A 72,089-nucleotide genomic window follows, 5' to 3' on the forward strand; every position below is an offset into this window, starting at 1 on the left:
AACCAAATGCAAACAGAGGCAAACAGAGGTAAATAGAATTGAAGAGATGTAAACAGAGTTAAACAGAGGCAAGCAGACTTTAACAAAGTTAAACAGAGGCAAGCAGAGTTAAACAGAGTAAAACAGAGGCCAACACAGGTTAAAGAGAGTTAAACGGAGGCAAACAGAGTGAAACAGAGGCAAACAGAGTTACACAGATGCAAACAGAGTTAAAAAGAGTTAAACAGATGGAAACAGATTTAAACAGAGGCAAACAGAGTTAAACATAGGCTAACAGAGTTAAACAGAGTTAGACAGAGTTAAACAGAGGCAAACAGAGGCAAACAGAGTTATACTGATGCAACCAGAGTTAAAGAGAGGCAAACAGAGTTAAAAAGAACTTAACAGAGTTAAAGAGAGGCAAACAGAGGCAAACAGATTTAAAAGAGGCAAACAGAGTTAAACGGAGGCAAATAGAGTTAAACTGTGAAACAGAGGCAAACAGAGTTAAACAGAGTGAAACAGAGTCAAACAGAGTGAAATAGAGTAAAACAGAGGCAAACAGATGTAAACAGAGGCAAACAGAGTTAAACGGAGCACAAAAGAGTTAAACAGAGGCAAACAGAGGCAAACAGAGGCAAATAGAAGTAAAATGATGTAAACAGAGTTAAACAGTGGCAGGCAGACTTTAACAGAGTTAAACAGAGGCGAACAGAGTTAAACAGAGGCAAACAGTGTTAAACAGAGGCAAACAGAGTTAAACAGAGTGAAACAGGCAAACAGAGTGAAACAGAGTTAAACAGATGTAAACAGAGGCAAACAGATGTAAATAGAGTTAAACAGATGTAAAGAGAGTAAAGCAGAGGCAAGCAGAGTTCAACAGAGTTAAACAGAGGCAAACAGATTTAAGGAGAGTTAAACAGATGCAAACAGAGGCAAACAGTGGCAAACAGATTTAAACAGTTACACAGAGGTAAAAAGAGTTAAACAGAGGCAAACAGAATTAAACATAGTTAAACAGAGTAGAACAGAGGCAAACAGAGTTAAAGAGAGTTAAACAGAGGCAAACAGAGTTAAACAGAGGCAAACAGAGTTAAACAGAGGCAGACAGAGTTAAACGGAGGCAACCAGAGTTAAAAAGATTTAAACAGAGGCAAGCAGAGTTAAACAGAATTAAACAGAGTAAAAGAGGCAGGCATTGTTAGGCAGAGGCAAACAGATGTAAACAGAGTTAAACAGAGGCAAACAGAGTAAAACAGAGGCAAACAGAGGTAAATAGAGTTAAACAGATGAAAACAGAGTTAAACAGAGGCAAGCAGAGTTCAACAGAGATAAACAGAGGCAAACAGAGTTAAACAGAGTTGTACAGATTTAAACAGAGGCAAACAGAGAAAAACAGAGTTAAACAGAGTTAAACAGAGGCAAACAGAGTTAAACAGAGGCAAACAGAGGAAAACATAGTTAAACAGAGGCTAACAGAGTAAAACACAGTTAAACAGAGGCGAACAGAGTTAAACAGAGGCAAACAGTGTTAAACAGAGGAAAACAGAGGTAAACAGAGTGAAACAGGCAAACAGAGTGAAACAGAGTTAAACAGAGGCAAACAGATGTAAACAGAGGCAAACAGATGTAAATAGAGTTAAACAGATGTAAAGAGAGAAAAGCAGAGGCGAGCAGAGTTCAACAGAGTTAAACAGAGGCAAACAGATTTAAAGAGAGTTAAACAGATGCAAACAGAGGCAAACAGTGGCAAACAGATTTAAACAGTTACACAGAGGTAAAAAGAGTTAAACAGAGGCAAACAGAATTAAACATAGTTAACCAGAGTAGAACAGAGGCAAACAGAGTTAACGAGAGTTAAGCAGCGGCAAACAGAGGCAAACAGAGTTAAACAGAGGCAAACAGAGTTAAACGGAGGCAAATAGATTTAAACACAGTGAAACAGAGGCAAACAGAGTTAAACAGAGGCAAACAGTGTTAAACATGGTATAACAGAGGTAGACAGATTTAAATGGAGGTAAACAGAGTTAGACAGAGGCAAACAGAGGCAAACATAGTTAAACAGAGGCTAACAGAGTAAAATACAGTTAAACAGAGGCAAACAGAGTTGAACAGATGCAAACAGATATGAACAGTGGCAAACAGAGTGAAACATAGTTAAACAGAGGCAAACCGAGTTAAATAGAATTAAACAGATGTAAACAGAGTGAAACAGAGGAAAGCAGACTTTAATAAGTTAAACAGAGGCGAACAGAGTTAAACAGAGTTAAACAGAGGCAAACAGAGTGAAAGAGAGACAAGCAGATGTAAACAGAGCTTAACAGAGTTAAACAGAGGCAAACAGAGGCAAATAGAGTTAAACAGAGGCAAACAGAGTTAAACATGTTATAACAGAGGCAGACAGATTTAAATGGAGACAAACAGAGTTAAACAGAGGCAAGCAGAGTTAAACAGAATTAAACAGAGTAAAAGAGAGGCAGGAAGTGTTAAGCAGAGTTAAACAGATGCAAACAGATTTAAACATAGGCTAACAGAGTTAAACAGAGTTATACAGATTTAAACAGAGGCAAACAGAGTTAAGGAGAGATATACAGAGGCAAAGAGATTTAAACAGAGTTATACAGATGCAACCAGAGTTAAACAGAGGCAAACAGAGTTAAACAGAGGCAAACAGAGTTAAACAGAGGCAAATAGATTTAAACACAGTGAAACAGAGGCAAACAGAGTTAAACAGAGGCAAACAGAGTTAAACAGAGGCAAACAGAGTTAAACATGGTATAACAGAGGCAGACAGATTTAAATGGAGGCAAACAGAGTTAAACAGAGGCAAACATAGTTAAACAGAGGCTAACAGAGTAAAACACAGTTAAACAGAGGCAAACAGAGTTGAACAGAGTTGCACAGAGGCAAACAGATTTAAAGAGAGTTAAACAGAGGCAAACAGAGTTAAACAGAGTTAAACAGAGGCAAACAGAGTTTAACACATGCAAACAGAGCTGGACAGAGGCAAACAGAATGAAACATAGTTAAACAGAGGTGAACAGAGGCAAATGGAGTTAAATAGAATTAAACAGATGTAAACAGAGGCAAGCAGACTTTAATAAGTTAAACAGAGGCAAACAGAGTTGAACAGAGTTAAACAGAGGCAAACAGAGTTAAACAGAGGCAAACAGCGGTAAACAGAGCTTAGCAGAGTTAAACAGAGGCAAACAGAGTTAAACAAAGTTAAACAGAGGCAAACAGAGTTAAACATGGTATAACGGAGGAAGACAGATTTAAACAGAGTTAAACAGAGGCAAACAGAGGCAAACATAGTTAAACAGAGGCTAACAGAGTAAAACACAGTTAAACAGATTTAAACAGAGGCAGAGTTAAACAGTGTTAGACAGAGGCAAACAGAGTTAAACAGAATTAAACAGAGGCAAACTGAGTTAAACAGAGGCAAACAGAGTTAAACAAATGCAAACAGAGGCAAACAGAGGTAAATAGAATTGAAGAGATGTAAACAGAGTTAAACAAAGGCAAGCAGACTTTAACAAAGTTAAACAGAGGGAAGCAGAGTTAAACAGAGTAAAACAGAGGCCAACAGAGTTAAAGAGAGTTAAACGGAGGCAAACAGAGTTAACCAGAGGCAAACAGAGTTAAACAGAGGCAAACAGAGTTAAACAGAGGCAGACAGAGTTAAACGGAAGCAACCAGAGTTAAATAGAGTTAAACAGAGGCAAACAGAGGCAGACAGAGTTAAACGGAGGCAACCAGAGTTAAATAGAGTTAAACAGAGGCAAGCAGAGTTAAACAGAATTAAATAGAGTAAAAGAGAGGCAGGCTGTGTTAAGCAGAGGCAAACAGATGTAAACAGAGTTAAACAGAGGCAAACAGAGGCAAACAGAGTTAAACAGAGGCAAACAGAGGCAAACATAGTTAAACAGAGGCTAACAGAGTAAAACACAGTTAAACAGATTTAAACAGAGTTAAACAGATTTAAACAGAGGCAGAGTTAAACAGAGTTAGACAGAGGCAAACAGAGTTAAACAGAAGTAAACAGATGCAAACAGAGTTAAACAGAGGCAAACAGAGTTAAACAAATGCAGAGGCAAACAGAGGTAAATAGAATTGAAGAGATGTAAACAGAGTTAAACAGAGGCAAGCAGACTTTAACAAAGTTAAACAGAGGCAAGCAGAGTTAAACAGAGCTAAACAGAGGCCAACAGAGTTAAAGAGAGTTAAACGGAGGCAAACAGAGTTAAACAGAGGCAAACAGAGTTACACAGATGCAAACAGAGTTAAAAAGAGATAAACAGATGGAAACAGATTTAAACAGAGTCAAACAGAGTTAAACATAGGCTAACAGAGTAAAACAAAGTTAAACAGAGTTAGACAGAGTTAAACAGAGGCACACAGAATTAAACAGAGTTATACAGAGGCAACCAGAGTTAAAGAGAGGCAAATAGAGTTAAAAAGAAATTAACAGAGTTAAACAGAGGCAAACAGAGTTAAAAGAGGCAAACAGAGTTAAACGGAGGTAAATAGAGTTAAACATTGTGAAACAGAGGCAAGCAGTGTTAAACAGAGGAAAACAGAGTTAAACAGAGCATAAAAGAGTTAAACAGAGGCAAACAGAGTTAAACAGAGTTAAAGAGAGGCAAACAGAGCTAAACAGAGGCAAACAGATGTAAACAGAGTTAAACAGAGTTAAACAGAGGCAAACAGAGGCAAACAGAGGCAAATAGAAGTAAAAAGATGTAAACAGAGTTAAACAGTGGCAGGCAGACTTTAACAGAGTTACACAGATGCGAACAGAGCTAAACAGAGGCAAACAGTGTTAAACAGAGGCCAACAGAGTTAAGCAGAGTGAAACAGATGGAAACAGATTTAAACAGAGGCAAACAGAGTTAAACAGAGGCAAACAGAGTTAACCAAATGCAAACAGAGGCAAACAGAGGTAAATAGAATTGAAGAGATGTAAACAGAGTTAAACAGAGGCAAGCAGACTTTAACAAAGTTAAACAGAGGCAAGCAGAGTTAAACAGAGTAAAACAGAGGCCAACACAGGTTAAAGAGAGTTAAACGGAGGCAAACAGAGTGAAACAGAGGCAAACAGAGTTACACAGATGCAAACAGAGTTAAAAAGAGTTAAACAGATGGAAACAGATTTAAACAGAGGCAAACAGAGTTAAACATAGGCTAACAGAGTTAAACAGAGTTAGACAGAGTTAAACAGAGGCAAACAGAGGCAAACAGAGTTATACTGATGCAACCAGAGTTAAAGAGAGGCAAACAGAGTTAAAAAGAACTTAACAGAGTTAAAGAGAGGCAAACAGAGGCAAACAGATTTAAAAGAGGCAAACAGAGTTAAACGGAGGCAAATAGAGTTAAACTGTGAAACAGAGGCAAACAGAGTTAAACAGAGTGAAACAGAGTCAAACAGAGTGAAATAGAGTAAAACAGAGGCAAACAGATGTAAACAGAGGCAAACAGAGTTAAACGGAGCACAAAAGAGTTAAACAGAGGCAAACAGAGGCAAACAGAGGCAAATAGAAGTAAAACGATGTAAACAGAGTTAAACAGTGGCAGGCAGACTTTAACAGAGTTAAACAGAGGCGAACAGAGTTAAACAGAGGCAAACAGTGTTAAACAGAGGCAAACAGAGTTAAACAGAGTGAAACAGGCAAACAGAGTGAAACAGAGTTAAACAGATGTAAACAGAGGCAAACAGATGTAAATAGAGTTAAACAGATGTAAAGAGAGTAAAGCAGAGGCAAGCAGAGTTCAACAGAGTTAAACAGAGGCAAACAGATTTAAAGAGAGTTAAACAGATGCAAACAGAGGCAAACAGTGGCAAACAGATTTAAACAGTTACACAGAGGTAAAAAGAGTTAAACAGAGGCAAACAGAATTAAACATAGTTAAACAGAGTAGAACAGAGGCAAACAGAGTTAAAGAGAGTTAAACAGAGGCAAACAGAGTTAAACAGAGGCAAACAGAGTTAAACAGAGGCAAACAGAGGTAAACAGAGGCAAACAGAGTTAAACAGAGGCAGACAGAGTTAAACGGAGGCAACCAGAGTTAAATAGAGTTCAACAGAGGCAAGCAGAGTTAAACAGAATTAAACAGAGTAAAAGAGAGGCAGGCAGAGTTAAGCAGAGGCAAACAGATGTAAACAGATTTAAACAGAGGCAAACAGAGTAAAACAGAGGCAAACAGAGGTAAATAGAGTTAAACAGATGTAAACAGAGTTAAACAGAGGCAAGCAGAGTTCAACAGAGTTAAACAGAGGCAAACAGAGTTAAACAGAGGCAAACAGAGTTAAACAGAGGCAGAGTTAAACATAGGCTAACAGAGTTAAACAGAGTTAAACAGAGTTATACAGATTTAAACAGAGGCAAACAGAGAAAAACAGAGTTAAACAGAGTTAAACAGAGGCAAACAGAGTTAAACAGAGGCAAACAGAGGAAAACATAGTTAAACAGAGGCTAACAGAGTAAAACACAGTTAAACAGAGGCGAACAGAGTTAAACAGTGGCAAACAGTGTTAAACAGAGGAAAACAGAGGTAAACAGAGTGAAACAGGCAAACAGAGTGAAACAGAGTTAAACAGAGGCAAACAGATGTAAACAGAGGCAAACAGATGTAAATAGAGTTAAACAGATGTAAAGAGAGAAAAGCAGAGGCGAGCAGAGTTCAACAGAGTTAAACAGAGGCAAACAGATTTAAAGAGAGTTGAACAGATGCAAACAGAGGCAAACAGTGGCAAACAGATTTAAACAGTTACACAGAGGTAAAAAGAGTTAAACAGAGGCAAACAGAATTAAACATAGTTAACCAGAGTAGAACAGAGGCAAACAGAGTTAAAGAGAGTTAAGCAGCGGCAAACAGAGGCAAAAAGAGTTAAACGGAGGCAAATAGATTTAAACACAGTGAAACAGAGGCAAACAGAGTTAAACAGAGGCAAACAGAGTTAAACATGGTATAACAGAGGTAGACAGATTTAAATGGAGGTAAACAGAGTTAGACAGAGGCAAACAGAGGCAAACATAGTTAAACAGAGGCTAACAGAGTAAAACACAGTTAAACAGAGGCAAACAGAGTTGAACAGATGCAAACAGATATGAACAGTGGCAAACAGAGTGAAACATAGTTAAACAGAGGCAAACCGAGTTAAATAGAATTAAACAGATGTAAACAGAGTGAAACAGAGGAAAGCAGACTTTAATAAGTTAAACAGAGGCGAACAGAGTTAAACAGAGTTAAACAGAGGCAAACAGAGTGAAAGAGAGACAAGCAGATGTAAACAGAGCTTAACAGAGTTAAACAGAGGCAAACAGAGGCAAATAGAGTTAAACAGAGGCAAACAGAGTTAAACATGTTATAACAGAGGCAGACAGATTTAAATGGAGACAGAGTTAAACAGAGTTAAACAGAATTAAACAGAGTAAAAGAGAGGCAGGAAGTGTTAAGCAGAGTTAAACAGACGCAAACAGATTTAAACATAGGCTAACAGAGTTAAACAGAGTTATACAGATTTAAACAGAGGCAAACAGAGTTAAGGAGAGATATACAGAGGCAAAGAGATTTAAACAGAGTTATACAGATGCAACCAGAGTTAAACAGAGGCAAACAGAGTTAAACAGAGGCAAACAGAGTTAAACAGAGGCAAATAGATTTAAACACAGTGAAACAGAGGCAAACAGAGTTAAACAGAGGCAAACAGAGTTAAACAGAGGCAAACAGAGTTAAACATGGTATAACAGAGGCAGACAGATTTAAATGGAGGCAAACAGAGTTAAACAGAGGCAAACATAGTTAAACAGAGGCTAACAGAGTAAAACACAGTTAAACAGAGGCAAACAGAGTTGAACAGAGTTGCACAGAGGCAAACAGATTTAAAGAGAGTTAAACAGAGGCAAACAGAGTTAAACAGAGTTAAACAGAGGCAAACAGAGTTTAACATATGCAAACAGAGCTGGACAGAGGCAAACAGAATGAAACATAGTTAAACAGAGAAGAACAGAGGCAAATAGAGTTAAATAGAATTAAACAGATGTAAACAGAGGCAAGCAGACTTTAATAAGTTAAACAGAGGCAAACAGAGTTGAACAGCGTTAAACAGAGGCAAACAGAGTTAAACAGAGGCAAACAGCGGTAAACAGAAACACAGTTAAACAGATTTAAACAGATTTAAACAGATTTAAACAGAGGCAGAGTTAAACAGTGTTAGACAGAGGCAAACAGAGTTAAACAGAATTAAACAGAGGCAAACTGAGTTAAACAGAGGCAAACAGAGTTAAACAAATGCAAACAGAGGCAAACAGAGGTAAATAGAATTGAAGAGATGTAAACAGAGTTAAACAAAGGCAAGCAGACTTTAACAAAGTTAAACAGAGGGAAGCAGAGTTAAACAGAGTAAAACAGAGGCCAACAGAGTTAGAGAGAGTTAAACGGAGGCAAACAGAGTTAAACAGAGGCAAACAGAGTTACACAGATGCAAACAGAGTTAAAAAGAGTTAAACAGATGGAAACAGATTTAAACAGAGGCAGAGTTAAACAGAGGCAAACAGAGTTAAACAGAGTAAAACAGAGGCCAACAGATTTAAAGAGAGGGAAACAGATGTAAACAGAGCTTAACAGAGTTAAACAGAGGCAAACATAGTTAAACAGAGGCTAACAGAGTAAAACACAGTTAAACAGAGGCAAACAGAGTTGAACAGAGTTGCACAGAGGCAAACAGATTTAAAGAGAGTTAAACAGAGGCAAACAGAGTTAAACAGAGTTAAACAGAGGCAAACAGAGTTTAACATATGCAAACAGAGCTGGACAGAAGCAAACAGAATGAAACATAGTTAAACAGAGATGAACAGAGGCAAATAGAGTTAAATAGAATTAAACAGATGTAAACAGAGGCAAGCAGACTTTAATAAGTTAAACAGAGGCAAACAGAGTTGAACAGAGTTAAACAGAGGCAAACAGAGTTAAACAGAGGCAAACAGCGGTAAACAGAAACACAGTTAAACAGATTTAAACAGATTGAAACAGATTTAAACAGAGGCAGAGTTAAACAGTGTTAGACAGAGGCAAACAGAGTTAAACAGAATTAAACAGAGGCAAACTGAGTTAAACAGAGGCAAACAGAGTTAAACAAATGCAAACAGAGGCAAACAGAGGTAAATAGAATTGAAGAGATGTAAACAGAGTTAAACAAAGGCAAGCAGACTTTAACAAAGTTAAACAGAGGGAAGCAGAGTTAAACAGAGTAAAACAGAGGCCAACAGAGTTAAAGAGAGTTAAACGGAGGCAAACAGAGTTAAACAGAGGCAAACAGAGTTAAACAGAGGCAAACAGAGTTAAACAGAGGCAGACAGAGTTAAACGGAAGCAACCAGAGTTAAATAGAGTTAAACAGAGGCAAGCAGAGTTAAACAGAATTAAATAGAGTAAAAGAGAGGCAGGCTGTGTTAAGCAGAGGCAAACAGATGTAAAAAGAGTTAAACAGAGGCAAACAGAGGCAAACATAGTTAAACAGAGGCTAACAGAGTAAAACACAGTTAAACAGATTTAAACAGAGTTAAACAGATTTAAACAGAGGCAGAGTTAAACAGAGTTAGACAGAGGCAAACAGAGTTAAACAGAAGTAAACAGATACAAACAGAGTTAAACAGAGGCAAACAGAGTTAAACAAATGCAGAGGCAAACAGAGGTAAATAGAATTGAAGAGATGTAAACAGAGTTAAACAGAGGCAAGCAGACTTTAACAAAGTTAAACAGAGGCAAGCAGAGTTAAACAGAGCTAAACAGAGGCCAACAGAGTTAAAGAGAGTTAAATGGAGGCAAACAGAGTTAAACAGAGGCAAACAGAGTTACACAGATGCAAACAGAGTTAAAAAGAGATAAACAGATGGAAACAGATTTAAACAGAGTCAAACAGAGTTAAACATAGGCTAACAGAGTAAAACAAAGTTAAACAGAGTTAGACAGAGTTAAACAGAGGCACACAGAATTAAACAGAGTTATACAGAGGCAACCAGAGTTAAAGAGAGGCAAATAGAGTTAAAAAGAAATTAACAGAGTTAAACAGAGGCAAACAGAGTTAAAAGAGGCAAACAGAGTTAAACGGAGGCAAATAGAGTTAAACATTGTGAAACAGAGGCAAGCAGTGTTAAACAGAGGCAAACAGAGTTAAACAGAGGCAAACAGAGTTAAACATGGTATAACAGAGGCAGACAGATTTAAATGGAGGCAAACAGAGTTAAACAGAGGCAAACATAGTTAAACAGAGGCTAACAGAGTAAAACACAGTTAAACAGAGGCAAACAGAGTTGAACAGAGTTGCACAGAGGCAAACAGATTTAAAGAGAGTTAAACAGAGGCAAACAGAGTTAAACAGAGTTAAACAGAGGCAAACAGAGTTTAACATATGCAAACAGAGCTGGACAGAGGCAAACAGAATGAAACATAGTTAAACAGAGATGAACAGAGGCAAATAGAGTTAAATAGAATTAAACAGATGTAAACAGAGGCAAGCAGACTTTAATAAGTTAAACAGAGGCAAACAGAGTTGAACAGAGTTAAACAGAGGCAAACAGAGTTAAACAGAGGCAAACAGCGGTAAACAGAAACACAGTTAAACAGATTTAAACAGATTGAAACAGATTTAAACAGAGGCAGAGTTAAACAGTGTTAGACAGAGGCAAACAGAGTTAAACAGAATTAAACAGAGGCAAACTGAGTTAAACAGAGGCAAACAGAGTTAAACAAATGCAAACAGAGGCAAACAGAGGTAAATAGAATTGAAGAGATGTAAACAGAGTTAAACAAAGGCAAGCAGACTTTAACAAAGTTAAACAGAGGGAAGCAGAGTTAAACAGAGTAAAACAGAGGCCAACAGAGTTAAAGAGAGTTAAACGGAGGCAAACAGAGTTAACCAGAGGCAAACAGAGTTAAACAGAGGCAAACAGAGTTAAACAGAGGCAGACAGAGTTAAACGGAAGCAACCAGAGTTAAATAGAGTTAAACAGAGGCAAGCAGAGTTAAACAGAATTAAATAGAGTAAAAGAGAGGCAGGCTGTGTTAAGCAGAGGCAAACAGATGTAAAAAGAGTTAAACAGAGGCAAACAGAGGCAAACATAGTTAAACAGAGGCTAACAGAGTAAAACACAGTTAAACAGATTTAAACAGAGTTAAACAGATTTAAACAGAGGCAGAGTTAAACAGAGTTAGACAGAGGCAAACAGAGTTAAACAGAAGTAAACAGATGCAAACAGAGTTAAACAGAGGCAAACAGAGTTAAACAAATGCAGAGGCAAACAGAGGTAAATAGAATTGAAGAGATGTAAACAGAGTTAAACAGAGGCAAGCAGACTTTAACAAAGTTAAACAGAGGCAAGCAGAGTTAAACAGAGCTAAACAGAGGCCAACAGAGTTAAAGAGAGTTAAACGGAGGCAAACAGATTTAAACAGAGGCAAACAGAGTTACACAGATTCAAACAGAGTTAAAAAGAGATAAACAGATGGAAACAGATTTAAACAGAGGCAAACAGAGTTAAACATAGGCTAACAGAGTTAAACAGAGTTAGACAGAGTTAAACAGAGGCAAACAGAGTTAAACAGAGGCAAACAGAGTTAAACAGAGGCAAACAGAGTTAAACAGAGGCAAACAGAGTTAAACAGAGGCAGACAGAGTTAAACTGGTTAAACAGAGTTAAAAGAGGCAAACAGAGTTAAACGGAGGCAAATAGAGTTAAACATTGTGAAACAGAGGCAAGCAGTGTTAAACAGAGGAAAACAGAGTTAAACAGAGGCAAAAAGAGTTAAACAGAGGCAAACAGAGTTAAACAGAGTTAAAGAGAGGCAAACAGAGTTAAACAGAGGCAAACAGATGTAAACAGAGTTAAACAGAGTTAGACAGAGGCAAACAGAGGCAAACAGAGGCAAATAGAATTAAAAAGATGTAAACAGAGTTAAACAGAGGCAGGCAGACTTTAACAGAGTTAAACAGATGCGAACAGAGTTAAACAGAGGCAAACAGAGTTAAACAGAGGCCAACAGAGTTAAACAGAGTGAAACAGATGAAAACAGATTTAAACAGAGGCAAACAGAGTTAAACAGAGGCAAACAGAGTTAAGCAAATGCAAACAGAGGCAAACAGAGGTAAATAGAATTGAAGAGATGTAAACAGAGTTAAACAGAGGCAAGCAGACTTTAACAAAGTTAAACAGAGGCAAGCAGAGTTAAACAGAGTAAAACAGAGGCCAACAGAGTTAAAGAGAGTTAAACGGAGGCAAACAGAGTTAAACAGAGGCAAACAGAGTTACACAGATGCAAACAGAGTTAAAAAGAGTTAAACAGATGGAAACAGAGTTAAACAGAGGCAAACAGAGTTAAACATAGTAACCAGAGTAGAACAGAGCAAACAGAGTTAAACAGAGTTAAGCAGCGGCAAACAGAGGCAAACAGAGTTAAACAGAGGCAAACAGAGTTAAACGGAGGCAAATAGATTTTAAACAAAGTGAAACAGAGGCAAACAGAGTTAAACAGAGGCAAACAGAGTTAAACATGGTATAACAGAGGTAGACAGATTTAAATGGAGGTAAACAGAGTTAGACAGAGGCAAACAGAGGCAAACATAGTTAAACAGAGGCTAACAGAGTAAAACACAGTTAAACAGAGGCAAACAGAGTTGAACAGATGCAAACAGATATGAACAGTGGCAAACAGAGTGAAACATAGTTAAACAGAGGCAAACCGAGTTAAATAGAATTAAACAGATGTAAACAGAGTGAAACAGAGGAAAGCAGACTTTAATAAGTTAAACCGAGGCTAACAGAGTTAAACAGATTTAACAGAGGCAAACAGAGTGAAACAGAGACAAGCAGATGTAAACGAGCTTAACAGAGTTTAACAGAGGCAAACAGACGTGGAGGCAAAAGGATTTACACAGAGGCAAACAGAGTTAAACATGTTATAACAGAGGCAGACAGATTTAATTGGAGGCAAACAGAATTAAACAGAGTTAAACAGAGGCACACAGAGTTGAACAGAGTCAAACAGAGTTAAAAAGAGGCAGGAAGTGTTAAACAGAGTTAAACAGATGCCAACAGATTTAAACAGAGGCAAACCGATTTAAACAGAGTTAAACAGATTTAAACAGAGGCCAACAGAGTTAAAGAGAGTTAAACGGAGGCAAACAGAGTTAAACAGAGGCAAACAGAGTTAAACAGAGGCAAACAGAGTTAAACAGAGGCAGACAGAGTTAAACGGAAGCAAACAGAGTTAAATAGAGTTAAACAGAGGCAAGCAGAGTTAAACAGAATAAACAGAGTAAAAGAGAGGCAGGCTGTGTTAAACAGAGGCAAACAGAGGCAAACAGAGTTAAACAGAGGCAAACAGATGCAAACGTAATTAAACAGAGGCTAACAGAGTAAAACACAGTTAAATAGATTTAAACAGAGTTGAACAGAGTTAAACAGAGGCAAACAGTGTTAAACAGAGTTAAACAGAGGCAAACAGAGTTAAATAGAATTGAAGAGATGTAAACAGAGTTAAACAGAGGCAAGCAGACTTTAACAAAGTTAAACAGAGGCAAGCAGAGTTAAACAGAGCTAAACAGAGGCCAACAGAGTTAAAGAGAGTTAAAGAGAGGCAAACAGATTTAAACAGAGGCAGAGTTAAAGCGTCTTAAACAGAGGCAAACTGAGTTAAACAGAATTAAACAGAGTTGAACAGAGTTAAACAGAGGCAAACAGAGTTAAACAAATGCAAACAGAGGCAAACAGAGGTAATAGGAATTGAAGAGATGTAAACAGAGTTAAACAAAGGCAAGCAGACTTTAACAAAGTTAAACAGAGGGAAGCAGAGTTAAACAGAGTAAAACAGAGGCCAACAGAGTTAGAGAGAGTTAAACGGAGGCAAACAGAGTTAAACAGAGGCAAACAGAGTTACACAGATGCAAACAGAGTTAAAAAGAGTTAAACAGATGGAAACAGATTTAAACAGAGGCAGAGTTAAACAGAGGCAAACAGAGTTAAACAGAGTAAAACAGAGGCCAACAGATTTAAAGAGAGGGAAACAGATGTAAACAGAGCTTAACAGAGTTAAACAGAGGCAAACATAGTTAAACAGAGGCTAACAGAGTAAAACACAGTTAAACAGAGGCAAACAGAGTTGAACAGAGTTGCACAGAGGCAAACAGATTTAAAGAGAGTTAAACAGAGGCAAACAGAGTTAAACAGAATTAGACAGAGGCAAACAGAGTTTAACATATGCAAACAGAGCTGGACAGAAGCAAACAGAATGAAACATAGTTAAACAGAGATGAACAGAGGCAAATAGAGTTAAATAGAATTAAACAGATGTAAACAGAGGCAAGCAGACTTTAATAAGTTAAACAGAGGCAAACAGAGTTGAACAGAGTTAAACAGAGGCAAACAGAGTTAAACAGAGGCAAACAGCGGTAAACAGAAACACAGTTAAACAGAGTGAAACAGATGGAAACAGATTTAAACAGAGGCAGAGTTAAACAGTGTTAGACAGAGGCAAACAGAGTTAAACAGAATTAAACAGAGGCAAACTGAGTTAAACAGAGGCAAACAGAGTTAAACAAATGCAAACAGAGGCAAACAGAGGTAAATAGAATTGAAGAGATGTAAACAGAGTTAAACAAAGGCAAGCAGACTTTAACAAAGTTAAACAGAGGGAAGCAGAGTTAAACAGAGTAAAACAGAGGCCAACAGAGTTAAAGAGAGTTAAACGGAGGCAAACAGAGTTAAACAGAGGCAAACAGAGTTAAACAGAGGCAAACAGAGTTAAACAGAGGCAGACAGAGTTAAACGGAAGCAACCAGAGTTAAATAGAGTTAAACAGAGGCAAGCAGAGTTAAACAGAATTAAATAGAGTAAAAGAGAGGCAGGCTGTGTTAAGCAGAGGCAAACAGATGTAAAAAGAGTTAAACAGAGGCAAACAGAGGCAAACATAGTTAAACAGAGGCTAACAGAGTAAAACACAGTTAAACAGATTTAAACAGAGTTAAACAGATTTAAACAGAGGCAGAGTTAAACAGAGTTAGACAGAGGCAAACAGAGTTAAACAGAAGTAAACAGATGCAAACAGAGTTAAACAGGGGCAAACAGAGTTAAACAAATGCAGAGGCAAACAGAGGTAAATAGAATTGAAGAGATGTAAACAGAGTTAAACAGAGGCAAGCAGACTTTAACAAAGTTAAACAGAGGCAAGCAGAGTTAAACAGAGCTAAACAGAGGCCAACAGAGTTAAAGAGAGTTAAACGGAGGCAAACAGAGTTAAACAGAGGCAAACAGAGTTACACAGATGCAAACAGAGTTAAAAAGAGATAAACAGATGGAAACAGATTTAAACAGAGTCAAACAGAGTTAAACATAGGCTAACAGAGTAAAACAAAGTTAAACAGAGTTAGACAGAGTTAAACAGAGGCACACAGAATTAAACAGAGTTATACAGAGGCAACCAGAGTTAAAGAGAGGCAAATAGAGTTAAAAAGAAATTAACAGAGTTAAACAGAGGCAAACAGAGTTAAAAGAGGCAAACAGAGTTAAACGGAGGCAAATAGAGTTAAACGTTGTGAAACAGAGGCAAGCAGTGTTAAACAGAGGCAAACAGAGTTAAACAGAGGCAAACAGAGTTAAACATGGTATAACAGAGGCAGACAGATTTAAATGGAGGCAAACAGAGTTAAACAGAGGCAAACATAGTTAAACAGAGGCTAACAGAGTAAAACACAGTTAAACAGAGGCAAACAGAGTTGAACAGAGTTGCACAGAGGCAAACAGATTTAAAGAGAGTTAAACAGAGGCAAACAGAGTTAAACAGAGTTAAACAGAGGCAAACAGAGTTTAACATATGCAAACAGAGCTAGACAGAGGCAAACAGAATGAAACATAGTTAAACAGAGATGAACAGAGGCAAATAGAGTTAAATAGAATTAAACAGATGTAAACAGAGGCAAGCAGACTTTAATAAGTTAAACAGAGGCAAACAGAGTTGAACAGAGTTAAACAGAGGCAAACAGAGTTAAACAGAGGCAAACAGCGGTAAACAGAAACACAGTTAAACAGATTTAAACAGATGGAAACAGATTTAAACAGAGGCAGAGTTAAACAGTGTTAGACAGAGGCAAACAGAGTTAAACAGAATTAAACAGAGGCAAACTGAGTTAAACAGAGGCAAACAGAGTTAAACAAATGCAAACAGAGGCAAACAGAGGTAAATAGAATTGAAGAGATGTAAACAGAGTTAAACAAAGGCAAGCAGACTTTAACAAAGTTAAACAGAGGGAAGCAGAGTTAAACAGAGTAAAACAGAGGCCAACAGAGTTAAAGAGAGTTAAACGGAGGCAAACAGAGTTAAACAGAGGCAAACAGAGTTAAACAGAGGCAAACAGAGTTAAACAGAGGCAGACAGAGTTAAACGGAAGCAACCAGAGTTAAATAGAGTTAAACAGAGGCAAGCAGAGTTAAACAGAATTAAATAGAGTAAAAGAGAGGCAGGCTGTGTTAAGCAGAGGCAAACAGATGTAAAAAGAGTTAAACAGAGGCAAACAGAGGCAAACATAGTTAAACAGAGGCTAACAGAGTAAAACACAGTTAAACAGATTTAAACAGAGTTAAACAGATTTAAACAGAGGCAGAGTTAAACAGAGTTAGACAGAGGCAAACAGAGTTAAACAGAAGTAAACAGATGCAAACAGAGTTAAACAGAGGCAAACAGAGTTAAACAAATGCAGAGGCAAACAGAGGTAAATAGAATTGAAGAGATGTAAACAGAGTTAAACAGAGGCAAGCAGACTTTAACAAAGTTAAACGGAGGCAAACAGAGCTAAACAGAGGCAAACAGAGTTACACAGATGCAAACAGAGTTAAAAAGAGATAAACAGATGGAATCAGATTTAAACAGAGTCAAACAGAGTTAAACATAGGCTAACAGAGTAAAACAAAGTTAAAAAGAGTTAGACAGAGTTAAACAGAGGCACACAGAATTAAACAGAGTTATACAGAGGCAACCAGAGTTAAAGAGAGGCAAATAGAGTTAAAAAGAAATTAACTGAGTTAAACAGAGGCAAACCGAGTTAAAAGAGGCAAACAGAGTTAAACGGAGGCAAATAGAGTTAAACATTGTGAAACAGAGGCAAGCAGTGTTAAACAGAGGAAAACAGAGTTAAACAGAGCATAAAAGAGTTAAACAGAGGCAAACAGAGTTAAACAGAGTTAAAGAGAGGCAAACAGAGCTAAACAGAGGCAAACAGATGTAAACAGAGTTAAACAGAGTTAAACGGAGGCAAACAGAGGCAAACAGAGGCAAATAGAAGTAAAAAGATGTAAACAGAGTTAAACAGTGGCAGGCAGACTTTAACAGAGTTACACAGATGCGAACAGAGCTAAACAGAGGCAAACAGTGTTAAACAGAGGCCAACAGAGTTAAACAGAGTGAAACAGATGGAAACAGATTTAAACAGAGGCAAACAGAGTTAAACAGAGGCAAACAGAGTTAACCAAATGCAAACAGAGGCAAACAGAGGTAAATAGAATTGAAGAGATGTAAACAGAGTTAAACAGAGGCAAGCAGACTTTAACAAAGTTAAACAGAGGCAAGCAGAGTTAAACAGAGTAAAACAGAGGCCAACAGAGTTAAAGAGAGTTAAACGGAGGCAAACAGAGTGAAACAGAGGCAAACAGAGTTACACAGATGCAAACAGAGTTAAAAAGAGTTAAACAGATGGAAACAGATTTAAACAGAGGCAAACAGAGTTAAACATAGGCTAACAGAGTTAAACAGAGTTAGACAGAGTTAAACAGAGGCAAACAGAGGCAAACAGAGTTATACTGATGCAACCAGAGTTAAAGAGAGGCAAACAGAGTTAAAAAGAACTTAACAGAGTTAAAGAGAGGCAAACAGAGGCAAACAGATTTAAAAGAGGCAAACAGAGTTAAACGGAGGCAAATAGAGTTAAACTGTGAAACAGAGGCAAACAGAGTTAAACAGAGTGAAACAGAGTCAAACAGAGTGAAATAGAGTAAAACAGAGTCAAACAGAGTGAAATAGAGTAAAAAGATGTAAACAGAGTTAAACAGTGGCAGGCAGACTTTAACAGAGTTAAACAGAGGCGAACAGAGTTAAACAGAGGCAAACAGTGTTAAACAGAGGCAAACAGAGTTAAACAGAGTGAAACAGGCAAACAGAGTGAAACAGAGTTAAACAGATGTAAACAGAGGCAAACAGATGTAAATAGAGTTATACAGATGTAAAGAGAGTAAAGCAGAGGCAAGCAGAGTTCAACAGAGTTAAACAGAGGCAAACAGATTTAAAGAGAGTTAAACAGATGCGAACAGAGGCAAACAGTGGCAAACAGATTTAAACAGTTACACAGAGGTAAAAAGAGTTAAACAGAGGCAAACGGAATTAAACATAGTTAAACAGAGTAGAACAGAGGCAAACAGAGTTAAAGAGAGTTAAACAGAGGCAAACAGAGTTAAACAGAGGCAAACAGAGTTAAACAGAGGCAGACAGAGTTAAACGGAGGCAACCAGAGTTAAAAAGATTTAAACAGAGGCAAGCAGAGTTAAACAGAATTAAACAGAGTAAAAGAGAGGCAGGCATTGTTAAGCAGAGGCAAACAGATGTAAACAGAGTTAAACAGAGGCAAACAGAGTAAAACAGAGGCAAACAGAGGTAAATAGAGTTAAACAGATGAAAACAGAGTTAAACAGAGGCAAGCAGAGTTCAACAGAGTTAAACAGAGGCAAACAGAGTTAAACAGAGGCAAACAGAGTTAAACAGAGGCAGAGTTAAACATAGGCTAACAGAGTTAAACAGAGTTAAACAGAGTTATACAGATTTAAACAGAGGCAAACAGAGAAAAACAGAGTTAAACAGAGTTAAACAGAGGCAAACAGAGTTAAACAGAGGCAAACAGAGGAAAACATAGTTAAACAGAGGCTAACAGAGTAAAACACAGTTAAACAGAGGCGAACAGAGTTAAACAGTGGCAAACAGTGTTAAACAGAGGAAAACAGAGGTAAACAGAGTGAAACAGGCAAACAGAGTGAAACAGAGTTAAACAGAGGCAAACAGATGTAAACAGAGGCAAACAGATGTAAATAGAGTTAAACAGATGTAAAGAGAGAAAAGCAGAGGCGAGCAGAGTTCAACAGAGTTAAACAGAGGCAAACAGATTTAAAGAGAGTTGAACAGATGCAAACAGAGGCAAACAGTGGCAAACAGATTTAAACAGTTACACAGAGGTAAAAAGAGTTAAACAGAGGCAAACAGAATTAAACATAGTTAACCAGAGTAGAACAGTAGCCAACAGAGTTAAAGAGAGTTAAACGGAGGTAAACAGAGTTAAACAGAGGCAAACATAGTTTCACAGATGCAAACAGAGTTAAAAAGAGTTAAACAGAGTTATACAGATTTAAACAGAGGCAAACAGAGTTAAGGAGAGATATACAGAGGCAAAGAGATTTAAACAGAGTTATACAGATGCAACCAGAGTTAAACAGAGGCAAACAGAGTTAAACAGAGGCAAACAGAGTTAAACAGAGGCAAATAGATTTAAACACAGTGAAACAGAGGCAAACAGAGTTAAACAGAGGCAAACAGAGTTAAACAGAGGCAAACAGAGTTAAACATGGTATAACAGAGGCAGACAGATTTAAATGGAGGCAAACAGAGTTAAACAGAGGCAAACAGAGGCAAACATAGTTAAACAGAGGCTAACAGAGTAAAACACAGTTAAACAGAGGCAAACAGAGTTGAACATATTTGCACAGAGGCAAACAGATTTAAAGAGAGTTAAACAGAGGCAAACAGAGTTAAACAGAGTTAAACAGAGGCAAACAGAGTTTAACACATGCAAACAGAGCTGGACAGAGGCAAACAGAATGAAACATAGTTAAACAGAGGTGAACAGAGGCAAATAGAGTTAAATAGAATTAAACAGATGTAAACAGAGGCAAGCAGACTTTAATAAGTTAAACAGAGGCAAACAGAGTTGAACAGAGTTAAACAGAGGCAAACAGAGTTAAACAGAAGCAAACAGCGGTAAACAGAACTTAGCAGAGTTAAACAGAGGCAAACAGAGTTAAACAGAGTTAAACAGAGGCAAACAGAGTTAAACATGGTATAACGGAGGAAGACAGATTTAAACAGAGTTAAACAGAGGCAAACTGAGGCAAACATAGTTAAACAGAGGCTAACAGAGTAAAACACAGTTAAACAGATTTAAACAGATTTAAACAGAATTAAACAGAGGCAGAGTTAAACAGTGTTAGACAGAGGCAAACAGAGTTAAACAGAATTAAACAGAGGCAAACTGAGTTAAACAGAGGCAAACAGAGTTAAACAAATGCAAACAGAGGCAAACAGAGGTAAATAGAATTGAAGAGATGTAAACAGAGTTAAACAAAGGCAAGCAGACTTTAACAAAGTTAAACAGAGGGAAGCAGAGTTAAACAGAGTAAAACAGAGGCCAACAGAGTTAAAGAGAGTTAAACGGAGGCAAACAGAGTTAAACAGAGGCAAACAGAGTTACACAGATGCAAACAGAGTTAAAAAGAGTTAAACAGATGGAAACAGATTTAAACAGAGGCAGAGTTAAACAGAGGCAAACAGAGTTAAACAGAGTAAAACAGAGGCCAACAGATTTAAAGAGAGGGAAACAGATGTAAACAGAGCTTAACAGAGTTAAACAGAGGCAAACAGAGTTAAACAGAGGCAAATAGATTTAGAAACAGTGAAACAGAGGCAAACAGAGGCAAACAGAGTTAAACAGAGGAAAACAGATTTAAACATGGTATAAGAGAGGCAGACAGATTTAAATGGAGGCAAAGAGAGTTAAACAGAGGCAAACATAGTTAAACAGAGTTAAACAGAGGCAAACAGAGTTAAACAGAGGCAACCAGAGTTAAACAGAGGCAAACAGAGTTAAACGGAGTTAAACAGAGGCAAACAGAGTTAAACAGAGGCAAACAGAGTTAACCAAATGCAAACAGAGGCAAACAGAGGTAAATAGAATTGAAGAGATGTAAACAGAGTTAAACAGAGGCAAGCAGACTTTAACAAAGTTAAACAGAGGGAAGCAGAGTTAAACAGAGTAAAACAGAGGCCAACAGAGTTAAAGAGAGTTAAACGGAGGCAAACAGAGTTAAACAGAGGCAAACAGAGTTAAACAGAGGCAAACAGAGTTAAACAGAGATAAACAGAGTTAAACAGAGGCAAACAGAGTTAAACAAATGCAAACAGAGGCAAACAGAGATAAATAGAATTGAAGAGATGTAAACAGAGTTAAACAGAGGCAAGCAGACTTTAACAAAGTTAAACAGAGGGAAGCAGAGTTAAACAGAGTAAAACAGAGGCCAACAGAGTTAAAGAGAGTTAAACGGAGGCAAACAGAGTGAAACAGAGGCAAACAGAGTTACACAGATGCAAACAGAGTTAAAAAGAGTTAAACAGAAAGAAACAGATTTAAACAGAGGCAAACAGAGTTAAACAGAGGTAAACAGACTTAACCAAATGCAAACAGAGGCAAACAGAGGTAAATAGAATTGAAGAGATGTAAACAGAGTTAAACAGAGGCAAACAGAGTTAACCAAATGCAAACAGAGGCAAACAGAGGTAAATAGAATTGAAGAGATGTAAACAGAGTTAAACAGAGGCAAGCAGACTTTAACAAAGTTAAACAGAGGCAAACAGAATTAAACAAATGCAAACAGAGGCAAACAGAGGTAAATAGAATTGAAGGGATGTAAACAGAGTTAAACAGAGGCAAGCAGACTTTAACAAAGTTAAACAGAGGGAAGCAGAGTTAAACAGAGTAAAACAGAGGCCAACAGAGTTAAAGAGAGTTAAACGGAGGCAAACAGAGTGAAACAGAGGCAAACAGAGTTACACAGATGCAAACAGAGTTAAAAAGAGTTAAACAGAAAGAAACAGATTTAAACAGAGGCAAACAGAGTTAAACGGAGGCAAACAGAGTTAACCAAATGCAAACAGGCAAACAGAGGTAAATAGAATTGAAGAGATGTAAACAGAGTTAAACAGAGGCAAGCAGACTTTAACAAAGTTAAACAGAGGCAAGCAGAGTTAAACAGAGGCAAACAGAGTTAAACAGAGTTAAACAGAGGCAAACAGAGTTAAACAGAGGCAAACAGAGTTAAACAGAGTTAAACAGAGGGAAACAGAGTTAAACAGTGTTAAACAGAGGCAGAGTTAAACAGAGGCAAACAGAGTTAAACAAATGCAAACAGAGGCAAACAGAGGTAAATCGAATTGAAGAGATGTAAACAGAGTTAAACAGAGGCAGGCAGACTTTAACAAAGTTAAACAGAGGGAAGCAGAGTTAAACAGAGTAAAACAGAGGCCAACAGAGTTAAAGAGAGTTAAACGGAGGCAAACAGAGTGAAACAGAGGCAAACAGAGTTACACAGATGCAAACAGAGTTAAAAAGAGTTAAACAGAGTTATACAGATTTAAACAGAGGCAAACAGAGTTAAGGAGAGATATACAGAGGCAAAGGGATTTAAACAGAGTTATACAGATGCAACCAGAGTTATACAGATGCAACCAGAGTTAAACAGAGGCAAACAGAGTTAAACAGAGGCAAATAGATTTAAACACAGTGAAACAGAGGCAAACAGAGTTAAACAGAGGCAAACAGAGTTAAACAGAGGCAAACAGAGTTAAACATGGTATAACAGAGGCAGACAGATTTAAATGGTGGCAAACAGAGTTAAACAGAGGCAAACAGAGGCAAACATAGTTAAACAGAGGCTAACAGAGTAAAACACAGTTAAACAGAGGCAAACAGAGTTGCACATATTTGCACAGAGGCAAACAGATTTAAAGAGAGTTAAACAGAGGCAAACAGAGTTAAACAGAGTTAAACAGAGGCAAACAGAGTTTAACACATGCAAACAGAGCTGGACAGAGGCAAACAGAATGAAACATAGTTAAACAGAGGTGAACAGAGGCAAATAGAGTTAAATAGAATTAAACAGATGTAAACAGAGGCAAGCAGACTTTAATAAGTTAAACAGAGGCAAACAGAGTTGAACAGAGTTAAACAGAGGCAAACAGAGTTAAACAGAGGCAAACAGCGGTAAACAGAGCTTAGCAGAGTTAAACAGAGGCAAACAGAGTTAAACAGAGTTAAACAGAGGCAAATAGAGTTAAACATGGTATAACGGAGGAAGACAGATTTAAACAGAGTTAAACAGAGGCAAACTGAGGCAAACATAGTTAAACAGAGGCTAACAGAGTAAAACACAGTTAAACAGATTTAAACAGATTGAAACAGATTTAAGCAGAGGCAGAGTTAAACAGTGTTAGACAGAGGCAAACAGAGTTAAACAGAATTAAACAGAGGCAAACTGAGTTAAACAGAGGCAAACAGAGTTAACCAAATGCAAACAGAGGCAAACAGAGGTAAATAGAATTGAAGAGATGTAAACAGAGTTAAACAGAGGCAAGCAGACTTTAACAAAGTTAAACAGAGGCAAGCAGAGTTAAACAGAGTAAAACAGAGGCCAACAGATTTAAAGAGAGGCAAACAGATGTAAACAGAGCTTAACAGAGTTAAACAGAGGCAAATAGATTTAGAAACAGTGAAACAGAGGCAAACAGAGTTAAACAGAGGCAAACAGAGTTAACCAAATGCAAACAGAGGCAAACAGAGGTAAATAGAATTGAAGAGATGTAAACAGAGTTAAACAGAGGCAAGCAGACTTTAACAAAGTTAAACAGAGGCAAGCAGAGTTAAACAGAGTAAAACAGAGGCCAACACAGGTTAAAGAGAGTTAAACGGAGGCAAACAGAGTTAAACAGAGGCAAACAGAGTTACACAGATGCAAACAGAGTTAAAAAGAGTTAAACAGATGGAAACAGATTTAAACAGAGGCAAACAGAGTTAAACATAGGCTAACAGAGTTAAACAGAGTTAGACAGAGTTAAACAGAGGCAAACAGAGGCAAACAGAGTTATACTGATGCAACCAGAGTTAAAGAGAGGCAAACAGAGTTAAAAAGAACTTAACAGAGTTAAAGAGAGGCAAACAGAGGCAAACAGATTTAAAAGAGGCAAACAGAGTTAAACGGAGGCAAATAGAGTTAAACTGTGAAACAGAGGCAAACAGAGTTAAACAGAGTGAAACAGAGTCAAACAGAGTGAAATAGAGTAAAACAGAGTCAAACAGAGTGAAATAGAGTAAAACAGAGGCAAACAGATGTAAACAGAGGCAAACAGAGTTAAACGGAGCACAAAAGAGTTAAACAGAGGCAAACAGAGGCAAACAGAGGCAAATAGAAGTAAAAAGATGTAAACAGAGTTAAACAGTGGCAGGCAGACTTTAACAGAGTTAAACAGAGGCGAACAGAGTTAAACAGAGGCAAACAGTGTTAAACAGAGGCAAACAGAGTTAAACAGAGTGAAACAGGCAAACAGAGTGAAACAGAGTTAAACAGATGTAAACAGAGGCAAACAGATGTAAATAGAGTTAAACAGATGTAAAGAGAGTAAAGCAGAGGCAAGCAGAGTTCAACAGAGTTAAACAGAGGCAAACAGATTTAAAGAGAGTTAAACAGATGCGAACAGAGGCAAACAGTGGCAAACAGATTTAAACAGTTACACAGAGGTAAAAAGAGTTAAACAGAGGCAAACGGAATTAAACATAGTTAAACAGAGTAGAACAGAGGCAAACAGAGTTAAAGAGAGTTAAACAGAGGCAAACAGAGTTAAACAGAGGCAAACAGAGTTAAACAGAGGCAGACAGAGTTAAACGGAGGCAACCAGAGTTAAAAAGATTTAAACAGAGGCAAGCAGAGTTAAACAGAATTAAACAGAGTAAAAGAGAGGCAGGCATTGTTAAGCAGAGGCAAACAGAGGCAAACAGAGTTAAACAGAGGCAAACAGAGTAAAACAGAGGCAAACAGAGGCAAACAGTGTTAAACAGATTTAAACAGAGTTAAACAGAGGCAAACAGTGTTCAACAGAGTAAAACAGAGGCAAACAGAGTTAAACAGAGGCAAACAGAGTTAAACAGAGGCAGAGTTAAACATAGGCTAACAGAGTTAAACAGAGTTAAACAGAGTTATACAGATTTAAACAGAGGCAAACAGAGAAAAACAGAGTTAAACAGAGTTAAACAGAGGCAAACAGAGTTAAACAGAGGCAAACAGAGGAAAACATAGTTAAACAGAGGCTAACAGAGTAAAACACAGTTAAACAGAGGCGAACAGAGTTAAACAGAGGCAAACAGTGATAAACAGAGGAAAACAGAGGTAAACAGAGTGAAACAGGCAAACAGAGTGAAACAGAGTTAAACAGAGGCAAACAGATGTAAACAGAGGCAAACAGATGTAAATAGAGTTAAACAGATGTAAAGAGAGAAAAGCAGAGGCGAGCAGAGTTCAACAGAGTTAAACAGAGGCAAACAGATTTAAAGAGAGTTAAACAGATGCAAACAGAGGCAAACAGTGGCAAACAGATTTAAACAGTTACACAGAGGTAAAAAGAGTTAAACAAAGGCAAACAGAATTAAACATAGTTAACCAGAGTAGAACAGTGGCCAACAGAGTTAAAGAGAGTTAAACGGAGGCAAACAGAGTTAAACAGAGGCAAACAGAGTTACACAGATGCAAACAGAGTTAAAAAGAGTTAAACAGAGTTATACAGATTTAAACAGAGGCAAACAGAGTTAAGGAGAGATATACAGAGGCAAAGAGATTTAAACAGAGTTATACAGATGCAACCAGAGTTAAACAGAGGCAAACAGAGTTAAACAGAGGCAAACAGAGTTAAACAGAGGCAAATAGATTTAAACACAGTGAAACAGAGGCAAACAGAGTTAAACAGAGGCAAACAGAGTTAAACAGAGGCAAACAGAGTTAAACATGGTATAACAGAGGCAGACAGATTTAAATGGTGGCAAACAGAGTTAAACAGAGGCAAACAGAGGCAAACATAGTTAAACAGAGGCTAACAGAGTAAAACACAGTTAAACAGAGGCAAACAGAGTTGAACATATTTGCACAGAGGCAAACAGATTTAAAGAGAGTTAAACAGAGGCAAACAGAGTTAAACAGAGTTAAACAGAGGCAAACAGAGTTTAACACATGCAAACAGAGCTGGACAGAGGCAAACAGAATGAAACATAGTTAAACAGAGGTGAACAGAGGCAAATAGAGTTAAATAGAATTAAACAGATGTAAACAGAGGCAAGCAGACTTTAATAAGTTAAACAGAGGCAAACAGAGTTGAACAGAGTTAAACAGAGGCAAACAGAGTTAAACAGAGGCAAACAGCGGTAAACAGAGCTTAGCAGAGTTAAACAGAGGCAAACAGAGTTAAACAGAGTTAAACAGAGGCAAACAGAGTTAAACATGGTATAACGGAGGAAGACAGATTTAAACAGAGTTAAACAGAGGCAAACTGAGGCAAACATAGCTAAACAGAGGCTAACAGAGTAAAACACAGTTAAACAGATTTAAACAGATTTAAACAGATTTAAACAGAGGCAGAGTTAAACAGTGTTAGACAGAGGCAAACAGAGTTAAACAGAATTAAACAGAGGCAAACTGAGTTAAACAGAGGCAAACAGAGTTAAACAAATGCAAACAGAGGCAAACAGAGGTAAATAGAATTGAAGAGATGTAAACAGAGTTAAACAAAGGCAAGCAGACTTTAACAAAGTTAAACAGAGGGAAGCAGAGTTAAAACAGAGTAAAACAGAGGCCAACAGAGTTAAAGAGAGTTAAACGGAGGCAAACAGAGTTAAACAGAGGCAAACAGAGTTACACAGATGCAAACAGAGTTAAAAAGAGTTAAACAGATGGAAACAGATTTAAACAGAGGCAGAGTTAAACAGAGGCAAACAGAGTTAAACAGAGTAAAACAGAGGCCAACAGATTTAAAGAGAGGGAAACAGATGTAAACAGAGCTTAACAGAGTTAAACAGAGGCAAACAGAGTTAAACAGAGGCAAATAGATTTAGAAACAGTGAAACAGAGGCAAACAGAGGCAAACAGAGTTAAACAGAGGAAAACAGATTTAAACATGGTATAAGAGAGGCAGACAGATTTAAATGGAGGCAAAGAGAGTTAAACAGAGGCAAACATAGTTAAACAGAGTTAAACAGAGGCAAACAGAGTTAAACAGAGGCAACCAGAGTTAAACAGAGGCAAACAGAGTTAAACGGAGTTAAACAGAGGCAAACAGAGTTAAACAGAGGCAAACAGAGTTAAACAAATGCAAACAGAGGCAAACAGAGGTAAATAGAATTGAAGAGATGTAAACAGAGTTAAACAGAGGCAAGCAGACTTTAACAAAGTTAAACAGAGGGAAGCAGAGTTAAACAGAGTAAAACAGAGGCCAACAGAGTTAAAGAGAGTTAAACAGAGGCAAACAGAGTTAAACAGAGGCAAACAGAGTTAAACAAAGGCAAACAGAGTTAAACAGAGGCAAACAGAGTTAAACAGAGGCAAACAGAGTTAAACAGAGGCAAACAGAGTTAAACAAATGCAAACAGAGGCAAACAGAGATAAATAGAATTGAAGAGATGTAAACAGAGTTAAACAGAGGCAAGCAGACTTTAACAAAGTTAAACAGAGGGAAGCAGAGTTAAACAGAGTAAAACAGAGGCCAACAGAGTTAAAGAGAGTTAAACGGAGGCAAACAGAGTGAAACAGAGGCAAACAGAGTTACACAGATGCAAACAGAGTTAAAAAGAGTTAAACAGAAAGAAACAGATTTAAACAGAGGCAAACAGAGTTAAACAGAGGTAAACAGACTTAACCAAATGCAAACAGAGGCAAACAGAAGTAAATAGAATTGAAGAGATGTAAAGAGAGTTAAACAGAGGCAAACAGAGTTAACCAAATGCAAACAGAGGCAAACAGAGGTAAATAGAATTGAAGAGATGTAAACAGAGTTAAACAGAGGCAAGCAGACTTTAACAAAGTTAAACAGAGGCAAACAGAATTAAACAAATGCAAACAGAGGCAAACAGAGGTAAATAGAATTGAAGGGATGTAAACAGAGTTAAACAGAGGCAAGCAGACTTTAACAAAGTTAAACAGAGGGAAGCAGAGTTAAACAGAGTAAAACAGAGGCCAACAGAGTTAAAGAGAGTTAAACAGAGGCAAACAGAGTGAAACAGAGGCAAACAGAGTTACACAGATGCAAACAGAGTTAAAAAGAGTTAAACAGAAAGAAACAGATTTAAACGGAGGCAAACAGAGTTAACCAAATGCAAACAGGCAAACAGAGGTAAATAGAATTGAAGAGATGTAAACAGAGTTAAACAGAGGCAAGCAGACTTTAACAAAGTTAAACAGAGGCAAGCAGAGTTAAACAGAGGCAAACAGAGTTAAACAGAGTTAAACAGAGGCAAACAGAGTTAAACAGAGGCAAACAGAGTTAAACAGAGTTAAACAGAGGGAAACAGAGTTAAACAGTGTTAAACAGAGGCAAACAGAGTTAAACAGAGGCAAACAGAGTTAAACAAATGCAAACAGAGGCAAACAGAGGTAAATCGAATTGAAGAGATGTAAACAGAGTTAAACAGAGGCAGGCAGACTTTAACAAAGTTAAACAGAGGGAAGCAGAGTTAAACAGAGTAAAACAGAGGCCAACAGAGTTAAAGAGAGTTAAACGGAGGCAAACAGAGTTAAACAGAGGCAAACAGAGTTACACAGATGCAAACAGAGTTAAAAAGAGTTAAACAGAGTTATACAGATTTAAACAGAGGCAAACAGAGTTAAGGAGAGATATACAGATGCAAAGGGATTTAAACAGAGTTATACAGATGCAACCAGAGTTATACAGATGCAACCAGAGTTAAACAGAGTTAAACAGAGGCAAATAGATTTAAACACAGTGAAACAGAGGCAAACAGAGTTAAACAGAGGCAAACAGAGTTAAACAGAGGCAAACAGAGGCAAATAGAGTTAAACAGAGGCAAACAGAGTTAAACATGTTATAACAGAGGCAGACAGATTTAAATGGAGACAAACAGAGTTAAACAGAGTTAAACAGAGGCAAGCAGAGTTAAACAGAATTAAACAGAGTAAAAGAGAGGCAGGAAGTGTTAAGCAGAGTTAAACAGATGCAAACAGATTTAAACATAGGCTAACAGAGTTAAACAGAGTTATACAGATTTAAACAGAGGCAAACAGAGTTAAGGAGAGCTATACAGAGGCAAACAGAGTTAAACAGAGTTATACAGATGCAACCAGAGTTAAACAGAGGCAAACAGAGTTAAACAGAGGCAAACAGAGTTAAACGGAGGCAAATAGATTTAAACACAGTGAAACAGAGGCAAACAGAGTTAAACAGAGGCAAAAAGAGGCAAACAGAGTTAAACAGAGGCAAACAGAGTTAAACATGGTATAACAGAGGCAGACAGATTTAAATGGAGGCAAACAGAGTTAAACAGAGGCAAACAGAGTTAAACAGAGGCTAACAGAGTAAAACACAGTTAAACAGAGGCAAACAGAGTTGAACAGAGTTAAACAGAGGCAAACAGATTTAAAGAGAGTTAAACAGAGGCAAACAGAGTTAAACAGAGTTAAACAGAGGCAAACAGAGTTTAACATATGCAAACAGAGCTGGACAGAGGCAAACAGAATGAAACATAGTTAAACAGAGATGAACAGAGGCAAATGGAGTTAAATAGAATTAAACAGATGTAAACAGAGGCAAGCAGACTTTAATAAGTTAAACAGAGGCAAACAGAGTTGAACAGAGTTAAACAGAGGCAAACAGAGTTAAACAGAGGCAAACAGCGGTAAACAGAAACACAGTTAAACAGATTTAAAACAGATTTAAACAGATTTAAACAGAGGCAGAGTTAAACAGTGTTAGACAGAGGCAAACAGAGTTAAACAGAATTAAACAGAGGCAAACTGAGTTAAACAGAGGCAAACAGAGTTAAACAAATGCAAACAGAGGCAAACAGAGGTAAATAGAATTGAAGAGATGTAAACAGAGTTAAACAAAGGCAAGCAGACTTTAACAAAGTTAAACAGAGGGAAGCAGAGTTAAACAGAGTAAAACAGAGGCCAACAGAGTTAGAGAGAGTTAAACGGAGGCAAACAGAGTTAAACAGAGGCAAACAGAGTTACACAGATGCAAACAGAGTTAAAAAGAGTTAAACAGATGGAAACAGATTTAAACAGAGGCAGAGTTAAACAGAGGCAAACAGAGTTAAACAGAGTTAAAACAGAGGCCAACAGATTTAAAGAGAGGGAAACAGATGTAAACAGAGCTTAACAGAGTTAAACAGAGGCAAACATAGTTAAACAGAGGCTAACAGAGTAAAACACAGTTAAACAGAGGCAAACAGAGTTGAACAGAGTTGCACAGAGGCAAACAGATTTAAAGAGAGTTAAACAGAGGCAAACAGAGTTAAACAGAGTTAAACAGAGGCAAACAGAGTTTAACATATGCAAACAGAGCTGGACAGAAGCAAACAGAATGAAACATAGTTAAACAGAGATGAACAGAGGCAAATAGAGTTAAATAGAATTAAACAGATGTAAACAGAGGCAAGCAGACTTTAATAAGTTAAACAGAGGCAAACAGAGTTGAACAGAGTTAAACAGAGGCAAACAGAGTTAAACAGAGGCAAACAGCGGTAAACAGAAACACAGTTAAACAGATTTAAACAGATTGAAACAGATTTAAACAGAGGCAGAGTTAAACAGTGTTAGACAGAGGCAAACAGAGTTAAACAGAGTTGAACAGATGCAGAGTTAAACAGAGGCAAGCAGATGTAAACAAAGTTAAACAGAGGCAAACAGTGGAAAATAGAATTTAACAGATGTAAATAGAGTTAAACAGAGGCAAGCAGACTTTAACAAAGTTAAACAGAGGGAAGCAGAGTTAAACAGAGTAAAACAGAGGCCAACAGAGTTAAAGAGAGTTAAACGGAGGCAAACAGAGTTAAACAGAGGCAAACAGAGTTAAACAGAGGCAAACAGAGTTAAACAGAGGCAGACAGAGTTAAACGGAAGCAACCAGAGTTAAATAGAGTTAAACAGAGGCAAGCAGAGTTAAACAGAATTAAATAGAGTAAAAGAGAGGCAGGCTGTGTTAAGCAGAGGCAAACAGATGTAAATAGAGTTAAACAGAGGCAAACAGAGGCAAACATAGTTAAACAGAGGCTAGCAGAGTAAAACAGAGTTGAACAGATTTAAACAGAGTTAAACAGATTTAAACAGAGGCAAACAGAGTTAAACAGAGTTAGACAGAGGCAAACAGAGTTAAACTGAGTAAAACAGATGCAAACAGAGTTAAACAGAGCCATACAGAGTTAAACAGAATAAAACAGAGGCAAACAGAGGGAAACAGAATTAAAGAGATGTAAACAGAGTTAAACAGAGGCAAGCAGACTTTAACAAAGTTAAACAGAGGCAAGCAGAGTTAAACAGAGCTAAACAGAGGCCAACAGAGTTAAAGAGAGTTAAATGGAGGCAAACAGAGTTAAACAGAGGCAAACAGAGTTACACAGATGCAAACAGAGTTAAAAAGAGATAAACAGATGGAAACAGATTTAAACAGAGTCAAACAGAGTTAAACATAGGCTAACAGAGTAAAACAAAGTTAAACAGAGTTAGACAGAGTTAAACAGAGGCACACAGAATTAAACAGAGTTATACAGAGGCAACCAGAGTTAAAGAGAGGCAAATAGAGTTAAAAAGAAATTAACAGAGTTAAACAGAGGCAAACAGAGTTAAAAGAGGCAAACAGAGTTTAAACGGAGGCAAATAGATTTATACAAAGTGAAACAGAGGCAAACAGTGTTAAACAGAGGCAAACAGAGTTAAACAGAGGCAAACAGATTTAAACATGGTATAACAGAGGCAGACAGATTTAAATGGAGGCAAACAGAGTTAAACAGAGGCAACTAGAGTTAAACAGAGGCAACCAGAGTTAAAGAGAGTTAAACAGAGGCAAACAGAGTTAAACAGAGTTACACAGAGGCAAACAGAGTTAAAGAGAGTTAAACAGAGGCAAACAGAGTTAAACAGAGTTAAACAGAGGCAAACAGAGTTTAACAGATGCAAACAGAGTTGAACAGAGGCAAACAGAGTGAAACATAGTGAAACAGAGGCAAACGGATGCAAACAGAGTTAAATAGAATTAAACAGATGTAAACAGAGGCAAGCAGACTTTAATAAGTTAAACAGAGGCAAACAGAGTTGAACAGAGTTAAACAGAGGCAAACAGAGTTAAACAGAGGCAAACAGCGGTAAACAGAAACACAGTTAAACAGATTTAAACAGATTGAAACAGATTTAAACAGAGGCAGAGTTAAACAGTGTTAGACAGAGGCAAACAGAGTTAAACAGAATTAAACAGAGGCAAACTGAGTTAAACAGAGGCAAACAGAGTTAAACAAATGCAAACAGAGGCAAACAGAGGTAAATAGAATTGAAGAGATGTAAACAGAGTTAAACAAAGGCAAGCAGACTTTAACAAAGTTAAACAGAGGGAAGCAGAGTTAAACAGAGTAAAACAGAGGCCAACAGAGTTAAAGAGAGTTAAACGGAGGCAAACAGAGTTAAACAGAGGAAAACAGAGGTAAGCCGAGAGGAACAGAGTTAACAGAGCAATACAGAGTTAAACAGAGGCAAACAGAGTTAAACGGAAGCAACCAGAGTTAAATAGAGTTAAACAGAGGCAAACAGAGTTAAACAGTTTTAAATAGAGTAAAAGAGAGGCAGGCTGTGTTAAGCAGAGGCAAACAGATGTAAAAAGAGTTAAACAGAGGCAAACAGAGGCAAACATAGTTAAACAGAGGCTAACAGAGTAAAAACAGAGTTAAACAGATTTAAACAGAGTTAAACAGATTTAAACAGAGATAGAGTGAAACAGAGTTAGACAGAGGCAAACAGAGTTAAACAGAAGTAAAAAGAGGCAAACAGAGTTAAACAGAGGCAAACAGAGTTAAACAAATGCAGAGGCAAACAGAGGTAAATAGAATTGAAGAGATGTAAACAGAGTTAAACAGAGGCAAGCAGACTTTAACAAAGTTAAACAGAGGCAAGCAGAGTTAAACAGAGCTAAACAGAGGCCAACAGAGTTAAAGAGAGTTAAACGGAGGCAAACAGATTTAAACAGAGGCAAACAGAGTTACACAGATGCAAACAGAGTTAAAAAGAGATAAACAGATGGAATCAGATTTAAACAGAGTCAAACAGAGTTAAACATAGGCTAACAGAGTAAAACAAAGTTAAAAAGAGTTAGACAGAGTTAAACAGAGGCACACAGAATTAAACAGAGTTATACAGAGGCAACCAGAGTTAAAGAGAGGCAAATAGAGTTAAAAAGAAATTAACTGAGTTAAACAGAGTTAAAAGAGGCAAACAGAGTTAAACGGAGGCAAATAGAGTTAAACATTGTGAAACAGAGGCAAGCAGTGTTAAACAGAGGAAAACAGAGTTAAACAGAGTTAAAAAGAGTCAAACAGAGGCAAACAGAGTTAAACAGAGTTAAAGAGAGGCAAACAGAGTTCAACAGAGGCAAACAGAGGCAATCAGAGTTAAACAGAGTTAAACAGAGGCAAACAGAGGCAAACAGAGGGCAAATAGAAGTAAAAAGATGTAAACAGAGTTAAACAGTGGCAGGCAGACTTTAACAGAGTTACACAGATGCGAACAGAGCTAAACAGAGGCAACAGTGTTAAACAGAGGCCAACAGAGTTAAACAGAGTGAAACAGATGGAAACAGATTTAAACAGAGGCAAACAGAGTTAAACAGAGGCAAACAGAGTTAACCAAATGCAAACAGAGGCAAACAGAGGTAAATAGAATTGAAGAGATGTCAACAGAGTTAAACAGAGGCAAGCAGACTTTAACAGAGGAAAACAGAGGTAAGCAGAGTTAAACAGAGTAAAACAGAGCCAACAGAGTTAAACAGAGTTAAACGGAGGCAAACAGAGTGAAACAGAGGCAAACAGAGTTACACAGATGCAAACAGAGTTAAAAAGAGTTAAACAGATGGAAACAGATTTAAACAGAGGCAGAGTTAAACATAGGCTAACAGAGTTAAACAGAGTTAGACAGAGTTAAACAGAGGCAAACAGAGTTAAACAGAGGCAAACAGAGTTAAACAGAGGCAAACAGAGTTAAACAGAGGCAAACAGAGTTAAACAGAGGCAGACAGAGTTAAACGGAGGCAACCAGAGTTAAAAAGATTTAAACAGAGGCAAGCAGAGTTAAACAGAATTAAACAGAGTAAAAGAGAGGCAGGCATTGTTAAGCAGAGGCAAACAGATGTAAACAGAGTTAAACAGAGGCAAACAGAGTAAAACAGAGGCAAACAGAGGTAAATAGAGTTAAACAGATGAAAACAGAGTTAAACAGAGGCAAGCAGAGTTCAACAGAGTTAAACAGAGGCAAACAGAGTTAAACAGAGGCAAACAGAGTTAAACAGAGGCAAACAGAGTTAAACAGAGGCAGAGTTAAACAGAGGCAAACTGAGTTAAACAGAGTTAAACAGAGTTATACAGATTTAAACAGAGGCAAACAGAGAAAAACAGAGTTAAACAGAGTTAAACAGAGGCAAACAGAGTTAAACAGAGGCAAACAGAGGAAAACATAGTTAAACAGAGGCTAACAGAGTAAAACACAGTTAAACAGAGGCGAACAGAGTTAAACAGTGGCAAACAGTGTTAAACAGAGGAAAACAGAGGTAAACAGAGTGAAACAGGCAAACAGAGTGAAACAGAGTTAAACAGAGGCAAACAGATGTAAACAGAGGCAAACAGATGTAAATAGAGTTAAACAGATGTAAAGAGAGAAAAGCAGAGGCGAGCAGAGTTCAACAGAGTTAAACAGAGGCAAACAGATTTAAAGAGAGTTGAACAGATGCAAACAGAGGCAAACAGTGGCAAACAGATTTAAACAGTTACACAGAGGTAAAAAGAGTTAAACAGAGGCAAACAGAATTAAACATAGTTAACCAGAGTAGAACAGAGGCAAACAGAGTTAAAGAGAGTTAAGCAGAGGCAAACAGAGGCAAACAGAGTTAAACAGAGGCAAACAGAGTTAAACGGAGGCAAATAGATTTAAACACAGTGAAACAGAGGCAAACAGAGTTAAACAGAGGCAAACAGAGTTAAACATGGTATAACAGAGGTAGACAGATTTAAATGGAGGTAAACAGAGTTAGACAGAGGCAAACAGAGGCAAACATAGTTAAACAGAGGCTAACAGAGTAAAACACAGTTAAACAGAGGCAAACAGAGTTGAACAGATGCAAACAGATATGAACAGTGGCAAACAGAGTGAAACATAGTTAAACAGAGGCAAACCGAGTTAAATAGAATTAAACAGATGTAAACAGAGTGAAACAGAGGAAAGCAGACTTTAATAAGTTAAACAGAGGCGAACAGAGTTAAACAGAGTTAAACAGAGGCAAACAGAGTGAAAGAGAGACAAGCAGATGTAAACAGAGCTTAACAGAGCTAAACAGAGGCAAACAGAGGCAAATAGAGTTAAACAGAGGCAAACAGAGTTAAACATGTTATAACAGAGGCAGACAGATTTAAATGGAGACAAACAGAGTTAAACAGAGTTAAACAGAGGCAAGCAGAGTTAAACAGAATTAAACAGAGTAAAAGAGAGGCAGGAAGTGTTAAGCAGAGTTAAACAGATGCAAACAGATTTAAACATAGGCTAACAGAGTTAAACAGAGTTATACAGATTTAAACAGAGGCAAACAGAGTTAAGGAGAGATATACAGAGGCAAAGAGATTTAAACAGAGTTATACAGATGCAACCAGAGTTAAACAGAGTCAAACAGAGTTAAACATAGGCTAACAGAGTAAAACAAAGTTAAAAAGAGTTAGACAGAGTTAAACAGAGGCACACAGAATTAAACAGAGTTATACAGAGGCAACCAGAGTTAAAGAGAGGCAAATAGAGTTAAAAAGAAATTAACTGAGTTAAACAGAGTTAAAAGAGGCAAACAGAGTTAAACGGAGGCAAATAGAGTTAAACATTGTGAAACAGAGGCAAGCAGTGTTAAACAGAGGAAAACAGAGTTAAACAGAGCATAAAAGAGTTAAACAGAGGCAAACAGAGTTAAACAGAGTTAAAGAGAGGCAAACAGAGCTAAACAGAGGCAAACAGATGTAAACAGAGTTAAACAGAGTTAAACGGAGGCAAACAGAGGCAAACAGAGGCAAATAGAAGTAAAAAGATGTAAACAGAGTTAAACAGTGGCAGGCAGACTTTAACAGAGTTAAACAGATGCGAACAGAGTTAAACAGAGGCAAACAGAGTTAAACAGCCGCAAATAGATTTAAACAGAGTGAAACAGAGGGTAACCGATTTAAACAGAGGCAAACAGAGTTAAACAGAGGCAAACAGAGTTAACCAAATGCAAACAGAGGCAAACAGAGGTAAATAGAATTGAAGAGATGTAAACAGAGTTAAACAGAGGCAAGCAGACTTTAACAAAGTTAAACAGAGGCAAGCAGAGTTAAACAGAGTAAAACAGAGGCCAACAGAGTTAAAGAGAGTTAAACGGAGGCAAACAGAGTGAAACAGAGGCAAACAGAGTTACACAGATGCAAACAGAGTTAAAAAGAGTTAAACAGATGGAAACAGATTTAAACAGAGGCAAACAGAGTTAAACATAGGCTAACAGAGTTAAACAGAGTTAGACAGAGTTAAACAGAGGCAAACAGAGTTAAACAGAGGCAAACAGAGTTAAACAGAGGCAAACAGAGTTAAACAGAGGCAGACAGAGTTAAACGGAGGCAACCAGAGTTAAAAAGATTTAAACAGAGGCAAGCAGAGTTAAACAGAATTAAACAGAGTAAAAGAGAGGCAGGCATTGTTAAGCAGAGGCAAACAGATGTAAACAGAGTTAAACAGAGGCAAACAGAGTAAAACAGAGGCAAACAGAGGTAAATAGAGTTAAACAGATGAAAACAGAGTTAAACAGAGGCAAACAGAGTAAAACAGAGGCAAACAGAGGTAAATAGAGTTAAACAGATGAAAACAGAGTTAAACAGAGGCAAGCAGAGTTCAACAGAGTTAAACAGAGGCAAACAGAGGCAAACAGAGTTAAACAGAGGCAGAGTTAAACATAGGCTAACAGAGTTAAACAGAGTTAAACAGAGTTATACAGATTTAAACAGAGGCAAACAGAGAAAAACAGAGTTAAACAGAGTTAAACAGAGGCAAACAGAGTTAAACAGAGGCAAACAGAGGAAAACATAGTTAAACAGAGGCTAACAGAGTAAAACACAGTTAAACAGAGGCGAACAGAGTTAAACAGTGGCAAACAGTGTTAAACAGAGGAAAACAGAGGTAAACAGAGTGAAACAGGCAAACAGAGTGAAACAGAGTTAAACAGAGGCAAACAGATGTAAACAGAGGCAAACAGATGTAAATAGAGTTAAACAGATGTAAAGAGAGAAAAGCAGAGGCGAGCAGAGTTCAACAGAGTTAAACAGAGGCAAACAGATTTAAAGAGAGTTGAACAGATGCAAACAGAGGCAAACAGAGGCAAACAGATTTAAACAGTTACACAGAGGTAAAAAGAGTTAAACAGAGGCAAACAGAATTAAACATAGTTAACCAGAGTAGAACAGAGGCAAACAGAGTTAAAGAGAGTTAAACAGAGGCAAACAGAGGCAAACAGAGTTAAACAGAGGCAAACAGAGTTAAACGGAGGCAAATAGATTTAAACACAGTGAAACAGAGGCAAACAGAGTTAAACAGAGGCAAACAGAGTTAAACATGGTATAACAGAGGTAGACAGATTTAAATGGAGGTAAACAGAGTTAGACAGAGGCAAACAGAGGCAAACATAGTTAAACAGAGGCTAACAGAGTAAAACACAGTTAAACAGAGGCAAACAGAGTTGAACAGATGCAAACAGATATGAACAGTGGCAAACAGAGTGAAACATAGTTAAACAGAGGCAAACCGAGTTAAATAGAATTAAACAGATGTAAACAGAGTGAAACAGAGGAAAGCAGACTTTAATAAGTTAAACAGAGGCGAACAGAGTTAAACAGAGTTAAACAGAGGCAAACAGAGTGAAAGAGAGACAAGCAGATGTAAACAGAGCTTAACAGAATTAAACAGAGGCAAACAGAGGCAAATAGAGTTAAACAGAGGCAAACAGAGTTAAACATGTTATAACAGAGGCAGACAGATTTAAATGGAGACAAACAGAGTTAAACAGAGTTAAACAGAGGCAAGCAGAGTTAAACAGAATTAAACAGAGTAAAAGAGAGGCAGGAAGTGTTAAGCAGAGTTAAACAGATGCAAACAGATTTAAACATAGGCTAACAGAGTTAAACAGAGTTATACAGATTTAAACAGAGGCAAACAGAGTTAAGGAGAGATATACAGAGGCAAAGAGATTTAAACAGAGTTATACAGATGCAACCAGAGTTAAACAGAGGCAAACAGAGTTAAACAGAGGCAAACAGAGTTAAACAGAGGCAAATAGATTTAAACACAGTGAAACAGAGGCAAACAGAGTTAAACAGAGGCAAACAGAGTTAAACAGAGGCAAACAGAGTTGAACAGAGTTGCACAGAGGCAAACAGATTTAAAGAGAGTTAAACAGAGGCAAACAGAGGAAAACATAGTTAAACAGAGGCTAACAGAGTAAAACACAGTTAAACAGAGGCGAACAGAGTTAAACAGTGGCAAACAGTGTTAAACAGAGGAAAACAGAGGTAAACAGAGTGAAACAGGCAAACAGAGTGAAACAGAGTTAAACAGAGGCAAACAGAGTTAAACAGAGGCAAACAGAGTTAAACAGAGGCAAACAGAGTTAAACAGAGGCAAACAGAGTTAAACAGAGGCAAACAGAGTTAAACATGGTATAACAGAGGCAGACAGATTTAAATGGAGGCAAACAGAGTTAAACAGAGGCAAACATAGTTAAACAGAGGCTAACAGAGTAAAACACAGTTAAACAGAGGCAAACAGAGTTGAACAGAGTTGCACAGAGGCAAACAGATTTAAAGAGAGTTAAACAGAGGCAAACAGAGTTAAACAGAGTTAAACAGAGGCAAACAGAGTTTAACATATGCAAACAGAGCTGGACAGAGGCAAACAGAATGAAACATAGTTAAACAGAGATGAACAGAGGCAAATGGAGTTAAATAGAATTAAACAGATGTAAACAGAGGAAAGCAGACTTTAATAAGTTAAACAGAGGCGAACAGAGTTAAACAGAGTTAAACAGAAGCAAACAGAGTGAAAGAGAGACAAGCAGATATAAACAGAGCTTAACAGAGTTAAACAGAGGCAAACAGAGGCAAATAGAGTTAAACAGAGGCAAACAGAGTTAAACATGTTATAACAGAGGCAGACAGATTTAAATGGAGACAAACAGAGTTAAACAGAGTTAAACAGAGGCAAGCAGAGTTAAACAGAATTAAACAGAGTAAAAGAGAGGCAGGAAGTGTTAAGCAGAGTTAAACAGATGCAAACAGATTTAAACATAGGCTAACAGAGTTAAACAGAGTTATACAGATTTAAACAGAGGCAAACAGAGTTAAGGAGAGATATACAGAGGCAAACAGATTTGAGCAGAGTTATACAGATGCAACCAGAGTTAAACAGAGGCAAACAGAGTTAAACAGAGGCAAACAGAGTTAAACAGAGGCAAATAGAGTTAAAGAGATTCAATCAGTGTTAAACAAGGGCAAACAGAGTTAAACAGAGGCAAACAGAGTTAAACAGAGGCAAACAGAGTTAAACATGGTATAACAGAGGCAGACAGATTTAAATGGAGGCAAACAGAGTTAAACAGAGGCAAACATAGTTAAACAGAGGCTAACAGAGTAAAACACAGTTAAACAGAGGCAAACAGAGTTGAACAGAGTTGCACAGAGGCAAACAGATTTAAAGAGAGTTAAACAGAGGCAAACAGAGTTAAACAGAGTTAAACAGAGGCAAACAGAGTTTAACATATGCAAACAGAGCTGGACAGAGGCAAACAGAATGAAACATAGTTAAACAGAGATGAACAGAGGCAAATAGAGTTAAATAGAATTAAACAGATGTAAACAGAGGCAAGTAGACTTTAATAAGTTAAACAGAGGCAAACAGAGTTGAACAGAGTTAAACAGAGGCAAACAGAGTTAAACAGAGGCAAACAGCGGTAAACAGAAACACAGTTAAACAGATTTAAACAGATTTAAACAGATTTAAACAGAGGCAGAGTTAAACAGTGTTAGACAGAGGCAAACAGAGTTAAACAGAATTAAAAAGAGGCAAACTGAGTTAAACAGAGGCAAACAGAGTTAAACAAATGCAAACAGAGGCAAACAGAGGTAAATAGAATTGAAGAGATGTAAACAGAGTTAAACAAAGGCAAGCAGACTTTAACAAAGTTAAACAGAGGGAAGCAGAGTTAAACAGAGTAAAACAGAGGCCAACAGAGTTAAAGAGAGTTAAACGGAGGCAAACAGAGTTAACCAGAGGCAAACAGAGTTAAACAGAGGCAAACAGAGTTAAACAGAGGCAGACAGAGTTAAACGGAAGCAACCAGAGTTAAATAGAGTTAAACAGAGGCAAGCAGAGTTAAACAGAATTAAATAGAGTAAAAGAGAGGCAGGCTGTGTTAAGCAGAGGCAAACAGATGTAAAAAGAGTTAAACAGAGGCAAACAGAGGCAAACATAGTTAAACAGAGGCTAACAGAGTAAAACACAGTTAAACAGATTTAAACAGAGTTAAACAGATTTAAACAGAGGCAGAGTTAAACAGAGTTAGACAGAGGCAAACAGAGTTAAACAGAAGTAAACAGATGCAAACAGAGTTAAACAGAGGCAAACAGAGTTAAACAAATGCAGAGGCAAACAGAGGTAAATAGAATTGAAGAGATGTAAACAGAGTTAAACAGAGGCAAGCAGACTTTAACAAAGTTAAACAGAGGCAAGCAGAGTTAAACAGAGCTAAACAGAGGCCAACAGAGTTAAAGAGAGTTAAACGGAGGCAAACAGATTTAAACAGAGGCAAACAGAGTTACACAGATGCAAACAGAGTTAAAAAGAGATAAACAGATGGAATCAGATTTAAACAGAGTCAAACAGAGTTAAACATAGGCTAACAGAGTAAAACAAAGTTAAACAGAGTTAGACAGAGTTAAACAGAGGCACACAGAATTAAACAGAGTTATACAGAGGCAACCAGAGTTAAAGAGAGGCAAATAGAGTTAAAAAGAAATTAACAGAGTTAAACAGAGGCAAACAGAGTTAAAAGAGGCAAACAGAGTTAAACGGAGGCAAATAGAGTTAAACATTGTGAAACAGAGGCAAGCAGTGTTAAACAGAGGCAAACAGCGGTAAACAGAAACACAGTTAAACAGATTTAAACAGATTTAAACAGATTTAAACAGAGGCAGAGTTAAACAGTGTTAGACAGAGGCAAACAGAGTTAAACAGAATTAAAAAGAGGCAAACTGAGTTAAACAGAGGCAAACAGAGTTAAACAAATGCAAACAGAGGCAAACAGAGGTAAATAGAATTGAAGAGATGTAAACAGAGTTAAACAAAGGCAAGCAGACTTTAACAAAGTTAAACAGAGGGAAGCAGAGTTAAACAGAGTAAAACAGAGGCCAACAGAGTTAAAGAGAGTTAAACGGAGGCAAACAGAGTTAACCAGAGGCAAACAGAGTTAAACAGAGGCAAACAGAGTTAAACAGAGGCAGACAGAGTTAAACGGAAGCAACCAGAGTTAAATAGAGTTAAACAGAGGCAAGCAGAGTTAAACAGAATTAAATAGAGTAAAAGAGAGGCAGGCTGTGTTAAGCAGAGGCAAACAGATGTAAAAAGAGTTAAACAGAGGCAAACAGAGGCAAACATAGTTAAACAGAGGCTAACAGAGTAAAACACAGTTAAACAGATTTAAACAGAGTTAAACAGATTTAAACAGAGGCAGAGTTAAACAGAGTTAGACAGAGGCAAACAGAGTTAAACAGAAGTAAACAGATGCAAACAGAGTTAAACAGAGGCAAACAGAGTTAAACAAATGCAGAGGCAAACAGAGGTAAATAGAATTGAAGAGATGTAAACAGAGTTAAAACAGAGGCAAGCAGACTTTAACAAAGTTAAACAGAGGCAAGCAGAGTTAAACAGAGCTAAACAGAGGCCAACAGAGTTAAAGAGAGTTAAACGGAGGCAAACAGATTTAAACAGAGGCAAACAGAGTTACACAGATGCAAACAGAGTTAAAAAGAGATAAACAGATGGAATCAGATTTAAACAGAGTCAAACAGAGTTAAACATAGGCTAACAGAGTAAAACAAAGTTAAACAGAGTTAGACAGAGTTAAACAGAGGCACACAGAATTAAACAGAGTTATACAGAGGCAACCAGAGTTAAAGAGAGGCAAATAGAGTTAAAAAGAAATTAACAGAGTTAAACAGAGGCAAACAGAGTTAAAAGAGGCAAACAGAGTTAAACGGAGGCAAATAGAGTTAAACATTGTGAAACAGAGGCAAGCAGTGTTAAACAGAGGCAAACAGCGGTAAACAGAAACACAGTTAAACAGATTTAAACAGATTTAAACAGATTTAAACAGAGGCAGAGTTAAACAGTGTTAGACAGAGGCAAACAGAGTTAAACAGAATTAAACAGAGGCAAACTGAGTTAAACAGAGGCAAACAGAGTTAAACAAATGCAAACAGAGGCAAACAGAGGTAAATAGAATTGAAGAGATGTAAACAGAGTTAAACAAAGGCAAGCAGACTTTAACAAAGTTAAACAGAGGGAAGCAGAGTTAAACAGAGTAAAACAGAGGCCAACAGAGTTAAAGAGAGTTAAACGGAGGCAAACAGAGTTAACCAGAGGCAAACAGAGTTAAACAGAGGCAAACAGAGTTAAACAGAGGCAACCAGAGTTAAACAGAGGCAAACAGAGTTAAACAGAGGCAAATAGATTTAAACACAGTGAAACAGAGGCAAACAGAGTTAAACAGAGGCAAACAGAGTTAAACAGAGGCAAACAGAGTTGAACAGAGTTGCACAGAGGCAAACAGATTTAAAGAGAGTTAAACAGAGGCAAACAGAGGAAAACATAGTTAAACAGAGGCTAACAGAGTAAAACACAGTTAAACAGAGGCGAACAGAGTTAAACAGTGGCAAACAGTGTTAAACAGAGGAAAACAGAGGTAAACAGAGTGAAACAGGCAAACAGAGTGAAACAGAGTTAAACAGAGGCAAACAGAGTTAAACAGAGGCAAACAGAGTTAAACAGAGGCAAACAGAGTTAAACAGAGGCAAACAGAGTTAAACAGAGGCAAACAGAGTTAAACATGGTATAACAGAGGCAGACAGATTTAAATGGAGGCAAACAGAGTTAAACAGAGGCAAACAGATTTAAACAGAGGCTAACAGAGTAAAACAAAGTTAAACAGAGGCAAACAGAGTTGAACAGAGTTAAACAGAGGCAAACAGATTTGAACAGATTTAAACAGAGGCAAACAGAGTTAAACAGAGTTAACAGAGGCAAACAGAGTTTAACATATGCAAACAGAGCTGGACAGAGGCAAACAGAATGAAACATAGTTAAACAGAGATGAACAGAGGCAAATGGAGTTAAATAGAATTAAACAGATGTAAACAGAGGAAAGCAGACTTTAATAAGTTAAACAGAGGCGAACAGAGTTAAACAGAGTTAAACAGAAGCAAACAGAGTGAAAGAGAGACAAGCAGATATAAACAGAGCTTAACAGAGTTAAACAGAGGCAAACAGAGGCAAATAGAGTTAAACAGAGGCAAACAGAGTTAAACATGTTATAACAGAGGCAGACAGATTTAAATGGAGACAAACAGAGTTAAACAGAGTTAAACAGAGGCAAGCAGAGTTAAACAGAATTAAACAGAGTAAAAGAGAGGCAGGAAGTGTTAAGCAGAGTTAAACAGATGCAAACAGATTTAAACATAGGCTAACAGAGTTAAACAGAGTTATACAGATTTAAACAGAGGCAAACAGAGTTAAGGAGAGATATACAGAGGCAAAGAGATTTAAACAGAGTTATACAGATGCAACCAGAGTTAAACAGAGGCAAACAGAGTTAAACAGAGGCAAACAGAGTTAAACAGAGGCAAATAGATTTAAACACAGTGAAACAGAGGCAAACAGAGTTAAACAGAGGCAAACAGAGTTAAACAGAGGCAAACAGAGTTAAACATGGTATAACAGAGGCAGACAGATTTAAATGGAGGCAAACAGAGTTAAACAGAGGCAAACATAGTTAAACAGAGGCTAACAGAGTAAAACACAGTTAAACAGAGGCAAACAGAGTTGAACAGAGTTGCACAGAGGCAAACAGATTTAAAGAGAGTTAAACAGAGGCAAACAGAGTTAAACAGAGTTAAACAGAGGCAAACAGAGTTTAACATATGCAAACAGAGCTGGACAGAGGCAAACAGAATGAAACATAGTTAAACAGAGATGAACAGAGGCAAATAGAGTTAAATAGAATTAAAACAGATGTAAACAGAGGCAAGTAGACTTTAATAAGTTAAACAGAGGCAAACAGAGTTGAACAGAGTTAAACAGAGGCAAACAGAGTTAAACAGAGGCAAACAGCGGTAAACAGAAACACAGTTAAACAGATTTAAACAGATTTAAACAGATTTAAACAGAGGCAGAGTTAAACAGTGTTAGACAGAGGCAACAGAGTTAAACAGAATTAAAAAGAGGCAAACTGAGTTAAACAGAGGCAAACAGAGTTAAACAAATGCAAACAGAGGCAAACAGAGGTAAAGAGAATTGAAGAGATGTAAACAGAGTTAAACAAAGGCAAGCAGACTTTAACAAAGTTAAACAGAGGGAAACAGAGTTAAACAGAGTAAAAACAGAGGCCAACAGAGTTAAAGAGAGTTAAACGGAGGTAAACAGAGTTAACCAGAGGCAAACAGAGTTAAACAGAGGCAACAGAGTTAAACAGAGGCAGACAGAGTTAAACGGAAGCAACCAGAGTTAAATAGAGTTAAACAGAGGCAAGCAGAGTTAAACAGAATTAAATAGAGTAAAAGAGAGGCAGGCTGTGTTAAACAGAGGCAAACAGATTTACAAAGAGTTAAACAGAGGCAAACAGAGGGAAACACAGTTAAACAGAGGCAAGCAGTGGCAAACACAGTTAAACAGATTTAAACAGAGTTAAACAGATTTAACAAGAGTTAAATAGAGGCAAACAGAGTTAAACAGAAGTAGATAGAGGCAAACATAGTTAAACAGAGGAAAACAGAGTTAAACAAATGCAGAGGCAAACAGAGGTAAATAGAATTGAAGAGATGTAAACAGAGTTTAAACAGAGGCAAGCAGACTTTAACAAAGTTAAACAGAGGCAAGCAGAGTTAAACAGAGCTAAACAGAGGCCAACAGAGTTAAAGAGAGTTAAACGGAGGCAAACAGATTTAAACAGAGGCAAACAGAGTTACACAGATGCAAACAGAGTTAAAAAGAGATAAACAGATGGAATCAGATTTAAACAGAGTCAAACAGAGTTAAACATAGGCTAACAGAGTAAAACAAAGTTAAACAGAGTTAGACAGAGTTAAACAGAGGCACACAGAATTAAACAGAGTTATACAGAGGCAACCAGAGTTAAAGAGAGGCAAATAGAGTTAAAAAGAAATTAACAGAGTTAAACAGAGGCAAACAGAGTTAAAAGAGGCAAACAGAGTTAAACGGAGGCAAATAGAGTTAAACATTGTGAAACAGAGGCAAGCAGTGTTAAACAGAGGCAAACAGCGGTAAACAGAAACACAGTTAAACAGATTTAAACAGATTTAAACAGATTTAAACAGAGGCAGAGTTAAACAGTGTTAGACAGAGGCAAACAGAGTTAAACAGAATTAAAAAGAGGCAAACTGAGTTAAACAGAGGCAAACAGAGTTAAACAAATGCAAACAGAGGCAAACAGAGGTAAATAGAATTGAAGAGATGTAAACAGAGTTAAACAAAGGCAAGCAGACTTTAACAAAGTTAAACAGAGGGAAGCAGAGTTAAACAGAGTAAAACAGAGGCCAACAGAGTTAAAGAGAGTTAAACGGAGGCAAACAGAGTTAACCAGAGGCAAACAGAGTTAAACAGAGGCAAACAGAGTTAAACAGAGGCAGACAGAGTTAAACGGAAGCAACCAGAGTTAAATAGAGTTAAACAGAGGCAAGCAGAGTTAAACAGAATTAAATAGAGTAAAAGAGAGGCAGGCTGTGTTAAGCAGAGGCAAACAGATGTAAAAAGAGTTAAACAGAGGCAAACAGAGGCAAACATAGTTAAACAGAGGCTAACAGAGTAAAACACAGTTAAACAGATTTAAACAGAGTTAAACAGATTTAAACAGAGGCAGAGTTAAACAGAGTTAGACAGAGGCAAACAGAGTTAAACAGAAGTAAACAGATGCAAACAGAGTTAAACAGAGGCAAACAGAGTTAAACAAATGCAGAGGCAAACAGAGGTAAATAGAATTGAAGAGATGTAAACAGAGTTAAACAGAGGCAAGCAGACTTTAACAAAGTTAAACAGAGGCAAGCAGAGTTAAACAGAGCTAAACAGAGGCCAACAGAGTTAAAGAGAGTTAAACGGAGGCAAACAGATTTAAACAGAGGCAAACAGAGTTACACAGATGCAAACAGAGTTAAAAAGAGATAAACAGATGGAATCAGATTTAAACAGAGTCAAACAGAGTTAAACATAGGCTAACAGAGTAAAACAAAGTTAAACAGAGTTAGACAGAGTTAAACAGAGGCACACAGAATTAAACAGAGTTATACAGAGGCAACCAGAGTTAAAGAGAGGCAAATAGAGTTAAAAAGAAATTAACAGAGTTAAACAGAGGCAAACAGAGTTAAAAGAGGCAAACAGAGTTAAACGGAGGCAAATAGAGTTAAACATTGTGAAACAGAGGCAAGCAGTGTTAAACAGAGGCAAACAGCGGTAAACAGAAACACAGTTAAACAGATTTAAACAGATTTAAACAGATTTAAACAGAGGCAGAGTTAAACAGTGTTAGACAGAGGCAAACAGAGTTAAACAGAATTAAACAGAGGCAAACTGAGTTAAACAGAGGCAAACAGAGTTAAACAAATGCAAACAGAGGCAAACAGAGGTAAATAGAATTGAAGAGATGTAAACAGAGTTAAACAAAGGCAAGCAGACTTTAACAAAGTTAAACAGAGGGAAGCAGAGTTAAACAGAGTAAAACAGAGGCCAACAGAGTTAAAGAGAGTTAAACGGAGGCAAACAGAGTTAACCAGAGGCAAACAGAGTTAAACAGAGGCAAACAGAGTTAAACAGAGGCAGACAGAGTTAAACGGAAGCAACCAGAGTTAAATAGAGTTAAACAGAGGCAAGCAGAGTTAAACAGAATTAAATAGAGTAAAAGAGAGGCAGGCTGTGTTAAGCAGAGGCAAACAGATGTAAAAAGAGTTAAACAGAGGCAAACAGAGGCAAACATAGTTAAACAGAGGCTAACAGAGTAAAACACAGTTAAACAGATTTAAACAGAGTTAAACAGATTTAAACAGAGGCAGAGTTAAACAGAGTTAGACAGAGGCAAACAGAGTTAAACAGAAGTAAACAGATACAAACAGAGTTAAACAGAGGCAAACAGAGTTAAACAAATGCAGAGGCAAACAGAGGTAAATAGAATTGAAGAGATGTAAACAGAGTTAAACAGAGGCAAGCAGACTTTAACAAAGTTAAACAGAGGCAAGCAGAGTTAAACAGAGCTAAACAGAGGCCAACAGAGTTAAAGAGAGTTAAACGGAGGCAAACAGATTTAAACAGAGGCAAACAGAGTTACACAGATGCAAACAGAGTTAAAAAGAGATAAACAGATGGAATCAGATTTAAACAGAGTCAAACAGAGTTAAACATAGGCTAACAGAGTAAAAACAAAGTTAAACAGAGTTAGACAGAGTTAAACAGAGGCACACAGAATTAAACAGAGTTATACAGAGGCAAACAGAGTTAAAGAGAGGCAAATAGAGTTAAAAAGAAATTAACAGAGTTAAACAGAGGCAAACAGAGTTAAAAGAGGCAAACAGAGTTAAACGGAGGCAAATAGAGTTAAACATTGTGAAACAGAGGCAAGCAGTGTTAAACAGAGGCAAACAGAGTTAAACAGAGGCAAACAGAGTTAAACATGGTATAACAGAGGCAGACAGATTTAAATGGAGGCAAACAGAGTTAAACAGAGGCAAACATAGTTAAACAGAGGCTAACAGAGTAAAACACAGTTAAACAGAGGCAAACAGAGTTGAACAGAGTTGCACAGAGGCAAACAGATTTAAAGAGAGTTAAACAGAGGCACACAGAATTAAACAGAGTTATACAGAGGCAACCAGAGTTAAAGAGAGGCAAATAGAGTTAAAAAGAAAATAACTGAGTTAAACAGAGTTAAAAGAGGCAAACAGAGTTAAACGGAGGCAAATAGAGTTAAACATTGTGAAACAGAGGCAAGCAGTGTTAAACAGAGGAAAACAGAGTTAAACAGAGCATAAAAGAGTTAAACAGAGGCAAACAGAGTTAAACAGAGTTAAAGAGAGGCAAACAGAGCTAAACAGAGGCAAACAGATGTAAACAGAGTTAAACAGAGTTAAACGGAGGCAAACAGAGGCAAACAGAGGCAAATAGAAGTAAAAAGATGTAAACAGAGTTAAACAGTGGCAGGCAGACTTTAACAGAGTTACACAGATGCGAACAGAGCTAAACAGAGGCAAACAGTGTTTAAACAGAGGCAAACAGAGTTAAACAGAGTGAAACAGATGGAAACAGATTTAAACAGAGGCAAACAGAGTTAAACAGAGGCAAACAGAGTTAACCAAATGCAAACAGAGGCAAACAGAGGTAAATAGAATTGAAGAGATGTAAACAGAGTTAAACAGAGGCAAGCAGACTTTAACAAAGTTAAACAGAGGCAAGCAGAGTTAAACAGAGTAAAACAGAGGCCAACAGAGTTAAAGAGAGTTAAACGGAGGCAAACAGAGTGAAACAGAGGCAAACAGAGTTACACAAAGGCTAACAGAGTTAAAAAGAGTTAAACAGATGGAAACAGATTTAAACAGAGGCAAACAGAGTTACACAGAGGCAAACAGAGTTAAACAGAGTTAGACAGAGTTAAACAGAGGCAAACAAAGTTAAACAGAGGCAAACAGAGTTAAACAGAGGCAAACAGAGTTAAACAGAGGCAGACAGAGTTAAACAGAGGCAGACAGAGTTAAACGGAGGCAACCAGAGTTAAAAAGATTTAAACAGAGGCAAGCAGAGTTAAACAGAATTAAACAGAGTAAAAGAGAGGCAGGCATTGTTAAGCAGAGGCAAACAGATGTAAACAGAGTTAAACAGAGGCAAACAGAGTAAAACAGAGGCAAACAGAGGTAAATAGAGTTAAACAGATGAAAACAGAGTTAAACAGAGGCAAACAGAGTAAAACAGAGGCAAACAGAGGTAAATAGAGTTAAACAGATGAAAACAGAGTTAAACAGAGGCAAGCAGAGTTCAACAGAGTTAAACAGAGGCAAACAGAGTTAAACAGAGGCAAACAGAGTTAAACAGAGGCAGAGTTAAACATAGGCTAACAGAGTTAAACAGAGTTAAACAGAGTTATACAGATTTAAACAGAGGCAAACAGAGAAAAACAGAGTTAAACAGAGTTAAACAGAGGCAAACAGAGTTAAACAGAGGCAAACAGAGGAAAACATAGTTAAACAGAGGCTAACAGAGTAAAACACAGTTAAACAGAGGCGAACAGAGTCAAACAGTGGCAAACAGTGTTAAACAGAGGAAAACAGAGGTAAACAGAGTGAAACAGGCAAACAGAGTGAAACAGAGTTAAACAGAGGCAAACAGATGTAAACAGAGGCAAACAGATGTAAATAGAGTTAAACAGATGTAAAGAGAGAAAAGCAGAGGCGAGCAGAGTTCAACAGAGTTAAACAGAGGCAAACAGATTTAAAGAGAGTTGAACAGATGCAAACAGAGGCAAACAGTGGCAAACAGATTTAAACAGTTACACAGAGGTAAAAAGAGTTAAACAGAGGCAAACAGAATTAAACATAGTTAACCAGAGTAGAACAGAGGCAAACAGAGTTAAAGAGAGTTAAGCAGCGGCAAACAGAGGCAAACAGAGTTAAACAGAGGCAAACAGAGTTAAACGGAGGCAAATAGATTTAAACACAGTGAAACAGAGGCAAACAGAGTTAAACAGAGGCAAACAGAGTTAAACATGGTATAACAGAGGTAGACAGATTTTAAATGGAGGTAAACAGAGTTAGACAGAGCAAACAGAGGCAAACATAGTTAAACAGAGGCTAGCAGAATAAAACAGAGTTGAACAGAGGCAAACAGAGTTGAACAGAGGCAAACAGATATGAACAGTGGCAAACAGAGTGAAACATAGTTAAACAGAGGCAAACCGAGTTAAATAGAATTAAAACAGATGTAAACAGAGTGAAACAGAGGAAAGCAGACTTTAATAAGTTAAACAGAGGCGAACAGAGTTAAACAGAGTTAAACAGAGGCAAACAGAGTGAAAGAGAGACAAGCAGATGTAAACAGAGCTTAACAGAATTAAACAGAGGCAAACAGAGGCAAATAGAGTTAAACAGAGGCAAACAGAGTTAAACATGTTATAACAGAGGCAGACAGATTTAAATGGAGACAAACAGAGTTAAACAGAGGCAAGCAGAGTTAAACAGAATTAAACAGAGTAAAAGAGAGGCAGGAAGTGTTAAGCAGAGTTAAACAGATGCAAACAGATTTAAACATAGGCTAACAGAGTTAAACAGAGTTATACAGATTTAAACAGAGGCAAACAGAGTTAAGGAGAGATATACAGAGGCAAAGAGATTTAAACAGAGTTATACAGATGCAACCAGAGTTAAACAGAGGCAAACAGAGTTAAACAGAGGCAAACAGAGTTAAACAGAGGCAAATAGATTTAAACACAGTGAAACAGAGGCAAACAGAGTTAAACAGAGGCAAACAGAGTTAAACAGAGGCAAACAGAGTTGAACAGAGTTGCACAGAGGCAAACAGATTTAAAGAGAGTTAAACAGAGGCAAACAGAGGAAAACATAGTTAAACAGAGGCTAACAGAGTAAAACACAGTTAAACAGAGGCGAACAGAGTTAAACAGTGGCAAACAGTGTTAAACAGAGGAAAACAGAGGTAAACAGAGTGAAACAGGCAAACAGAGTGAAACAGAGTTAAACAGAGGCAAACAGATGTAAACAGAGGCAAACAGAGTTAAACAGAGGCAAACAGAGTTAAACAGAGGCAAACAGAGTTAAACAGAGGCAAACAGAGTTAAACATGGTATAACAGAGGCAGACAGATTTAAATGGAGGCAAACAGAGTTAAACAGAGGCAAACATAGTTAAACAGAGGCTAACAGAGTAAAACACAGTTAAACAGAGGCAAACAGAGTTGAACAGAGTTGCACAGAGGCAAACAGATTTAAAGAGAGTTAAACAGAGGCAAACAGAGTTAAACAGAGTTAAACAGAGGCAAACAGAGTTTAACATATGCAAACAGAGCTGGACAGAGGCAAACAGAATGAAACATAGTTAAACAGAGATGAACAGAGGCAAATGGAGTTAAATAGAATTAAACAGATGTAAACAGAGGCAAGCAGACTTTAATAAGTTAAACAGAGGCAAACAGAGTTGAACAGAGTTAAACAGAGGCAAACAGAGTTAAACAGAGGCAAACAGCGGTAAACAGAAACACAGTTAAACAGATTTAAACAGATTTAAACAGATTTAAACAGAGGCAGAGTTAAACAGTGTTAGACAGAGGCAAACAGAGTTAAACAGAATTAAACAGAGGCAAACTGAGTTAAACAGAGGCAAACAGAGTTAAACAAATGCAAACAGAGGCAAACAGAGGTAAATAGAATTGAAGAGATGTAAACAGAGTTAAACAAAGGCAAGCAGACTTTAACAAAGTTAAACAGAGGGAAGCAGAGTTAAACAGAGTAAAACAGAGGCCAACAGAGTTAGAGAGAGTTAAACGGAGGCAAACAGAGTTAAACAGAGGCAAACGGAGTTACACAGATGCAAACAGAGTTAAAAAGAGTTAAACAGATGGAAACAGATTTAAACAGAGGCAGAGTTAAACAGAGGCAAACAGAGTTAAACAGAGTAAAACAGAGGCCAACAGATTTAAAGAGAGGGAAACAGATGTAAACAGAGCTTAACAGAGTTAAACAGAGGCAAACATAGTTAAACAGAGGCTAACAGAGTAAAACACAGTTAAACAGAGGCAAACAGAGTTGAACAGAGTTGCACAGAGGCAAACAGATTTAAAGAGAGTTAAACAGAGGCAAACAGAGTTAAACAGAGTTAAACAGAGGCAAACAGAGTTTAACATATGCAAACAGAGCTGGACAGAAGCAAACAGAAAGAAACATAGTTAAACAGAGATGAACAGAGGCAAATAGAGTTAAATAGAATTAAACAGATGTAAACAGAGGCAAGCAGACTTTAATAAGTTAAACAGAGGCAAACAGAGTTGAACAGAGTTAAACAGAGGCAAACAGAGTTAAACAGAGGCAAACAGCGGTAAACAGAAACACAGTTAAACAGATTTAAACAGATTGAAACAGATTTAAACAGAGGCAGAGTTAAACAGTGTTAGACAGAGGCAAACAGAGTTAAACAGAATTAAACAGAGGCAAACTGAGTTAAACAGAGGCAAACAGAGTTAAACAAATGCAAACAGAGGCAAACAGAGGTAAATAGAATTGAAGAGATGTAAACAGAGTTAAACAAAGGCAAGCAGACTTTAACAAAGTTAAACAGAGGGAAGCAGAGTTAAACAGAGTAAAACAGAGGCCAACAGAGTTAAAGAGAGTTAAACGGAGGCAAACAGAGTTAACCAGAGGCAAACAGAGTTAAACAGAGGCAAACAGAGTTAAACAGAGGCAGACAGAGTTAAACGGAAGCAACCAGAGTTAAATAGAGTTAAACAGAGGCAAGCAGAGTTAAACAGAATTAAATAGAGTAAAAGAGAGGCAGGCTGTGTTAAGCAGAGGCAAATAGATGTAAAAAGAGTTAAACAGAGGCAAACAGAGGCAAACATAGTTAAACAGAGGCTAACAGAGTAAAACACAGTTAAACAGATTTAACCAGAGTTAAACAGATTTAAACAGAGGCAGAGTTAAACAGAGTTAGACAGAGGCAAACAGAGTTAAACAGAGGCAAACAGAGTTAAACAGAGGCAGACAGAGTTAAACGGAGGCAACCAGAGTTAAAAAGATTTAAACAGAGGCAAGCAGAGTTAAACAGAATTAAACAGAGTAAAAGAGAGGCAGGCATTGTTAAGCAGAGGCAAACAGATGTAAACAGAGTTAAACAGAGGCAAACAGAGTAAAACAGAGGCAAACAGAGGTAAATAGAGTTAAACAGAGGCAAACAGAGTTAAACAGAGGCAAACAGAGTAAAACAGAGGCAAACAGAGGTAAATAGAGTTAAACAGATGAAAACAGAGTTAAACAGAGGCAAGCAGAGTTAAACAGAGTTAAACAGAGGCAAACAGAGTTAAACAGAGGCAAACAGAGTTAAACAGAGGCAGAGTTAAACAGAGGCAAACAGAGTTAAACAGAGTTAAACAGAGTTATACAGATTTAAACAGAGGCAAACAGTGTTAAGCAGAGTTAATCAGAGTTAAACAGAGGCAAACAGAGTTAAACAGAGGCAAACAGAGGAAAAAAGTTAAACAGAGGCAAACAGAGTGAAACAGAGTTAAACAGAGGCGAACAGAGTTAAACAGTGGCAAACAGTGTTAAACAGAGGAAAGCACAGGTAACCAGAGTGAAACAGGCAAACAGAGTGAAACAGAGTTAAACAGAGGCAAACAGATGTAAACAGAGGCAAACAGATGTAAATAGAGTTAAACAGATGTAAAGAGAGAAAAGCAGAGGCGAGCAGAGTTCAACAGAGTTAAACAGAGGCAAACAGATTTAAAGAGAGTTGAACAGATGCAAACAGAGGCAAACAGTGGCAAACAGATTTAAACAGTTACACAGAGGTAAAAAGAGTTAAACAGAGGCAAACAGAATTAAACATAGTTGACCAGAGTAGAACAGAGGCAAACAGAGTTAAAGAGAGTTAAGCAGCGGCAAACAGAGGCAAACAGAGTTAAACAGAGGCAAACAGAGTTAAACGGAGGCAAATAGATTTAAACACAGTGAAACAGAGGCAAACAGAGTTAAACATGGTATAACAGAGGTAGACAGATTTAAATGGAGGTAAACAGAGTTAGACAGAGGCAAACAGAGGCAAACATAGTTAAACAGAGGCTAACAGAGTAAAACACAGTTAAACAGAGGCAAACAGAGTTGAACAGATGCAAACAGATATGAACAGTGGCAAACAGAGTGAAACATAGTTAAACAGAGGCAAACCGAGTTAAATAGAATTAAACAGATGTAAACAGAGTGAAACAGAGGAAAGCAGACTTTAATAAGTTAAACAGAGGCGAACAGAGTTAAACAGAGTTAAACAGAAGCAAACAGAGTGAAAGAGAGAAGCAGATATAAACAGAGCTTAACAGAGTTAAACAGAGGCAAACAGAGGCAAATAGAGTTAAACAGAGGCAAACAGAGTTAAACATGTTATAACAGAGGCAGACAGATTTAAATGGAGACAAACAGAGTTAAACAGAGTTAAACAGAGGCAAGCAGAGTTAAACAGAATTAAACAGAGTAAAAGAGAGGCAGGAAGTGTTAAGCAGAGTTAAACAGATGCAAACAGATTTAAACATAGGCTAACAGAGTTAAACAGAGTTATACAGATTTAAACAGAGGCAAACAGAGTTAAACAGAGGCAAAGAGATTTAAACAGAGTTATACAGATGCAAACAGAGTTAAACAGAGGCAAACAGAGTTAAACAGAGGCAAACAGAGTTAAACAGAGGCAAACAGAGTTGAACAGAGTGAAACAGAGGCAAACAGAGTTAAACAGAGGCAAACAGAGTTAACAGAGGCAAACAGAGTTTGAACAGAGGTGAACAGAGTCAAACAGAGTTACACAGAGTTAAACAGAGGCATACAGAGGAAAACATAGTTAAACAGAGGCTAACAGAGTTAAACAGAGGTAAACAGAGGCGAACAGAGTGAAACAGTGGCAAACAGTGTTAAACAGAGAAAACAGCGTTAATCAGAGTGAAACAGGCAAACAGAGTTAAACAGAGTTAAACAGAGGCAAACAGATTAAGCAGAGTTAAACAGAGTTAAACAGAGGCAAACAGAGTTAAACAGAGGCAAACAGAGTTAAACAGAGGCAAACAGAGTTAACACATGGTATAACAGAGGCAGACAGATTTAAATGGAGGCAAACAGAGTTAAACAGAGGCAAACATAGTTAAACAGAGGCTAACAGAGTAAAACACAGTTAAACAGAGGCAAACAGAGTTGAACAGAGTTGCACAGAGGCAAACAGATTTAAAGAGAGTTAAACAGAGGCAAACAGAGTTAAACAGAGTTAAACAGAGGCAAACAGAGTTTAACATATGCAAACAGAGCTGGACAGAGGCAAACAGAATGAAACATAGTTAAACAGAGATGAACAGAGGCAAATGGAGTTAAATAGAATTAAACAGATGTAAACAGAGGCAAGCAGACTTAATAAGTTAAACAGAGGCAAACAGAGTTGAACAGAGTTAAACAGAGGCAAACAGAGTTAAACAGAGGCAAACAGCGGTAAACAGAAACACAGTTAAACAGATTTAAACAGATTTAAAAAGATTTAAACAGAGGCAGAGTTAAACAGTGTTAGACAGAGGCAAACAGAGTTAAACAGAATTAAACAGAGGCAAACTGAGTTAAACAGAGGCAAACAGAGTTAAACAAATGCAAACAGAGGCAAACAGAGGTAAATAGAATTGAAGAGATGTAAACAGAGTTAAACAAAGGCAAGCAGACTTTAACAAAGTTAAACAGAGGGAAGCAGAGTTAAACAGAGTAAAACAGAGGCCAACAGAGTTAGAGAGAGTTAAACGGAGGCAAACAGAGTTAAACAGAGGCATACAGAGTTACACAGATGCAAACAGAGTTAAAAAGAGTTAAACAGATGGAAACAGATTTAAACAGAGGCAGAGTTAAACAGAGGCAAACAGAGTTAAACAGAGTAAAACAGAGGCCAACAGATTTAAAGAGAGGGAAACAGATGTAAACAGAGCTTAACAGAGTTAAACAGAGGCAAACATAGTTAAACAGAGGCTAACAGAGTAAAACACAGTTAAACAGAGGCAAACAGAGTTGAACAGAGTTGCACAGAGGCAAACAGATTTAAAGAGAGTTAAACAGAGGCAAACAGAGTTAAACAGAGTTAAACAGAGGCAAACAGAGTTTAACATATGCAAACAGAGCTGGACAGAAGCAAACAGAATGAAACATAGTTAAACAGAGATGAACAGAGGCAAATAGAGTTAAATAGAATTAAACAGATGTAAACAGAGGCAAGCAGACTTTAATAAGTTAAACAGAGGCAAACAGAGTTGAACAGAGTTAAACAGAGGCAAACAGAGTTAAACAGAGGCAAACAGCGGTAAACAGAAACACAGTTAAACAGATTTAAACAGATTTAAACAGATTTAAACAGAGGCAGAGTTAAACAGTGTTAGACAGAGGCAAACAGAGTTAAACAGAATTAAACAGAGGCAAACTGAGTTAAACAGAGGTAAACAGAGTTAAACAAATGCAAACAGAGGCAAACAGAGGTAAATAGAATTGAAGAGATGTAAACAGAGTTAAACAAAGGCAAGCAGACTTTAACAAAGTTAAACAGAGGGAAGCAGAGTTAAACAGAGTAAAACAGAGGCCAACAGAGTTAAAGAGAGTTAAACGGAGGCAAACAGAGTTAACCAGAGGCAAACAGAGTTAAACAGAGGCAAACAGAGTTAAACAGAGGCAGACAGAGTTAAACGAAGCAACCAGAGTTAAATAGAGTTAAACAGAGGCAAGCAGAGTTAAACAGAATTAAATAGAGTAAAAGAGAGGCAGGCTGTGTTAAGCAGAGGGCAAACAGATGTAAAAAGAGTTAAACAGAGGCAAACAGAGGCAAACATAGTTAAACAGAGGCTAACAGAGTAAAACACAGTTAAACAGATTTAACCAGAGTTAAACAGATTTAAACAGAGGCAGAGTTAAACAGAGTTAGACAGAGGCAAACAGAGTTAAACAGAAGTAAACAGATACAAACAGAGTTAAACAGAGGCAAACAGAGTTAAACAAATGCAGAGGCAAACAGAGGTAAATAGAATTGAAGAGATGTAAACAGAGTTAAACAGAGGCAAGCAGACTTTAACAAAGTTAAACAGAGGCAAGCAGAGTTAAACAGAGCTAAACAGAGGCCAACAGAGTTAAAGAGAGTTAAACGGAGGCAAACAGATTTAAACAGAGGCAAACAGAGTTACACAGATGCAAACAGAGTTAAAAAGAGATAAACAGATGGAATCAGATTTAAACAGAGTCAAACAGAGTTAAACATAGGCTAACAGAGTAAAACAAAGTTAAACAGAGTTAGACAGAGTTAAACAGAGGCACACAGAATTAAACAGAGTTATACAGAGGCAACCAGAGTTAAAGAGAGGCAAATAGAGTTAAAAAGAAATTAACAGAGTTAAACGGAGGCAAATAGAGTTAAACATTGTGAAACAGAGGCAAGCAGTGTTAAACAGAGGCAAACAGAGTTAAACAGAGGCAAACAGATTTAAACATGGTATAACAGAGGCAGACAGATTTAAATGGAGGCAAACAGAGTTAAACAGAGGCAAACAGAGTTAAACAGAGGCTAACAGAGTAAAACACAGTTAAACAGAGGCAAAACAGAGTTGAACAGAGTTGCACAGAGGCAAACAGATTAAAGAGAGTTAAACAGAGGCAAACAGAGTTAAACAGAGTTAAACAGAGGCAAACAGAGTTTAACATATGCAAACAGAGCTGGACAGAGGCAAACAGAATGAAACATAGTTAAACAGAGATGAACAGAGGCAAATAGAGTTAAATAGAATTAAACAGATGTAAACAGAGGCAAGCAGACTTTAATAAGTTAAACAGAGGCAAACAGAGTTGAACAGAGTTAAACAGAGGCAAACAGAGTTAAACAGAGGCAAACAGCGGTAAACAGAAACACAGTTAAACAGATTTAAACAGATTGAAACAGATTTAAACAGAGGCAGAGTTAAACAGTGTTAGACAGAGGCAAACAGAGTTAAACAAATTTAAACAGAGGCAAACAAAGTTAAACAGAGCAAACAGAGTTAAACAAATGCAAACAGAGGCAAACAGAGGTAAATAGAATTGAAGAGATGTAAACAGAGTTAAACAAAGGCAAGCAGACTTTAACAAAGTTAAACAGAGGGAAGCAGAGTTAAACAGAGTAAAACAGAGGCCAACAGAGTTAAAGAGAGTTAAACGGAGGCAAACAGAGTTAACCAGAGGCAAACAGATTTAACCAGAGGCAAACAGAGTTAAACAGAGGCAAACAGAGTTAAACAGAGGCAGACAGAGTTAAACGGAAGCAACCAGAGTTAAATAGAGTTAAACAGAGGCAAGCAGAGTTAAACAGAATTAAATAGAGTAAAAGAGAGGCAGGCTGTGTTAAGTAGAGGCAAATAGATGTAAAAAGAGTTAAACAGAGGCAAACAGAGGCAAACATAGTTAAACAGAGGCTAACAGAGTAAAACACAGTTAAACAGATTTAACCAGAGTTAAACAGATTTAAACAGAGGCAGAGTTAAACAGAGTTAGACAGAGGCAAACAGAGTTAAACAGAAGTAAACAGATACAAACAGAGTTAAACAGAGGCAAACAGAGTTAAACAAATGCAGAGGCAAACAGAGGTAAATAGAATTGAAGAGATGTAAACAGAGTTAAACAGAGGCAAGCAGACTTTAACAAAGTTAAACAGAGGCAAGCAGAGTTAAACAGAGCTAAACAGAGGCCAACAGAGTTAAAGAGAGTTAAACGGAGGCAAACAGATTTAAACAGAGGCAAACAGAGTTACACAGATGCAAACAGAGTTAAAAAGAGATAAACAGATGGAATCAGATTTAAACAGAGTCAAACAGAGTTAAACATAGGCTAACAGAGTAAAACAAAGTTAAACAGAGTTAGACAGAGTTAAACAGAGGCACACAGAATTAAACAGAGTTATACAGAGGCAACCAGAGTTAAAGAGAGGCAAATAGAGTTAAAAAGAAATTAACAGAGTTAAACGGAGGCAAATAGAGTTAAACATTGTGAAACAGAGGCAAGCAGTGTTAAACAGAGGCAAACAGAGTTAAACAGAGGCAAACAGAGTTAAACAGAGTTATACAGAGGCAGACAGATTTAAATGGAGGCAAACAGAGTTAAACAGAGGCAAACAGAGTTAAACAGAGGCTAACAGAGGTAAACAGAGTTAAACAGAGGCAAACAGAGTTGAACAGAGTTAAACGGATGCCAACAGATTTAAACAGATTTAAACAGAGGCAAACAGAGTTAAACAGAGTGAAACAGAGGCGAACAGAGTTTAACATATGCAAACAGAGCTGGACAGAAGCAAACAGAAAGAAACATAGTTAAACAGAGATGAACAGAGGCAAACAGAGTTAAATAGAATTAAACAGATGTAAACAGAGGCAAACAGAGTGAAACAGAGGCAAACAGAGTTGAACAGAGTTAAACAGAGGCAAACAGAGTTAAACAGAGGTAAACATAGGTAAACAGACGCAAAGACAGTTAAACAAGATTTAAAACAGATTTAAAACAGATTTAAACAGAGGCAGAGTTAAACAGTGTTAGACAGAGGCAAACAGAGTTAAACAGAATTAAACAGAGGCAAACTGAGTTAAACAGAGGCAAACAGAGTTAAACAAATGCAAACAGAGGCAAACAGAGGTAAATAGAATTGAAGAGATGTAAACAGAGTTAAACAGAGGCAAACAGAGTTAAACAGAGTTAAACAGAGGGAAGCAGAGTTAAACAGAGTAAAACAGAGGCAAACAGAGTTAAACAGACTTAAATAGAGGCAAACAGAGTTAAGCAGAGGCAAACAGAGTTAAACAGAGGCAAACAGAGTTAAACAGAGGCAGACAGAGTTAAACAGAGGCAGACAGAGTTAAACGGAAGCAACCAGAGTTAAACAGAGTTAAACAGAGGCAAACAGAGTTAAACAGAATTAAATAGAGTAAAAGAGAGGCAGGCTGTGTTAAGCAGAGGCAAACAGATGTAAAAAGAGTTAAACAGAGGCAAACAGAGGCAAACATAGTTAAACAGAGGCTAACAGAGTAAAACACAGTTAAACAGATTTAACCAGAGTTAAACAGATTTAAACAGAGGCAGAGTTAAACAGAGTTAGACAGAGGCAAACAGAGTTAAACAGAAGTAAACAGATACAAACAGAGTTAAACAGAGGCAAACAGAGTTAAACAAATGCAGAGGCAAACAGAGGTAAATAGAATTGAAGAGATGTAAACAGAGTTAAACAGAGGCAAGCAGACTTTAACAAAGTTAAACAGAGGCAAGCAGAGTTAAACAGAGCTAAACAGAGGCCAACAGAGTTAAAGAGAGTTAAACGGAGGCAAACAGATTTAAACAGAGGCAAACAGAGTTACACAGATGCAAACAGAGTTAAAAAGAGATAAACAGATGGAATCAGATTTAAACAGAGTCAAACAGAGTTAAACATAGGCTAACAGAGTAAAACAAAGTTAAAAAGAGTTAGACAGAGTTAAACAGAGGCACACAGAATTAAACAGAGTTATACAGAGGCAACCAGAGTTAAAGAGAGGCAAATAGAGTTAAAAAGAAATTAACTGAGTTAAACAGAGTTAAAAGAGGCAGAGTTAAACGGAGGCAAATAGAGTTAAACATTGTGAAACAGAGGCAAGCAGTGTTAAACAGAGGAAAACAGAGTTAAACAGAGCATAAAAGAGTTAAACAGAGGCAAACAGAGTTAAACAGAGTTAAAGAGAGGCAAACAGAGCTAAACAGAGGCAAACAGATGTAAACAGAGTTAAACAGAGTTAAACGGAGGCAAACAGAGGCAAAACAGAGGCAAACAGAATTAAAAAGATGTAAACAGAGTTAAACAGTGGCAGGCAGACTTTAACAGAGTTACACAGATGCGAACAGAGCTAAACAGAGGCAAACAGTGTTAAACAGAGGCCAACAGAGTTAAACAGAGTGAAACAGATGGAAACAGATTTAAACAGAGGCAAACAGAGTTAAACAGAGGCAAACAGAGTTAACCAAATGCAAACAGAGGCAAACAGAGGTAAATAGAATTGAAGAGATGTAAACAGAGTTAAACAGAGGCAAGCAGACTTTAACAAAGTTAAACAGAGGCAAGCAGAGTTAAACAGAGTAAAACAGAGGCCAACAGAGTTAAAGAGAGTTAAACGGAGGCAAACAGAGTGAAACAGAGGCAAACAGAGTTACACAGATGCAAACAGAGTTAAAAAGAGTTAAACAGATGGAAACAGATTTAAACAGAGGCAAACAGAGTTAAACATAGGCTAACAGAGTTAAACAGAGTTAGACAGAGTTAAACAGAGGCAAACAGAGTTAACAGAGGCAAACAGAGTTAAACGGAGGCAACCAGAGTTAAAAAGATTTAAACAGAGGCAAGCAGAGTTAAACAGAATTAAACAGAGTAAAAGAGAGGCAGGCATTGTTAAGCAGAGGCAAACAGATGTAAACAGAGTTAAACAGAGGCAAACAGAGTAAAACAGAGGCAAACAGAGGTAAATAGAGTTAAACAGATGAAAACAGAGTTAAACAGAGGCAAACAGAGTAAAACAGAGGCAAACAGAGGTAAATAGAGTTAAACAGATGAAAACAGAGTTAAACAGAGGCAAGCAGAGTTCAACAGAGTTAAACAGAGGCAAACAGAGTTAAACAGAGGCAAACAGAGTTAAACAGAGGCAGAGTTAAACATAGGCTAACAGAGTTAAACAGAGTTAAACAGAGTTATACAGATTTAAACAGAGGCAAACAGAGAAAAACAGAGTTAAACAGAGTTAAACAGAGGCAAACAGAGTTAAACAGAGGCAAACAGAGGAAAACATAGTTAAACAGAGGCTAACAGAGTAAAACACAGTTAAACAGAGGCGAACAGAGTTAAACAGTGGCAAACAGTGTTAAACAGAGGAAAACAGAGGTAAAACAGAGTGAAACAGGCAAACAGAGTGAAACAGAGTTAAACAGAGGCAAACAGATGTAAACAGAGGCAAACAGATGTAAATAGAGTTAAACAGATGTAAAGAGAGAAAAGCAGAGGCGAGCAGAGTTCAACAGAGTTAAACAGAGGCAAACAGATTTAAAGAGAGTTGAACAGATGCAAACAGAGGCAAACAGTGGCAAACAGATTTAAACAGTTACACAGAGGTAAAAAGAGTCAAACAGAGGCAAACAGAGTTAAACAGAGTTAACCAGAGTTTGACAGAGGCAAACAGAGTTAAAGAGAGTTAAAGAGACGCAAACAGAGGCAAACAGAGTTAAACAGAGGCAAACAGAGTTAAACAGAGGCAAATAGATTTAAGCAGAGTTAAAGAGAGGCAAACAGAGTTAAACAGAGGCAAACAGAGTTAAACATGGTATAACAGAGGTAGACAGATTTAAATGGAGGTAAACAGAGTTAGACAGAGGCAAACAGAGGCAAACATAGTTAAACAGAGGCTAACAGAGTAAAACGCAGTTAAACAGAGGCAAACAGAGTTGAACAGATGCAAACAGATATGAACAGTGGCAAACAGAGTGAAACATAGTTAAACAGAGGCAAACCGAGTTAAATAGAATTAAACAGATGTAAACAGAGTGAAACAGAGGAAAGCAGACTTTAATAAGTTAAACAGAGGCGAACAGAGTTAAACAGAGTTAAACAGAGGCAAACAGAGTGAAAGAGAGACAAGCAGATGTAAACAGAGCTTAACAGATTTAAACAGAGGCAAACAGAGGCAAATAGAGTTAAACAGAGGCAAACAGAGTTAAACATGTTATAACAGAGGCAGACAGATTTAAATGGAGACAAACAGAGTTAAACAGAGTTAAACAGAGGCAAGCAGAGTTAAACAGAATTAAACAGAGTAAAAGAGAGGCAGGAAGTGTTAAGTAGAGTTAAACAGATGCAAACAGATTTAAACATAGGCTAACAGAGTTAAACAGTGTTATACAGATTTAAACAGGCAAACAGAGTTAAGGAGAGATATACAGAGGCAAACAGATTTAAACAGAGTTATACAGATGCAAACAGAGTTAAACAGAGGCAAACAGAGTTAACAGAGGCAAACAGAGTTAAACAGAGGCAAACAGAGTTAAACAACGTGAAACAGAGGCAAACAGAGTTAAAAAGAGGCAAACAGAGTTAAACAGAGGCAAACAGAGTTGAACAGAGTTGCACAGAGGCAAACAGATTTAAAGAGAGTTAATCAGAGGCAAACAGAGTTAAACAGAGTAAAACAGAGACAAACAGAGTTTAACATATGCAAACAGAGCTGACAGAGGCAAACAGAATGAAACATAGTTAAACAGAGATGAACAGAGGCAAATAGAGTTAAATAGAATTAAACAGATGTAAACAGAGGCAAGCAGACTTTAATAAGTTAAACAGAGGCAAACAGAGTTGAACAGAGTTAAACAGAGGCAAACAGAGTTAAACAGAGGCAAACAGCGGTAAACAGAAACACAGTTAAACAGATTTAAACAGATTGAAACAGATTTAAACAGAGGCAGAGTTAAACAGTGTTAGACAGAGGCAAACAGAGTTAAACAGACTTAAGCAGAGGCGAACTGAGTTAAACGGCGTGAAACAGAGTTCAACAGAGTTAAACAAATGCAAACAGAGGCAAACAGAGTTAAATAGAATTGAAGAGATGTAAACAGAGTTAAACAAAGGCAAGCAGACTTTAACAAAGTTAAACAGAGGTAAACAGAGTTAAACAGAGAAAACAGAGGCTAACAGAGTTAAAGAGAGTTAAACGGAGGCAAACAGAGTTAAACAGAGGCAAACAGAGTTAAACAGAGGCAAACAGAGTTAAACAGAGGCAGACAGAGTTAAACGGAAGCAACCAGAGTTAAATAGAGTTAAACAGAGGCAAGCAGAGTTAAACAGAATTAAATAGAGTAAAAGAGAGGCAGGCTGTGTTAAGCAGAGGCAAACAGATGTAAAAAGAGTTAAACAGAGGCAAACAGAGTTAAACAGAAGTAAACAGAGTTAAACAGATTTAAACAGAGGCAGAGTTAAACAGAGTTAGACAGAGGCAAACAGAGTTAAACAGAAGTAAACAGATGCAAACAGAGTTAAACAGAGGCAAACAGAGTTAAACAAATGCAGAGGCAAACAGAGGTAAATAGAATTGAAGAGATGTAAACAGAGTTAAACAGAGGCAAGCAGACTTTAACAAAGTTAAACAGAGGCAAGCAGAGTTAAACAGAGCTAAACAGAGGCCAACAGAGTTAAAGAGAGTTAAACGGAGGCAAACAGATTTAAACAGAGGCAAACAGAGTTACACAGATGCAAACAGAGTTAAAAAGAGATAAACAGATGGAATCAGATTTAAACAGAGTCAAACAGAGTTAAACATAGGCTAACAGAGTAAAACAAAGTTAAAAAGAGTTAGACAGAGTTAAACAGAGGCACACAGAATTAAACAGAGTTATACAGAGGCAACCAGAGTTAAAGAGAGGCAAATAGAGTTAAAAAGAAAATAACTGAGTTAAACAGAGTTAAAAGAGTCAAACAGAGTTAAACGGAGGCAAATAGAGTTAAACATTGTGAAACAGAGGCAAGCAGTGTTAAACAGAGGAAAACAGAGTTAAACAGAGCATAAAAGAGTTAAACAGAGGCAAACAGAGTTAAACAGAGTTAAAGAGAGGCAAACAGAGCTAAACAGAGGCAAACAGATGTAAACAGAGTTAAACAGAGTTAAACGGAGGCAAACAGAGGCAAACAGAGGCAAATAGAAGTAAAAAGATGTAAACAGAGTTAAACAGTGGCAGGCAGACTTTAACAGAGTTACACAGATGCGAACAGAGCTAAACAGAGGCAAACAGTGTTAAACAGAGGCCAACAGAGTTAAACAGAGTGAAACAGATGGAAACAGATTTAAACAGAGGCAAACAGAGTTAAACAGAGGCAAACAGAGTTAACCAAATGCAAACAGAGGCAAACAGAGTTAAATAGAATTAAACAGATGTAAACAGAGTGAAACAGAGGAAAGCAGACTTTAATAAGTTAAACAGAGGCGAACAGAGTTAAACAGAGTTAAACAGAGGCAAACAGAGTGAAAGAGAGACAAGCAGATGTAAACAGAGCTTAACAGAGCTAAACAGAGGCAAACAGAGGCAAATAGAGTTAAACAGAGGCAAACAGAGTTAAACATGTTATAACAGAGGCAGACAGATTTAAATGGAGACAAACAGAGTTAAACAGAGTTAAACAGAGGCAAGCAGAGTTAAACAGAATTAAACAGAGTAAAAGAGAGGCAGGAAGTGTTAAGCAGAGTTAAACAGATGCAAACAGATTTAAACATAGGCTAACAGAGTTAAACAGAGTTATACAGATTTAAACAGAGGCAAACAGAGTTAAGGAGAGATATACAGAGGCAAAGAGATTTAAACAGAGTTATACAGATGCAACCAGAGTTAAACAGAGTCAAACAGAGTTAAACATAGGCTAACAGAGTAAAACAAAGTTAAAAGAGTTAGACAGAGTTAAACAGAGGCACACAGAATTAAACAGAGTTATACAGAGGCAACCAGAGTTAAAGAGAGGCAAATAGAGTTAAAAAGAAATTAACTGAGTTAAACAGAGTTAAAAGAGGCAAACAGAGTTAAACGGAGCAAATAGAGTTAAACATTGTGAAACAGAGGCAAGCAGTGTTAAACAGAGGAAAACAGAGTTAAACAGAGCATAAAAGAGTTAAACAGAGGCAAACAGAGTTAAACAGAGTTAAAGAGAGGCAAACAGAGCTAAACAGAGGCAAACAGATGTAAACAGAGTTAAACAGAGTTGAACGGAGGCAAACAGAGGCAAACAGAGGCAAATAGAAAGTAAAAAGATGTAAACAGAGTTAAACAGTGGCAGGCAGACTTTAACAGAGTTACACAGATGCGAACAGAGCTAACAGAGGCAAACAGTGTTAAACAGAGGCCAACAGAGTTAAACAGAGTGAAACAGATGGAAACAGATTTAAACAGAGGCAAACAGAGTTAAACAGAGGCAAACAGAGTTAACCAAATGCAAACAGAGGCAAACAGAGGTAAATAGAATTGAAGAGATGTAAACAGAGTTAAACAGAGGCAAGCAGACTTTAACAAAGGTTAAACAGAGGCAAGCAGAGTTAAACAGAGTAAAACAGAGGCCAACAGAGTTAAAGAGAGTTAAACGGAGGCAAACAGAGTGAAACAGAGGCAAACAGAGTTACACAGATGCAAACAGAGTTAAAAAGAGTTAAACAGATGGAAACAGATTTAAACAGAGGCAGAGTTAAACATAGGCAAACAGAGTTAAACAGAGTTAGACAGAGTTAAACAGAGGCAAACAGAGTTAAACAGAGGCAAACAGAGTTAAACAGAGGCAAACAGAGTCAAAACAGAGGCAGACAGAGTTAAACGGAGGCAACCAGAGTTGAACAGAGTTAAACAGAGGCAAGCAGAGTTAAACAGAATTAAACAGAGTAAAAGAGAGGCAGGCATTGTTAAGCAGAGGCAAACAGATGTAAACAGAGTTAAACAGAGGCAAACAGAGGTAAATAGAGTTAAACAGATGAAAACAGAGTTAAACAGAGGCAAGCAGAGTTCAACAGAGTTAAACAGAGGCAAACAGAGTTAAACAGAGGCAAACAGAGTTAAAACGAGGCAGAGTTAAACATAGGCAAACAGAGTTAAACAGAGTTAAACAGAGTTATACAGATTTAAACAGAGGCAAACAGAGAAAAACAGAGTTAAACAGAGTTAAACAGAGGCAAACAGAGTTAAACAGAGGCAAACAGAGTAAAACACAGTTAAACAGAGGCGAACAGAGTTAAACAGTGGCAAACAGTGTTAAACAGAGGAAAACAGAGGTAAACAGAGTGAAACAGGCAAACAGAGTGAAACAGAGTTAAACAGAGGCAAACAGATGTAAACAGAGGCAAACAGATGTAAATAGAGTTAAACAGATGTAAAGAGAGAAAAGCAGAGGCGAGCAGAGTTCAACAGAGTTAAACAGAGGCAAACAGATTTAAAGAGAGTTGAACAGATGCAAACAGAGGCAAACAGTGGCAAACAGATTTAAACAGTTACACAGAGGTAAAAAGAGTTAAACAGAGGCAAACAGAATTAAACATAGTTAACCAGAGTAGAACAGAGGCAAACAGAGTTAAAGAGAGTTAAGCAGCGGCAAACAGAGGCAAACAGAGTTAAACAGAGGCAAAAAGAGTTAAATGGAGGCAAATAGATTTAAACACAGTGAAACAGAGGCAAACAGAGTTAAACAGAGGCAAACAGAGTTAAACATGGTATAACAGAGGTAGACAGATTTAAATGGAGGTAAACAGAGTTAGACAGAGGCAAACAGAGGCAAACATAGTTAAACAGAGGCTAACAGAGTAAAACACAGTTAAACAGAGGCAAACAGAGTTGAACAGATGCAAACAGATATGAACAGTGGCAAACAGAGTGAAACATAGTTAAACAGAGGCAAACCGAGTTAATAGAATTAAACAGATGTAAACAGAGTGAAACAGAGGAAAGCAGACTTTAATAAGTTAAACAGAGGCGAACAGAGTTAAACAGAGTTAAACAGAGGCAAACAGAGTGAAAGAGAGACAAGCAGATGTAAACAGAGCTTAACAGAGCTAAACAGAGGCAAACAGAGGCAAATAGAGTTAAACAGAGGCAAACAGAGTTAAACATGTTATAACAGAGGCAGACAGATTTAAATGGAGACAAACAGAGTTAAACAGAGTTAAACAGAGGCAAGCAGAGTTAAACAGAATTAAACAGAGTAAAAGAGAGGCAGGAAGTGTTAAGCAGAGTTAAACAGATGCAAACAGATTTAAACATAGGCTAACAGAGTTAAACAGAGTTATACAGATTTAAACAGAGGCAAACAGAGTTAAGGAGAGATATACAGAGGCAAAGAGATTTAAACAGCGTTAAACAGATGCAACCAGAGTTTAAACAGAATCAAACAGAGTTAAACATAGGCTAACAGAGTAAAACAAAGTTAAAAAGAGTTAGACAGAGTTAAACAGAGGCACACAGAATTAAACAGAGTTATACAGAGGCAACCAGAGTTAAAGAGAGGCAAATAGAGTTAAAAAGAAATTAACTGAGTTAAACAGAGTTAAAAGAGGCAAACAGAGTTAAACGGAGGCAAATAGAGTTAAACATTGTGAAACAGAGGCAAGCAGTGTTAAACAGAGGAAAACAGAGTTAAACAGAGCATAAAAGAGTTAAACAGAGGCAAACAGAGTTAAACAGAGTGAAACAGAGGCAAACAGAGTTAAACAGAGGCAAACAGATGTAAACAGAGTTAAACAGAGTTAAACGGAGGCAAACAGAGGCAAACAGAGGCAAATAGAAGTAAAAAGATGTAAACAGAGTTAAACAGTGGCAGGCAGACTTTAACAGAGTTACACAGATGCGAACAGAGCTAAACAGAGGCAAACAGTGTTAAACAGAGGCCAACAGAGTTAAACAGAGTGAAACAGATGGAAACAGATTTAAACAGAGGCAAACAGAGTTAAACCAGAGGCAAACAGAGTTAACCAAATGCAAACAGAGGCAAACAGAGGTAAATAGAATTGAACAGATGTAAACAGAGTTAAACAGAGTTTAACAGAGTTAAAAAAGAGGCAGGCAGAGTTAAACAGAGTAAAACAGAGGCAAACAGAGTTAAAGAGAGTTAAACGGAGGCAAACAGAGTGAAACAGAGGCAAACAGAGTTACACAGAGGCAAACAGAGTTGAACAGAGTTAAACGGAGGCAAACAGATTTAAACGAAGGTAAACAGAGTTAAACATACGCAAAGAGAGTTAAACAGAGGAAAACAGAGTTAAACAGAGGCAAACAGAGTTAACAGAGGCAAACAGAGTTAAACAGAGGCAAACAGAGTTAAACAGAGGCAGACAGAGTTAAACGGAGGCAACCAGAGTTAAAAAGATTTAAACAGAGGCAAGCAGAGTTAAACAGAATTAAACAGAGTAAAAGAGAGGCAGGCATTGTTAAGCAGAGGCAAACAGATGTAAACAGAGTTAAACAGAGGCAAACAGAGTAAAACAGAGGCAAACAGAGGTAAATAGAGTTAAACAGATGAAAACAGAGTTAAACAGAGGCAAACAGAGTAAAACAGAGGCAAACAGAGGTAAATAGAGTTAAACAGATGAAAACAGAGTTAAACAGAGGCAAGCAGAGTTCAACAAAGTTAAACAGAGGCAAACAGAGTTAAACAGAGGCAAACAGAGTTAAACAGAGGAAGACTAAAACATAGGCTAACAGAGTTAAACAGAGTTAAACAGAGTTATACAGATTTAAACAGAGGCAAACAGAGTAAAACAGAGTTAAACAGAGTTAAACAGAGGCAAACATAGTTAAACAGAGGCAAACAGAGGAAAACATAGTTAAACAGAGGCTAACAGAGTAAAACACAGTTAAACAGAGGCAAACAGAGTTAAACAGTGGCAAACAGTGTTAAACAGAGGAAAACAGAGGTAAACAGAGTGAAAACAGGCAAACAGAGTTAAACAGAGTTAAACAGAGGCAAACAGATGTAAACAGAGGCAAACAGATGTAAATAGAGTTAAACAGATGTAAAGAGAGTAAAGCAGAGGCAAGCAGAGTTCAACAGAGTTAAACAGAGGCAAACAGATTTAAAGAGAGTTGAACAGATGCAAACAGAGTTAAACAGAGGCAAACAGCGGTAAACAGAAACACAGTTAAACAGATTTAAACAGATTTAAACAGATTTAAACAGAGGCAGAGTTAAACAGTGTTAGACAGAGGCAAACAGAGTTAAACAGAGGCAAACAGATGTAAATAGAGTTAAACAGATGTAAAGAGAGAAAAGCAGAGGCGAGCAGAGTTCAACAGAGTTAAACAGAGGCAAACAGATTTAAAGAGAGTTGAACAGATGCAAACAGAGTTAAACAGAGGCAAACAGCGGTAAACAGAAACACAGTTAAACAGATTTAAACAGATTTAAACAGATTTAAAACAGAGGCAGAGTTTAAACAGAGGTAAACAGAGGCAAACAGAGTTAAACAGAGTTAAACAGAGGCAAACTGAATTAAACTGAGTTAAACAGAGTTAAACAAATGCAAACAGAGGCAAACAGAGGTAAATAGAATTGAAGAGATGTAAACAGAGTTAAACAAAGGCAAGCAGACTTTAACAAAGTTAAACAGAGGGAAGCAGAGTTAAACAGAGTAAAACAGAGGCCAACAGAGTTAAAGAGAGTTAAACGGAGGCAAACAGAGTTAAACAGAGGCAAACAGAGTTAAACAGAGGCAGAGTTAAACATAGGCTAACAGAGTTAAACAGAGTTAAAGAGACTTAAACAGATTTAAACAGAGGCAAACAGAGACAAACAGAGTTAAACAGAGTTAAACAGAGGCAAACAGAGTTAAACAGAGGCAAACAGAGGAAAACATAGTTAAACAGAGGCTAACAGAGTAAAACACAGTTAAACAGAGGCGAACAGAGTTAAACAGTGGCAAACAGTGTTAAACAGAGGAAAACAGAGGTAAACAGAGTGAAACAGGCAAACAGAGTGAAACAGAGTTAAACAGAGGCAAACAGATGTAAACAGAGGCAAACAGATGTAAATAGAGTTAAACAGATGTAAAGAGAGAAAAGCAGAGGCGAGCAGAGTTCAACAGAGTTAAACAGAGGCAAACAGATTTAAAGAGAGTTGAACAGATGCAAACAGAGTTAAACAGAGGCAAACAGCGGTAAACAGAAACACAGTTAAACAGATTTAAACAGATTTAAACAGATTTAAACAGAGGCAGAGTTAAACAGTGTTAGACAGAGGCAAACAGAGTTAAACAGAATTAAACAGAGGCAAACTGAGTTAAACAGAGGCAAACAGAGTTAAACAAATGCAAACAGAGGCAAACAGAGGTAAATAGAATTGAAGAGATGTAAACAGAGTTAAACAAAGGCAAGCAGACTTTAACAAAGTTAAACAGAGGGAAGCAGAGTTAAACAGAGTAAAACAGAGGCCAACAGAGTTAAAGAGAGTTAAACGGAGGCAAACAGAGTTAACCAGAGGCAAACAGAGTTAAACAGAGGCAAACAGAGTTAAACAGAGGCAGACAGAGTTAAACGGAAGCAACCAGAGTTAAATAGAGTTAAACAGAGGCAAGCAGAGTTAAACAGAATTAAATAGAGTAAAAGAGAGGCAGGCTGTGTTAAGCAGAGGCAAACAGATGTAAAAAGAGTTAAACAGAGGCAAACAGAGGCAAACATAGTTAAACAGAGGCTAACAGAGTAAAACACAGTTAAACAGATTTAACCAGAGTTAAACAGATTTAAAACAGAGGCAGAGGTAAACAGAGTTAGACAGAGGCAAACAGAGTTAAACAGAAGTAAACAGATTAAACACAGTTAAACAGAAGAAAACAGAGTTAAACAAATGCAGAGGCAAACAGAGGTAAATAGAATTGAAGAGATGTAAACAGAGTTAAAACAGAGGCAAGCAGACTTTAACAAAGTTAAACAGAGGCAAGCAGAGTTAAACAGAGCTAAACAGAGGCCAACAGAGTTAAAGAGAGTTAAACGGAGGCAAACAGATTTAAACAGAGGCAAACAGAGTTACACAGATGCAAACAGAGTTAAAAAGAGATAAACAGATGGAATCAGATTTAAACAGAGTCAAACAGAGTTAAACATAGGCTAACAGAGTAAAACAAAGTTAAACAGAGTTAGACAGAGTTAAACAGAGGCACACAGAATTAAACAGAGTTATACAGAGGCAACCAGAGTTAAAGAGAGGCAAATAGAGTTAAAAGAAATTAACAGAGTTAAACGGAGGCAAATAGAGTTAAACATTGTGAAACAGAGGCAAGCAGTGTTAAACAGAGGCAAACAGAGTTAAACAGAGGCAAACAGAGTTAAACATGGTAT

This window comes from Carcharodon carcharias, chromosome 26, assembly GCF_017639515.1.
Source record: "Carcharodon carcharias isolate sCarCar2 chromosome 26, sCarCar2.pri, whole genome shotgun sequence".
NCBI classification, from domain to species: domain Eukaryota; kingdom Metazoa; phylum Chordata; class Chondrichthyes; order Lamniformes; family Lamnidae; genus Carcharodon; species Carcharodon carcharias.